At 31.6% G+C, this 72,089-nt stretch overlaps 1 protein-coding gene across 2 annotated transcripts; it reads left to right on the plus strand.

The window, feature by feature from the left end:
• Nucleotides 1–11,268: 11,268 nt before the first annotated feature.
• Nucleotides 11,269–58,227, plus strand: LOC113509586 (delta-1-pyrroline-5-carboxylate synthase). 2 transcript variants are annotated; one of them, XM_026892936.3, is made up of 10 exons: nucleotides 11,269–11,559; nucleotides 41,167–41,343; nucleotides 44,910–45,053; nucleotides 45,519–45,626; nucleotides 51,130–51,300; nucleotides 51,662–51,844; nucleotides 52,344–52,536; nucleotides 52,874–53,878; nucleotides 55,068–55,205; nucleotides 57,878–58,227. In XM_026892936.3, the coding sequence occupies exons 1-10, from the start codon at nucleotides 11,455–11,457 to the stop codon at nucleotides 57,997–57,999; spliced, it is 2,346 nt and encodes a 781-aa protein (XP_026748737.2). In that variant the 5' UTR covers nucleotides 11,269–11,454; the 3' UTR covers nucleotides 58,000–58,227. The 2 variants fall into 2 exon arrangements, with proteins under 2 accessions (XP_026748737.2, XP_052755302.1); XM_052899342.1 differs by lacking the exon at nucleotides 11,269–11,559 and adding an exon at nucleotides 19,311–19,496.
• The last annotated feature ends 13,862 nt before the right edge of the window (nucleotides 58,228–72,089 follow it).

Genomic DNA, 72,089 nt, shown 5'->3' on the forward strand with positions numbered 1-72,089 from the left:
AATAAAAATGCATTTGACTGGCAGAGGCATGTTAACAAGCATTAAGTCCGCCCTGTAAACAAGTTGTATTGTGTGTGATAAAATTTATAAAAAATAAATAATTAATAAATGCTTTTGAGTGGCGACCCTGTATGGACGACTTGAAATGCATTGTATGAAGTCAGTGGATGCAGGTGGCTCAGCACCGTTCTTTATGGCAGTCTATGGGGGAGGCTTATGTCCAGCAGTGGACGGATAATGGATAAAATCATGATGATGATGAAATGCTTTAACAATATTTCTACTTATCTTAAAATATTATTGTTATACAATTTTATATTAATAAAAATATTAAATTATATATATATTAATTTGCCGTGTGGTCGTAAGAGGCGACTAAGGGACTTATTGTCGAGGGATGGGTAGCAGCGTTTCTCTTAGAATATAACCAAAGCCTACCTGCTGTTGCCAGTCTACCTGCCAAGTATGCAATTATTGAAAAAACTCGCCTTTTTGGGGAGGTCTATACCCGGCAGTGGACAGTAGACAGTTGATATGAATTATATATTAATATAGTATAAATATTACTAAGAAAGAGCTTACTGAAATAGAGTTAATTAATTGGATAGATGTGACACTAAAATAGTGTCTGATTAGGTTCTGGATAGAATTTATGAATAAATTAACAGTGTCTATGGTTCGTTAGTGTGATATGTGCACAATGTTGGCAGATAGGTAACAAATGCTGTTTAGAATTCACTAGTAAATTGAAATAACATTATATTTTATAAGTGTAATACAGTATACTTTGTTATATTCATGATACTGTTCATTTCTATAGATGACGGTTAGCACTTTCCATCAGGTAGGCCGTCGGCTTGTTTGCCATTCTAAGTTGCATAAAAAATATCATACAAATATAATTTGGAGATTACATAAAACAAGGGTCTTTAATATAGAATCTATATAAATAAAAATCAATTGCTGAATGTATATAAATGCATCAATTCAGTGTCGCTGTACATAATTTGCAAATTATTTTTATGTTATGTTTGTTATGACAATTGTTATGACAATTGTTAGGACAAGGTTTTCTATGAAAAGAAAATGTTTAAAAAGTATGGGGTTCTTCAAAAAGGGTATATTAAGTTTTCCTCAGGGTCGGCAATGCGCACGTGACACCCTTGGTATTGCAGGCGTCTATAGGCTACAGTGATCGTTTACCAACAGACGGGTTGTATACTTGTTTACCATCTTTGTGGCAATGGCAATTAAATGTGGAATACATAGTGGAGTAAGCTATATTATAACTTAACACAGAATACTTTATGTATGATACAAGCAATCAAAGCACAGTCTTTTCGTAACTAATGTAGTAATTAGTAGTTATTATAGTAATTATTACTAATGTATTAATTAGTAGTTATTGTATTAAGTATTACCAGAGGGAGACTTTGTACAAAAGTCGATTGCTTGGGTACCTCTGACCCATTCTTGTTTCTAACGTGAAAAAGTTGTGTTTGCATGGCTGTGTTTTGGTTTGAAAGGTGGGATGTGGCGTGAATTTAGAGGGTACAGAGGAATAACATCTGAGTCCTCAGGAATGGCAACGCATGGGGGGTATCATGGACGAAACAGTTTACTCTGTTATGTCCATGGTACGGCTCATGTCTATAGGCGACGGTTACCACTTTCCATTGGGTGGACCGTCAGCTTGTTTATCATTATAAGTTGTATAAAAAAAAATAATAAAAAAAATAACTAGCTAATTAATGATAATTGTCTCATCGTCGTATCATCATCATCTTTATGTGATTTTCCCAACCATTTAAGATTCACGTAATATGTTTTTCTCTTCCATTTACCACTATTTGGGGTTATTTCCGCATTCACTTCCTTTTTGGCCATATCATCTTTCACACAATCTATCCATGTCGTTTTAGGTGTTTCTCTATCCTAATAGCCATACACGTTGATACTTTATATTTTTTTAAAATCATGATTTTCATCTATTAATAAAATTTATGTTTTTAACTTCAAGTAAATTCTGATTTATTCAATAAACAGCTCGTTACTTGAAAGTAAACTGTCGTGTGTAGCAAATTTAATTTGTAAGACGCCAAGAGCGATGCTAACTTAGCTAGCCTAACTATTTGCATTCCATATTGTTCGGATCATAGAATGGATGAAAGATGGATAGGGTAAAACAATGTACATTATATTTAGTTCTCACTATTGAACTCGTGTGAGGATGGCGTCCTCTAGTATGAAAGATTTTTACACTGTCTTATCAATGAACACGAAGGCCTCTAACGTGGTTTGCCGGACGATAGCGTTTTGTGCCTTTTAAAGTACAAATAAAGAAACTATAATTATTTTAAATCATTCAAATAGGAATTTGAATTATTTTAGAAAATTATTAGGTAGCGATTTAGAACTTGGGGTTGTTGAAACGCAGTCAATTGTAGCCCGTATCATAATTGCTACTTAACAATTATATGTTAAGAGGTAATATTTTTTTTTATACAACTTAGAATGGCAATCAAGCTGACGTCTCACCTGATGGAAAGTGGTAACCGTCGCCTATAGACATGAGCAGTACCATGGACATAACAGAGTATACTGTTTCACCCATGATACCTCCCATGCGTTGCCATTCCTGAGGACTCAGGTGTTATTCCTCTGTACCCTGTAAATTCACGCATACAAAACAAACAGATAAAGTTACTTTCTTTAATGATAATACGAATCTAAATAAATAGGTAATAATAAATTTAGTGTTTCAAATTTCCCCTTAGTTATAGTAATGGTAAATTTGAGAATAGTTACTAAATCTTGATTAGTTTGTAAAATGAAAATATAAATTGTAACTTTATATATTTTACGAATGAATTTATTATGATTATATTTTTGTAAGCTGATATTTCGACGTTGCCACAAGTCCCTAGTGTGAGTTGAACGGCGATTTACGTTACTACCGTGTTCAAGTTTACACCGATAAGTTTGTATGGAAATATGAGTTTCCAAAACCGCTAGATCGTAGTTGAGTTTTAAATATTTAACATCATAGTACCAAATAGTACCATATGTGTTAAATTTACTTTAGGTATAGTGGTCACGAATGTGCATATAAAGCGTGGTACTGTTTTACAATGGAAACTGATACAACTGTTGGTATTTTTGAGATTATTTTCCTGGCCTCGTATAAAAGAGGTATATGTATTCTCAGACATATTTACTTTAGGACCTTCGCGCTGCACGTTTTATGTTTCATAAGAGACGAAATGCATCGAGTAAAGACATGCTAGTGTTGTGTGTAGAAATCCCTAGTACAGGGATATAATTAATGCGATCTGGGACAATGAGTAGGTATAAAAAAAATCTTTCGCCTCGGAAATGGGATATGATAGCACTACATCAGCCTACTCGTAATGGCCGGTAAAATTTGGTCGACGCGTCGAGATAATTTAGGAAAATTATTTATTTATTTCATATTTTAGTTTACCCAAATGATTGCGTCAATTCCCGTCTCTTATAAGACATGTCTTTGTAAAGTTTTGCTCGCATCCTAGGTGCCCAACCAGACAATTCTGGTTGGGCACTGACTTGCTCCTAAAATACGCCAATAGATACTGTCGGGAGAGAATGCCAATTTGTGACTCGGAGTACTAAACCACTTTCAAACGAATATCCCGATATTTAATTTATGTAAGCTCTAAGGTTGATTTCTACGCGGTTGAAATGGAAATCATCGTGGTTAATTCTAGTGAAATTCGTCAAGATGGGCTAACTGACTTGCTTTTATCGTCACCTATCATCCCCTCACCGGTACCCAGCCAGCGTATACCGATAGCGCGGGCGGGGTTAATATTCCATTATCAACTATTAAAATTAATTTATTTCACGTACTGAGTAATAACTATATATTATGGTTAAATGTTGGGATGGTTTTGGAGAAGCCTTTTGATGGAGACACTCCTAAGAATATAGTACATTCCATTTATATAATACAAAGAAACTATATATTTCGAAAGGGTATGGGATGTACGGATCAAGTCTTTTCCTTAAGGTGCATAACAGAGAAAACCTTAGCTCAACATCAGAAGGTTTTCTGCGCCTTCATTGACCTTGAAAAGGCTTATGATAGAGTGGAGAGGAATGAACTGTGGTCAACACTGACAATGTATGGGGTGAGCAGCCATTTGATACGGGCATTCAAATCTTTATATAAGGATTCAAATGCCTGTGTCAGAATAAATGGAGTCTATACAGACTGGTTTGGCATTGAACGCGGTGTTAGACAGGGCTGTGTAGCGTCTCCTTGGCTGTTCAACCTATTTATGGACAGTTGCTTGACCGATTTGAAAGGATCTAATTGTGGATTCAGGATGAATGAGTCTCTGTTTAAGACTCTTTTATACGCCGACGACCAAGTACTTTTTGCATCGTCGGAGTATGAATTACAACAAATGGTGACTATAATGAATGAAGCGTATGCAAGAAAAGGTATGAAAATAAATGCGAAGAAGACGAAGGTAATGGTTTTTGAGAGGAATGAAAGTTTAACGGCATGCCAGATTATGATAGGAGATGAAAAAGTGGAGCAAGTGAGTGAGTTTCTATATTTAGGTTCTTTGTTTACGAGGGATGGGAAGTGTGAAAGAGATATTGAGAGGAGAGTAAAAGCGGGAAACAGTGTTAACGGTGCACTGCTCTCGATTATGTCAAGTAAAAATGTATCGAGCAAAGCTCGCCTTGCTATAAATTCAAGGAGTACTGACACCAACACTCATGTATGGAAGCGAATCGTGGGTATGGCAGAAGAAGCATGAAAGTAAGATAAATGCTGTACAGATGAGAGCTTTGAGAAGTATGTGTGGTATTACTTTAAAAGATAGAGTATGAAACAGTGTGATTAGAGAGAAGTGTGGACTGAAAGTCGATGTAGTGACCAAAATCGAAAAAGGAATGTTGCGTTGGTTTGGTCATTTGGAGAGGATGGATGAAAGAAGAATTACGAAAGAGATTTATCGAGCAAGAATGAATGGAGATGTCGGTAGGGGCCGCCCTAGACGGACGTATGTCGACCAAATAGGCGACGTGCTGAAGAAGGGCCAAATTAAAAGTACCCGTAACCGACGAGCGTGTATGACTGATTTTGATTGATGAATGTGGAAGAAGCGAAAGAGGTTTGTTTGAATCGAAGCATTTGGCGTTCCATTGTTTCTGCCTACCCTAATGGGAGACAGGCGTGACAGATATGTATGTATGTATGTAAAGAAACTATCTTCTAAAAAAGTATACTTACAAACTTGTTCATCGAAGAATTTAAAAATAAGTAGTACTTGCTAAAAATTGGATTCAATTAGTTTTTAGTGGCCAGTATTTATATATTTCTTATTTAAAAAACAAGTATTTATACTTTTTAATAATAAAATATGTTTTTATTTTATTTTCGAATATATAAAAAAAAGAGTTTAGGAAAAAGGCCGTAAAATTAGATTGTATTGCACCTTAATTACTTTCCTTTTATCAGCGTAGGTAAATGAATATTACTACTATAAAAAAAGCGCGGGAATGTTTAATAACAAATAAGAAAAAAAAATACTAAATAAAAAAAATATCTCTCTTATATTTATTTCGTAAGTAAATATTCGTCTCATAATTTCTTTTGTTCCTATTGGTGTATTTGCGTATTTCTATTTTCAATTTTAATTAAATATTTTGTATATATAACAGATACATAATTATATTAAATTATTTAGTTATTCACAGTATAGTTTTCTAAGGAGACATCAAAGTAGAAGATGCGAAAATGCATTTACGCAAAGCTGAATTGCAGCTCAGGAGGCAAGCTTCGTCGTTAACAATGTGTGGGTCGTGTAAAGTAACTTGGGAAAGATATAAGGCTTCAGCTAGAAAAGACTAGTAAGCGTAAATAACTTCTGATATAGGGGATTAAAAATACAGCTGTACAAGTTGAAAGATACTATTGAAGGTAGTACTGTATCTAATTGTATTCAAATCCTTAATTAATTGAAAAATTTCTCAACATTTTTAAATTAACACTAAATAAATTGTTCTTTCTTTCTATCATTTTTTAAACAAAAAGATTATCATAAAATACATTCATCACTCTTTTAGATATAAGTATTAAATAAATACTTTTATGAAGTGTCTTTACCCGTGTGATTTAACATAAAATATATCTTATATGTTAATTTAGAATCTGATATATCTGTAAGCAGTTTTATTCAAATATGTTTAGTAATATTTTTATTTATATATTTATTTTTATGTGTTGGAGTGTTATAGACTCATAATAGTAAGACTTAGAACTATGTTAGTGTGATTTTTTTACTATTAACTTAATTATCTGTAAATAAATGAATTTACCTACAAATATATAATTTCATCATCACATTAGTAGGAACAAATTTTAAATATATTTATATAATATATTAATATATATTTTTTAACTATGTCTCTTCTATTTAATTTGATTTCATATGGATATCTTATACAATTTCCTATTCCTCGGTCTAAGCGACTGCATAATTCGGTATATGACCACGCCTGCATTTTATAGCGTCTTCAAACGTACATACATCGTTGTCCGTAGTAGTAAGTATATAACAAAATTAAAGGTACACAATATTACATTGTATCTTGTTTTGAACAAAGTATGTACTGTCGTTTAGTACTAACTTTGTTTGCGAGAGAATTTCACGTTTGAGCCATAAAGAATTTCCTAATATTAATGTTACGAGCGATTTATATGATCAGTAACATATAAATAGTTGCTAGTATATATTTAGACGCTAAAGTTATCTCTTTTACTTTTTAGTTTATTTTCTTAGGGATCTTTATTCAAAGGAAGAAATTGCTTAGTGATAAGGCTGTCTTCGCTTAAATTATTTAATTTTTTTTTTATACCACTGTGGTAGTAAACAAGAATACGGCTTATCTGATGGGAAGCGGTTACCGTAACCTACGTACGCCTGCAATACCAGGGGTATTATGCGCGTGGTATTGACCCTGAAAAAACCTCTTTACTCTTCTTTTGAAAAACCCCATGCCCAACCCCCAGAGACTATACTCTTGGAAAAACCTCGAATGTAATTTTTATTTTTTTATATCTGGCAAAAATAATAGATTTTTGATAGGTAAAAGTACAAATAAATATTTATTTGACCTCTCTGTGTTCTAGACAATCCTACATCCGTTGTATTGAACCGGGGAATCCAGAAAGTATAACTAGTATGTTTTTCTAGTTATTTTATTATTATTACCATCATCATCATATCAGGCGTTGATTGTCCGCTGCTGAATATAGACCTCTCCCTACTGGAAGGTTTTGCTAGTAGTTTGGCACGCTTGGCAGGCAGATGTTTTAAGAGAGACACTGCTCACTAAGTTCTCTAAGTCGTCTCTCACGACACCTATAGGAAAGGAAGGAATGGTCCATTTAATGCCAGGATCACACGGCAGTATTATTATATACCAAATAAATTTATTTTAATATATACAAATATAACCTATTATTATAATTTACGCGTCGTTCACTATTCATCAGAGGCAGACTTTGTACAAAAGTCGATTGCTTGGGTACCTCTGTCCCATTCGTGTTTCAACCATGAAGCAGTTGTGTTTGTATGGCTGTGTTTCGGTTTGAAGGATGGGATATGGCGTGAATTTATTGGGTACAGAAGAATAACACCTGAGTCCTCAGGAATGGCAACGCTGGGGGGGGGGGGTATCATGGGCGAAACAGTATACTCTGTTATGTCCATGGTACTGCTCATGTCTATAGGCGACGGTTACCACTTTCCATCAAGTGGGCCGTCAGCTTGTTTGCCATTCACATAGACCTTCATGTTTCGTCTCAAAGTACGACCCTGCGCCACTTGCGTTTAGAGACACGCTATAGTGAATGTATTTATAATACTTTTGAGATTGGTCCACACTACGATTACCCGCACGGGGTCGCTCTCGAAAACTATTCTTCTCTATCAGTTATTAGTTAGTCTAGTTATTTATTTTTTAGGTTTCCAGACTAAACCTATCGGTTAGTCGAATAAATTAGTCAATAGTTAAATATAACTTTATTTGTCTATAATTAACTACAAATAGTACAGTTAGTAGAGTCTAAATTAGGTTGCGCTACAGATAATACATTATTTGTCATTCTACACCGGGCTCTCTGTTTATTTTAAGGAGCGTTAATAACACTATATTTGCATGTCGCTGTATGCATTTGTGTGAACGTGATCAGTTAATTGAGTCAATTTGTATGTGTTTTGCAATTCTATCATCTATAATAGACCTATGACGAAGTGGCAAACAATTTATAAATATATGATATTAAATATTTTGTAGAAAAACTTAGATTATAGAGACTCAAAAACGTGTCAACTTTTGTCAGCTAATTGTCAAATTGTAATTGTCGAAAATTGACTCGTTTTTTTATTAGTGTTCTATATACTTACGCACACATATTTATCTTGATGCATCTAAATTTAGTTATCTAATAAATAGAATAATTTTAAATTTAATTATAATTTGCATTTGGCAGACACGACGTACAAACAATTGTGTACTTCATATTGCGTTAACGACTCAATTAATTGACATGAAAATGGATTTTTTTTATAGAACTTAGAACGGCAATCAAGCTGACGGCCTATCTGATAGTAAGTGGTAACCGTCGCCTATAGACATGAGCAGTACCATGGACATAACAAAGTATACTGTTTCGCCCATGATACCCCCATGCGTTGCCATTCCTGAGAACTCGGGTGTTATTCCTCTGTACCCTGTAAATTCATGCCATATCGCATCCTTCAAACCGAAACATAGTCATGCAAATACAACTGCTTTATGGTTGAAACACGAATGGGACAGAGGTAACCAAGCACACGACTTTTGTACAAAGTCTCCCTCTGATAAAATAATTTCACATTTTTGTACAATTGAACTTTTATTTGCAAAAAGCAACAGTTGTGTTTTTTGCCTGTTCTTCTCAGCTAAAATTGTATATTGTACTAAGCGATATATTCATAAAAAAATTATTATTCGAAAACACTTATAATTAAGTTTATTTGGATAAAAAAAATATTTATTATCCCAGTAAATCAGTTTCAAGGTTGCGTGGACGAAATCACGAGTAAGTGTAAGTATGTGTTAAAAATCCCACGATTGAAGTAAATGTTACTTCAATCGTGAAAATTTAATATACGACCAAGAAGGGAGTAAACTCTATTGAGTGAAAAAAAATATAAGGTTGATACGATATCGTTACTGATATCATATATGTGAAAGTGAGTTTGTTTGTTAGCTCATAGCACTTTAATGGCTGAATCAATTACTATAATTACTCTTCTTCATCCAAAGGTTGCCTGGAAGAGATCGCTCTTAGTAATAAGGACGCTCATTGTTTTCTTAGTGTAATATTTTCTTACAATTGATTCTATCTATAATAGATTTACTATTGTAATCTTATGGAGGAAACAATAAAGAGTATCTATTTATATTTATTTATGAAATTTGCTATATAAGTACTATATAGAATGTAAAAGAATATAGGCTACTATGAAAATAAAGTATATAAACAAAAAAAAAAATTCCCACTTAATCAACATATTCCGGTCACGTGAACTAAGTCACAGGTAGTCTACATTTAAAAATAAAAAGGCGGGAAAAGGTAGTCCTCATATAAAAATAATTCAGACAAATTTGGAATCTCCTCCTTTTTAAGTAGCTTAATAACGATTACATAATTTATTCAAATTATCGGACGCATTTTCCTTTTACTAAGTTCTTATAAATTACGGAATTTCACCTTATTTATATTTTAAATACAAAATACGTACCAAGACCATAAGCTCTTGTAACATGATTAATTCGACCTTATAATGTTCTTGTGATAAATGAAATCACGACCTTGTGTCAAGGGAGTTATGGTTGTATTTTCATTGCTGCAAGTTAGAATACTGCAATAAATCGATATTGCTATAGGACTTTATGGTGATCCTCTTCCTTTCGTCCAGGAATAGGGAAAAATAATATGTATAACGATGTACTCAATATAATATTTCCGTATAAAATTATTTTGTTCAATTATTACAGTATGATTTAAATAATAGAAGGTCATTTATTGAGATAAGAGCGAATATTATGTACAATCATATACATATATAATGTTATGTCTTTGTCGCAACACTACTAGTACCTATGTGATAATATTTGTATTCATAGAATACTTGTTTATAATGATAATTATTATGAATGGTAAAGGATGTTTATTTATTGCCCAGTTATTATAATTAATTAAATTTATGGAAAATTTTTAGATTAAATAAATGATGTAAAAATGATTAGTTTTATAGAATTTCTGTAAGACCTCTATATGTTTGGGAATATAACTATGTAGTTCAGTTTAAATATGTCGGTAGAGATTTAAGAAAATGATTATTCACAATCAATCCAATTATCTGGTCCCCAAGCTAGAATATGTAGGCAAATATCTGGGAGCGTAATCCAGAACATAGAAAAAAATATTTTCTTAAGTTTATTCTACCGGGAATCGAATTCAAATAAAAATATAGTTAATTATATAATTTTTGTTCTTACATTTTGTAAGATCGGATGTTCACGTTTTATTGTTTTAGCTTAAGATATCACTGAAGGGACGGTGTAGAGATCTATTTAATGATGTTTCTTTGTATGCTTGTTTGTCACTTCAGTGGAGTTAATAAAAATAAGAACTAAGAAAAAAATATTTAATTTTAATAAATATGTTTTAAAATTTGTGTCGAGTACAATGCAATGCCAAAAATCGTGGGTATTTTTTCTTGGCGCAATTGGTTTTTAAAATGAGCACGACATATTTTTTTACTGGCTTGCTTGCTGTCAACAAACTTTGTAATTTAAATACGTATAAAATGGTATTCATATTTGATAATTAATAATAAATTTTTACCCATCTGCTGAAGAAAGGAGGATAAAATTTTTATAACTTAATTAACCATTTTCACTAGGTAGACTGTCGAATTTGTTTGCTGCCCTAACAATAACTCATTTTACAATCAAACTCATGTGACTTTACCAACTTTTAAATGCAGTTTTATATTATGTAATTAACACAGCTTGGTCTAGCCTGATTGAAATACATAAATAAATAGTACAGCATAACTTTATCTATGAACTTTGATACTCCGATATATAATTGTTGCCATTTATAACATCTTGTATTGCATGATAGTTTATCGGTTTGCACGTCACAAACACTCGCACATAACAAACCAACCCATCTATATCTCAGTTATTGTAATAAAATCGACTTAGAACTACGTTCTTTTGTTATTACAATGCCCATTGTAATATAATTAATTGTAAAATAATTAATTGTTATATAATTAACTGTGTATAATTTTGTATTATAAATAAATATTCAGTCATTATTTTTGTGTCAAAATGTTCTCTCTATGTTTAAAAAGTGGATTAAATAATAGATTAGGAAATCGGTTCAAAGCTGTAACCCAATCAAGGAATTTCACAGTGAAAGGATTCGACTTGAAAGTAAGTATTTAAATTATTAATTTAAAACAATGTTTAATTATTTCTGAGAATATAGTAAGATTATTTTGTTCATGCCTATTTTTATCCAGCGGCGTGTGAAGAGGGTATCAAAGATTGAACGTAAAAAAATTTTATCATGATTTTTTAGAGTCTTTCCACACGTCTGTTTGTCATGCTATATATACATTATAATCAGTATATGAATAGGCTTTTTATTCATGGATTTCAGTCCTTATAGGTCTCATACACATTTTTTTTCGTATTTTATACAACTTAGTAGTATGTAGTTGAGTTTTGTCTAATTTTTTTTAAAGTTAAATTCAACGTATTATGAGCAACTTGAATGTTGAGTATATTATCGTTAGTAGTTTACTGGATTACTGGATGCTCAAGATATCGAAGGACAAATTGTTTTATGTCTGTTCAATGTTTTAAAAACCAAGAGTTTAAATTTAGACAACTTCGAAAGTTTTTATTTAAAATTTTAAAATAACCCTCCAATGGTGGTAAATATTTTTAACGTACCAAATGATGATTTCCTTTGGCGACCAACATGCTCGGCGAAATGTGGGCAAATCGAGTGTTACTTTGACTAGTCGTGAGCTTAATTATTTATTTTTCCAAGTTACAATAAGTCGTAAATAACTTGTTATCTTGTATATTTTATACACATTATGATATAATACTTAACAAAAATAAAACATGGTAGAGATTATCAGTAATACCTATTTACTTGTATGCATTTTAAATTGGATACATAATTGTTACATTAAATTATTTTATTGTCACACTAGCATTTTGTGAATTTCAGAAGTACGAAAACTAGAACAAAGAAAGAAGTAGAATTTCTCAATAGCGTATCACGATAAAATATATACCAGATTTGAAGTTAGATCTTCAGGAACACAATTGCGAAAACCCTATCCAATTTGGTGCAGCAGTTTTTCCGTGATGCCGGAACAAAAATACGGTTAAAACAGTCAAAATTTCAAAAAAATATTATTTGGCATCTATTAATCTTATTATCTCATAATAATTTTCTTAAATATTATATATAGACATCGTTCAGTTACAATTTTATTATAAAATTGTTGGCAACTTTAATGTTTTCGATTATCGCTAGTATTTAAATACAGAAAAGTTTAATTTCATGTATGTACTGTAATCCCTGAGGTGAAATCAGAACGCAATACAATATGCAGTACAGTATGCAAGCTACGGTAACAATTGGTCGGAGGGAATGTAAACCGTATATTTGGTGGTCACAATACAGAAAATAATAATAATTTGTTTTCATTCTATATTTAAATTATAACTGTAAAAATAATTGGATTGATTTACGTATTATTTTGTTGAGAGAATACTCGAATAAAACGTCAATAGGTTCCTATGTACGTGAATAACGTATGTACCGTAGTAGGTATATATAGTATAGTGCAGTGTAAATAGGCAACGGTTTATACCTTACATCAGGTGGACAGTCAGCTTGATTCTCTGCTGCTCTAAAGATAACTAAATCGAATAGTAGTTTTACCCAGATCACAAATAAGCACAACTCATCTAATTAAGGGAAAGGGTATAGGATGTTTGTTTGTTGGTACACAATATTAAGAGTTATTGTATGAACCGTTAACTGTCCATTGCTGAACATAAACTCCCCCAAAAGGGGGGTTTGCTAATAGTTGCCACATTATTAGGAGTATTCTCTGTAAAGTCATATTCTATGTAGCGCCTTGGAAACAATCGTGTTTAGTGAAACCGTCACGATGTGTTAATTGACCCGATTTAATCATTTTATGCTCTTCATTGCTTCATGATTAAAATGCCACTGATGGGTTTCATTTTATCTTCATCCATAAAAAAATTCTTCTCAATACTGTATCTGTGATTATAGACTTGAGATTTTTTTTTTATTTATTTAGATAAGTTATAGAAGGACAAGTATTGTATTTTGTTTTGATACCTCTATATCAGAGAACGACTATTACGATAAGTTACCTTCTTGTTTACTTTGATTAAACGAATGTCGAAAATATTTATGTTAAGGTTTTGAGCTTTAACGTTTAGTATTATCTTTTAAAAAATTTGATATCATTTGTACTGCGTAAAATATCCCAGTAGAGTGTGGCAGGTTGGGTAGATAGACTATTGGGTAATAGGTAATATTGGATTTTTTTTTAATGGGTGATAATGGTATGGTAACCCCGTATGCGCTATCGGTATACATTGACGGGGCACCAGTGATAGATGACTGATGAGGATGAAAGCAGGTCAGTTAGCCCATCCTGACGAATTCTACTACAATTAACCACGATGGTTTCCAGGAGGAACCACGTGGAGTTCGATCTGACAGGGTATATTGTTAGTAATGGAGCTATTTGACCCCATTACTAACAATATCTTTTCCCCCTAAGGTATTATTGGATTTGTATGGTGAGGAAGAAATACGTGTTTCCAATGTATTTTACCGTAAAAGATGACTTAAGGAATAAAGCCCACAACACCAGTTCAAAAGAATTAAAAATTCGAATTTTGTACCAAGACGCCTGAATTATTATAGATCATGTAATACGTACGTATACAAAAATATAGTTCTTTTTATAACAGAATGGTAAACAAGTTGACAGCCCATCTGATGTAAAGTGGTAACTGTCGACTATAGACATGAACAGCACCTTGAAATCATAATTGTCACCATCAGAATCTTCTTTTTTTAAGTGAAGGTGAAAATGGAACGGTAACTCCGCCTACACTTTCGGTATATGTTGAGCTGCTTTCGTTAACCCATCGTGACGAATTCTATTACAATTAACCACGATGATTTCCAGGAGGAACCGCGCGGCCGCGTAGATGTCGACCTGATAGAGTGTAATGCTAGCAACGGGTCAGTTAGACCTCATTACTAACAATCTCTTTCCCCCTATAATGTACAGATTATAAATATTCAAAACATTTAGTACTTTTAGTGTCATAAATCAAAGATGATTGCCTTTAAATCGACCTTTGTATTGATCATTAATCTATTAATTATCATAATTAATGACTCGTGGTTATCATCGCAGGTAATATCTTATCAACTTTGTAGATATGGCGTAACACGTGCCAAGTAAATTAAACCATTATAATTTAATTGTTACTTGTTTAAGATCAAACGATCCCTTCCAAGATTTTTAAGAATTTAATATCTATTTTTATCTTACTTAACTCTTGAGTATCGCTCGAGTATCTATTTATTTTCAAATAATTTAAAAAAGGGGAAGGTATTCAATTTGCTACCTTTTGTTTTGCAGAGCAAAAATTGTGTTAACCAGTACATCATTAATAAGTGAATTTAAGATTTTGGGAAAGCACCTAAGTAATTTATTAATTACATTATTAATATATACATTTAAGTATTCTGTAATTTGCAAAGTATTGTCAAAATCGGTTCAAAATAAAAAAAAAAAAATATATATCGTGTATAAAATTCACACAAAATATTCAGACAAATTGAAGGCTTCCATTTGTCTTCCGTTTGCATAAAACCAAATTAATTTTTTTCACAATTTGAGATCGTTATCTACAAAAAAAAAAACTGACTTCAATGTTTTTTATGAACTTAGATATTTAGATTATAGATATTGTTTAAAAATGGATATATCTTTTAAAAGTAATCAACCGACTATTTATTTTTACAACACCAGTAATTTTGATTTGAAAACTAAATTACTAAATCGATTTTGGTATAACTTCTATAGAACCAATCTGTAAGAGTATATATATATATAGTCAACAACAAACAAGTTACAAATCGGTTTATAACTGATATAAAAAATATACAACTGAGTTGAGAACATGTTTCTTTTTAAAGTCGACTAAATTATTAGTATTTACATATAGGAATATATTAACAGGAATACTTTTGATTAAAAGATTATAGAATCTCTTCGTACGAGTATATTGTGACGTCACATTAAGGTGAAAGGGTAAATTTGTCTCGTAGTAAATTTTTATCGATGACTACGCATCAAAACGTCCATCTATTCTATCGTCACTCATGTGTTATGGGTGTACTGAGGCGGTTCATATTTTAACAAAAACTTGAGTGACTCGTGATTTTTTGGAAAAAAAGCTTGTTTAGTAAAGAAAGACGTCAGTAATTAATTAATGGGTAACGGATGAATGATTACTACTCACTCACTGTCGTAAACAAAAATACTGTTCGTTGTTGTTTTTCTTTTGTTATTTGTTACATTCCATTTTTTTCTGTTAACCCACGTGAAACTTGTTAAATTTCCTACAAACTTCATAGAATTTCGAATGAAGTTTTCGCCAAGAATTCTTCCTTTTTATACCTTTTCGGCAGAAATTTGGGATTCCGTGGGCAAAAATAAATCTTTAGTTTCGGTCGCAATCCGGATTATGCTCCTACTTATTTTTAAATTTGAAAAAAAAAATTGTTTCAAATGAATTTTTATAAAAAACAAAAGAGTTTATTTATATATTTTTTGGAACGCGCCAATCTTTCGAACTACTAGTTGAATTTTATTTAGACTGTCAGTACTTGAGAAAGGTTATAGACAATAACGCGATACGATTATGAGCAAAACCGTGGAATATCGTTAGTTAATGTAATTACTAATTCTTAAACAACTTTGTTCGCCTGAATTAGGACAAAAGTGTATCTAAAGTTATCCTTATTATGTTAATCAATCTAGGATATAATTATATTAAATTTAAATCTGAATAGATTATTTCTATATAAAAAAAGAATGAAATTTGATAAACACTACTACTATATTATCAGGCATTTAAGCGTTATTAATAGACTAGTTAGATAGAACTATCATTACAAAATATCACACAAATAAACAATTATGTACAGTGCCTGCCCTACTTCCTATTACTATTATTTATGCGTAATTTTGTAAGAATAGATGGATATTTGTCACTAATTTACGTGGAAATTACTAAACAGATTTAAATGAAATTTAGTATACAGATAGGTTATATACTAACGTAGAATATAGGGTATTTTACATACTAATTGAGGAAAACAAAGCCACGGCTAGTAAACATATATCTTAACAATATTTGTTTAATAGAAGCTAAAACAATAATTTATAGAAATTTTGTTCGCATATTATTTCTGACATCACACAAAAACTATTCTAAATTCGAAATTTAACTTAAATTGTGGTATGTACTATTTTGATACACTGTGTAGTAGTGAATTATTTAATTGGTTTTCCTGCTTTTGAACTCCACACATTCGAAGTAGTGGGCGAAAAGTTAGTAAATTTATTTATTTATTCATTAGTACATGTATGTGTACAAGGCGGACTTAATATTAAATGCATTTTCTCTCAGTCAAAGTTAGGAAAATGTCAGAATACTCGAATGCGGTACTAGTAATAATTGTTATATATACATACTAAAATTTACACATAAATAAATATATATAGATAATAAATATACTTACACATATATAAGATATACTATATTATACCCGAAGATGAGAATAATAAATTGTTCCAACTGCTCGGATAAAGTACAAAAGTGGCTAGATTTTTTTTTAATGAGGGTCTAGTAGGAAGTCTCGTGATGATATCAGGGAGTGAGTTCCAGAGCCATGAAGAATGTAACACCAGGGATTTGATACAAAATCAGTATGATGAGAGGGGATAGAGAGTTGGAGAGTACCATAGGAACGTAGGTTATGATTATGAGTTAGATAAAGGTACTTGAATTTGATGCTTAAGTAATTATATTATTAGTATCGTCATCATCATTTCAGCCATTATCCGTCCACTGCTGGACATAGGCCTTCCCATAGACTGTCATAAAGAACGGTCCTGAGCCACCTATATCCACTGACTCCCTGCAATGCATTTGAGGTCTTCACTCCATCTAGTGGAGGATCGTTGTTATAATGTAAATACTTCTTTGTAGTTAGTTTTTTTTTTATTGTACTTGTCTGTTACTGAATTGTCACCTTAATAAAATTGTCTTGCTACTAAGAACATCATTCGATTCCTATTATTTATTGTCCTCTGATATTTAGCGCAAACTCTATATATAAAAATCGTCCTACACTGCGTTTGCCCGTACGGGGTCGCTGTTCAAGAACCTTTCTTGCCTATCGGTCGTCGGTTCTTCGAGCTATATGACCAGTCCATTATCGCTATTATTAGTATATTCAATCTGAAATTTTATTGTTTTATGTCCGGGTAAATTAGGTAAATAGTTTATTATCATATTTCGGTATATTAGGTATGATTATGTTTAGATATAGGTATTTTATTTGTTATCTGTTCCGATTACATACACGATTAAACCGATGCAGGATCACGATTATGAAACGTGATGGTTATCAGGCGATTGTTGTACCTACCACAGTAACCAGGTATTAAGTATTAATAATATTTGAAAATCGCGATTACAACATACCATAATATTTGTTTATAAAGATATCGAGTGATAACGGATAAATTTAAACACTTAAATACACATTACAGTCGATGAGTAATTTTTTTACACGACTGTATGAGTTTATATAATTATTATATGGGAAATGAGTGAGTAAAATATTCAACAAAATGTTGAAACGTCTATGTATTTTAAATGAATGACAAAATCAAATTTATTCAGCGCGCGCAACCTCGCATGCGCTCTGTCAATCATTATTTATTTTTCTACAGAAATTCAAAAGATTTTGTTATATATAAAAGTTTGTTATATATATATTATATATACGTCACAATTAATAATTATTATATTGTAAAATCTTTATTGTACATTAAATTTCATTGGACATATTAAAAGATTTAATATACAATGGCGGACTTATGCCATAGAAGGATCCCTCTTCTTATATATATTTTTTTATACAACTTAGAATGGCAAACAAACTGATTGCCCACCTGATGGAAAGTGGTAACCGTCGTCTATAGACATGAGCAGTACCATGGACATAACAGAGTATACTGTTTCGCCCATGATACCCCCCATGCGTTGCCATTCCTGAGGACTCAGGTGTTATTCCTCTGTACCCAGTAAATTCACGCCATATCCTACCCTTCAAACCGAAACACAGCCATGCAAACACAACTGCTTCACGGTAGAAACACGAATGGGACAGAGGTACCCAAGCAATCGACTTTTGTACAAAGTCTCCCTCTGATGACCTTTAAGAAACTTATTGTCATTATTATTTATCACTACCTAAGGACATTATATATACACATTGGCGTATAGTCCTGGCATAGAATAAATAGTCACTACTTCTAATGTCCTAGTCTATTTGATCATAATAGGGTAGTTTAGGTTCCATCCACTAACATGTGCCATCATCATAATTATATCTGCCCAGTCCTGAACATAGGCCTCCCATAGACTGCCGTAAAGAACTGTCCTGAACCACCTGCATCCACCGACTTTCTGTATTTGAGGTCGTCACTTCATCTACTGGAGGGTCTTACTACACTGTGTTTGTCTGTATGGAGTGGTCACTCAAGAACCTTTCTTCCCCATCGGATGTCGGTTCTTCGAGCTATGTGACCAATCCACTGCCATTTCAGATACATTACCATACATTATGAGTATTCAAAAGTGACTGATTCATTACTCACAATAATTAGCCATGTATTTAACTTAAATGTAAAGTAAACGAACAATGTTTGTAATTGTATTAAACATGCATTGATAATACTCTCGGTATACATAATTTTATCTTCAGAATGAACAAATAGTTCTAGCGTATATGTTGTGCCATAATACCACAGAAAAAGTTTAGAAATAAAAAAGAGTCCGTGTTGAAAGAAAGTGATAGTGGTAAACGTTGAATAATGTTGCATTTAAATGCGCATACAGTGAGGCAAATAAGCGGTAAAAGATTTTACACGCTTATTAATTTTGACAATTTCCCAATACCTAAAACTAAATATAGTGTTCAAGACGTAAGTAGACTTAAATTTTTCTTTTATAATTTAAATATATTAATAACAAGTATATTCTGTTCTACAACAAAAATATCGACTTTAGTTGTGGCAAATCCAGTCATTTTGATTTAAATACTAAATTATTGAACCAATTTTGATAAACATAGAATAAATAAAGAATTTTCCAAATCGGTTCTTTAAATTACAGAGTACCCCTTGGTACCAAACAAAAAATTACCGAATTAAGAAACTTTTTTTTAAAGAAGTTACAAATTATATATTTTGTGTATTTTATTGTGTGTTTATTGTCTATTTTGGCCATAGATTAAGGATAGTACAAGCGGTGAACTTAATGTCATATGGTGTTCTCTATCTGCGGTTTTGACGTGCATTTTTTTAAATTAAATGTTCTAAATAAAAAATCGGTGTTTCGAAATGCAATGCGTATATTCCACGTAAGCGGACTGAAACATTCGCCTAAATATGTTAGATAGTCCCATGTCGTTAATTATTTAATGTGACGGCAATGGAGGTCAACGGTTAACAAATTCATGAATTGCTCCCTTAATGTAGGGTAATTTGGGTCAAGATAGGTATGTGAAACTTTTACGTGCTCGTATTATGATAACCTACATTGCTACACATAAAGCAATCATGATGGCTTTTTGTAAATTGAAAATTTTGTGAAAATTTTTAAGGTACAAGGCATCAAATTGGGGTTTTTGTTCGTGTGTTGATTGACCGGCGTTATTTACGCAGACTCTGTTCTTCTCCATCTTATACAGTACATGTATTATTATCACATCAGCTGTTAACTCTCCATTGCTGAACATAGTCCTCCCTTAAGGGGGGGGGGGTATTGCCAGTTGTTGCCTCGCAATGATAGGTGTATTGGCAATCGCAGTTAGGCTTTGGTGCTGTTTTAAGAGAGATGTTGCTACCCATACTTTGATTATTAACTTAGTTACGGCATACTGAGTGTAAATAAAATATATATTGTATTTTTTTAAGTCGGTTATACTCACGTTTCAAGTTAAGGGGCGCTCAACTAGTTTTGAACTCAATAGGAGTCCTTAATTATGAGCGCGGTTCGATTTAAAATGTGGATAAAGTCGACATGAACAAGTTATTTTTCACATTTGTAATATTATTAGATAAAGATAAATTACAGTTATGAGATCATCTAAAATGTTATAATTATTATGAGTAATAATGACGTTTGTACACTACAATGAGAGTTTATCATTATGTCTACTCATTAAGTTAAATATTCCAAAGCGATTGATATAAGAATTAATAAAAACGTACGAGTATATTCATTTGTTTTTATTTTTTATTAATATTTAATAGTAACTTAGTAATTGGTAATGTTATTTTGCTATTATAGATTAGTCTGTCGAATGGTTTTAGTAATTTCCTATAGATACAGAAATTTATGTAGATATGATTTAACCTACATAGTAAATAGGCAATATTTTTGTAAAATTTATTTTTAATGGTAAAAGTAGAGATGTTATAAAAAGAATACACGCACGCACGCACGCATGCACGCACGCACACACACACACACACACACACACACACACACACACACACACACACACACACACACACACACACACACACACACACACACACACACACACACACACACACACACACACACACACACACACACACACACACACACACACACACACACGCATGTACCCAATATACAAGCTTATGATGATGTCATTCGTACGTACGGGATTGCTATTCAAGAATATGGTAAATACTAATCGTAAAACCTTGCGGAACATTCTCAAATCAACATGTTGTTATTTTATTTTCTCTTCATTATATTAAAGTTAAAAACTTATTCGTATATAATAATGGTAATATCAGATTTAAAATCCTGGAGCGATCAAATAATATTAATCTATTCCAGAAATCTCCAATATTAAATGCAGTACGGCTACAAACATTTATCATAATATGTATCTTGAAGTGGTAGTTTTGAATATTGTATCTACAAATTGTCTGCGTACTCTTTTGACTCTCAGTCGAGAGAAACGCGACGGGAATCCTTGAATTGTGAATGTCTCTACTTTCATTCCAGGCAGATATTTTTATACATCTTACATTGCATTTTTAAATTGATTTCACTTTAATACGAAACAGAAGATAAATTCAAAATATATATTTTATGGGGATAAATACCGCAATGATCCTTTATTATGAGGAGTATTTATATCCACGGTATGAGGAGCTTTTATCTTATTTTTCTGGACGAGTGGCTAAAGCAATTTAGAAAATGAATTTCAAACCGACGTCCATTTTGGAATTGAACTTCTGACTCTTTTATTTAGTTTTAAAAAAAGTAATATATTGCTATGTAACTATTTATAATAAAAAGATATACAAATATGTGTCTTTATGTTGCATTCAATTAAAACAGTGCAGCGTTCTTGTTATGCTAATATACAAACAGCTGTGGAATTATTAACATCAACAGTAGGTACGGTCTCGACCAAGGTCCATTTGTATCAATTACGTTAGTTCAGTGCTGCATATGCAATGGCTTCTCTATTAGGATGTATTACTTGTCTACTTTATACATTCATAGTGACACTCATTGTCATGGAAATTTAAATGAACCATTTGTTGTTACAAAATTGCAAAGATCTTGTATTTTAATTCTAATGATTGTTTTCATAGTTCTAATCATTCACAATTCGTTATCATATCAGCATTGGGCATGATCTCTCCATAAGATCAGGCGGTTTGGTTTCTTATAATCTTTTTGTCTTTCACAATAATGCAGGAACCAATTGTGCCCAATTCTTCTAATCGGCTTTTTCTGATAAACATATTAAATACATTTGTAACATAACTGTGTTAATACTTTAACACCACACAGCAAATTGTAATTTAGATATATAATCTTTAATTAGAAAGATTATTCGCTGCTGGGTTGCTATGTAGATAGCTGTGTATAGCAACGTTTCGAACTGTATTGAAATTTAGAAGAAAAAAGTATAAATCTAAAAGGTCAGCAATTCATTTGGATGTTTTCCCATAATTATTTATCATCAGATGAGTTGGTATGAATTACTAATAATAATAATTCGGAAGATAATGAGGTTAGCTTTCTCAAAGCCTGAAACTAAAACACAAGTCACGTCAACGATAAGTCAAAGTGTTCGTAAAAACTTCAGAAATTTAGGGTTGTCATCAAAGGGCATGAATGGGCTTATAAAAATAGCTCCTATTTTTACGTTATTGTGTTATTACTGGTTTGAAGCTTGGAATATTAAGAATCCCTGCAAACGATATGTAATCGTGAATACTTACTTACTAAGAAATTAATTAGATACAGCAATAAATATACTATTGGTTAAGCATCTTATGCTCAATCGAGTAAATAGAATAGAAAGACTTTATCCAATACAAGAGCACCAAATAGTTTATTGCTTTATTTTTACTCGAAGAACTGAAGCTATTAATGCCCACCATAAATTTTGTACGAGCCACCTTTTGCAACACTAAACCTCACTATAATTTTCTTTCAATGGAGTGTAACGTTCTGAATTAATTTTATTTATTACAGGCCTTGAGATTCCTTATTATCTAACAGTGTCTAAAGGATTATTCTATAAAGAGGTTATTGACCTGGAAAACGGTATAGAATATACATATTGTAACGATCGTGGTTGTTAGAGTTTGTGATTTGAAATAGTGATGAATTAAAGTTAGTTATTGAATAACATCGACAAAAACTTTACTTTCCAAAAAGACAGTAACACACCTTTAATTCCTTGTATTGAAGTTAGACGTTACTATTCATGAACTAAATGTTATATCTTTTATTAGTAGAGATTGGATGTTTGTATTTCATTTATATAGGCATAATGTGACCGTTAACGCAAAATAAAAACTCTCTGCATACACGCACTATCAATGTACGTGCATCCCGTTTATTTTTACCTCGTAAATCTGGGTTGTAAAATAGGCTCTCTTATATAGTTTTCTTCTTACAATACAATATTAGAACTTTCCATAAAACGTGTTTACAAACATTAAAAACGCCGACAACGCATGAGCTAATCTTCTCGTATTGCAAGTTTGTCACTTTCCATCAGGTAGATCATCTGCTCGTTTGCCTCCTAAACAATAAAAATAAATAAATAAACAAAATATACGATTGTATATATGTATTTTACTTTTTATTGTATGGTGGTGATATAATTATATCGTGTCCAATCGGGTTAAGTTACAAACGCGTTAATTATAACGGACTATTTAATTTTTAGAATGAAATAAATGAAAGCATTTACATTTCACTGGAATAAAAAACAATGCCCAATTAGGAGAATGAATACAATAATATTATAAGAAATCATTGATTTAATAGAACAAATTATACCGAGTAGCAAAATATCCCTCTTCGTTTGCCTATAAAAAATATAAATCAATTTCGTAATTTGTTTGTATACTTTAAGACAGGAGTAATGACCGTACATGATTTTCTTTCTGTTTTCCTTATTTACTGAAAGAGGAGAATTTACTTCATTAATTTTGTTTCTTATCATTTTATTGGAACGTATCTCGTAATTTTTTCTAATAATATCGTTAAACCGGTAGGATATTCTTATTTATTTTAATACTTTATTGTACACATTAGTTATAAAAATATGACAGAGGTAAACAAAAGTACAAAGGCGAGCTTAACTCTGATAGAGTTTTCTTCCAGCAAACCCAAAGTGGAAAGGAGCATCAATGTCAGCGGATACAGCAGTGTACAATTTTTAAATAGCCAAAATTAAATTAATTAGATTATATTATATAGTACAAATACACACATACATATACATAAATATATACCTACATCTATGCATAAACCTACATATACATACACATATACATACAATATACCTACACATATAGATAAATAAATATATGTTCATAGAGATAGAAGATGCTCTTTAAGTCTACTCTTAAAAATATTTAGGGATTGACTCTCACGAATAGATATGGGAAGAGAATTCCACAATCTAGCAGCATGGACGGTAAAAGATCCACTATAGCGCGTAGATGAGTGTGAAGGGAGTTTGAGGATAAGAGATTTCGTCGAACGGGAGGACACGTCATGGGGAACTAGAAAATCAAAACGTTTCTTAGATTCAATGAATAGGATTTTGATTTATATACAAATAGTGGCGCATAACCAGTACAACTTTGCTTCGGCTCAATTTGGGAGCTTTTTCTCGCTATGTTATTTAATTCCCCCAGTACAACTTTGCTTCGGCTTAATTGGGGAACTTTTTCTCGCTGTTATTATTCAGTTATTTAATTCCCCCAGTATAACTTTGCTTCGGTTCAATTGGGGAACTTTTTCTCTCTGTTATCATTCAGTTATTTAATTCCCCCAGTATAACTTTGCTTCGTCTCAATTGGGGAACTTTTTCTCTCTGTTATTATTCAGTTATTTAATTCCCCCAGTATAACTTTGCATCGGCTCAATTGGGGAACTTTTCTCGCTGTTATTATCCAGTTATTTAATTCCCCCAGTATAACTTTGCTTCAGCTCAATTGGGGAACTTTTTCACGCTGTTATTATTCAATTATTTAATTCCCCTAGTATAACTTTGCTCCGGCTCAATTTGGGAACTTTTTCTCGCTGTTATTATTCAGCTATTTAATTCATAATGATCAGTCTTTTATTGGTAAATTGCTAATATGATATATGTATATATCATACCATATGTACCATTTTATATGACATTTTTTTTTATTTAAGAGTTTCCTCTTGTTGGGACAACTGTTTAAAATTACTCGGTCTAATAAGATATGGAAATTTTAGATATAAAATATGTTGATCTTACCTCCCCCCCCCCCCCAGTAGAGAAAAGTTGGTAGGGACAAGTGTAATTGGTCATATTTTATAATGTTATACAAAAGTTTATACAATACGATTTTTTGTCAAAGATAAAATTTTATTTTCTATATGTTATGTACCGCTGTCACTATCTTTAACGTACAAGTGTAAGTTGTGAATATTTTATAATTTAGGAACTAATGAAATTGAATAAATTTCTTGTTAAATATTCTTACCTATCAAACATGTAGTTCGTTTGACGAACACGAACTTAGATTGTACTGAATACATAAATACATTGTTACTTATGTATTTAGTATAAAGGTATTTTTTCCACAAATCCCTATGACAAATTATTTGATTCCTCCAGACAGAATGTAAACGCAGGTACCAGACGTAGGTATGCCGTAATCTTTCTATATCTTGCCACAGATAATATAATACTATACTAGATCTTGTTTAGATTTCGTGATTTTCCACAACGCTGCTCTTTAATAAAGGTTGGTGATGAACAATAATGAAAGTTGATAAAGTAATATTACTATTGTATTTATAGTAGAAAAATACAAACATAATACGTTATACGAGAAAAATAATAGTAAATGTCAAAATGTCATATTGTGAGTTATAATTTACTCTTTTTTTGTACCCGTTAAATATACATAAATAGCTCTCTGTTTTTCTCTGTGTTTCCAGTTTATTTAAAAATTTAGTTTACACTTAACTATGTCTACTAATTACAAAATTTTGACTTTTGTTCAGACGATACTCGTGTTTGAAATTGTATACTCGTCTGTAAAACTGAGTCTTGTGTAATTAAAAAAATTTAGAATAAGCAATTTTAAATAATAGGTTCTTAAAGAAAGCAAACTAGACTTGTTTGGAATCTGTAATTACTCCACAGATTCAGACTTTAAATATAGAAAAAAGTATCTTATCTCACTAATGTAATAAACTTGTAACTAGACAATGTCTGTACATGGGAGATATTTAAGAAAAAACAATATAAGGGAGAAGGGGGTTTTAATACCCTTATTAAAACCTTTCCCCTTATATTGTTTTATATGTGTATTAAAACAGACAAAAAAACAATAATCTTTAGAAATTTTGTCTGTCTGTCTGTATGTTTGCTCCCATATTACGCAAAAATTACGATATCAAATTGGATGCAGTTTTACAGTTGTATTTCTGAAGGTATAATTTAAAATTTAATATATGTTATAATATAATAATATTATTACCTTGATACGCCCTCTAAAAGTGGTATAATTCATCGATTTTTCGTACTTTTAAATCTAGGCATACGAAGTAGCGGGCAAAAAGCTAGTCAGGAATAATAATGATAAATGGGGAAACGCATTCCCTTCTTTTGCAATTTCTAATTTGGAATTGTAAATATAACCTGTTGTTACTCACAAGATATTATTGTGAAATATGAACTTTTTAGACAAACTTCGAGAAGTTTGAGAACGAAACTTTTCCTAACTCCACAAACAGTAAATCTCAAACAATGTAGGTATTTGAATGGAAAAAATGAGTGATTAATTTTGTGTCCTGTTAATAATTCAAGTTAATAATAACTTTAATCTGAAAACGATTGAAAACTTTCTAATTACATTAAATTAATTGCGGTTCGGGTACTCTGAAATCAAATAGAAGTAATGGTTTAAATTTTCAATTTGTAAAATTCATATTTAATGTAAAGTTAGCCGGTGACTATATACGATTTAGCAAATACATGAAGTAAGATTAAATAATTTATTTACTATTAAATAATTATGTACATAATAAAATAATCTATAAGATCGCCTTTTGTACTCCATAAGTGTAGATAATATATAATTAGTCAACAATTAGTCCATTATTCTAAGGTTGTCTTGTAAAGATTGCTCTTAGCAATAAGACCGCCTTACTGTACTTATACAATTGTATCGTTGTGTTTGCAAATTGTCTTGCTTATTTCCTATATTGTATAATGCAAATAAAGTATATAAGTACTCATTCATTCATTCATTCATACATTTATATAATTCATTAAGTGGTGCAATAAAGAGTAAATAAATAATAATTATAATAATTGATATTATATCTGACAAAAGATATTTATTACGTCTATAAAATTGCACACATTGTACTCTCTTATAACATATATGCTGATGTGTGCTTTTATAAGCGCACATCAGCATATATGTCATTATCCCTGATTTTACGGTATTCCAAGGATTTTACGAAATCCCCATTTTCAACTTTTCTTGTATGGAATTTGATTCGTGAGATTTATAGGAGAACCTTTGGTTTCCCATGGGACTGAATAAGTTTCACCGTTTAATTTGTTAATGTTGTTTACTGCTGTGAATTTTGTTTAAGTAGTCAAAGTTTGAATGTATGTATCTTTTTTCGATATACGTAGTATAGGTTTGTAATGTAATTTATTAACGTTTTTCTAGGAAGTAGAACAAGCAAAATTGGACATTTATTCTAAAGAAATATGAGTCGAAATAAGAGATATAACTTTAACTAGGTCCTCACTTTTTAAGTATATATTTTCATATAAATTGGTTTAAAGTTTTAACACCTATGCAATTATTAAATGGGCCACCCACTTCTATCTATTCTCCTTTAACCAAAGGTTGTATGTAAGAGATTGCCCTAGCGATAACACCACCTTTTGTATCTTTATGTAAATAATTTAATTTGTATTTTATGCTACTGTATTTCACTTAATTTTTCTAATTGTCATTGTATATTTTTAAGTTGTCGGTGAAATAAAGAGTTAAATAAATAAACGAACCCATGATTCTTCTACACAATGTTCAGGTTTGCTGGTACAGAAGCGTTGTAAAGTCGCCAGCTGCTGAATTTAGGTCAACAGCTACTATTCTCTAAGTTACAATATCAAAGAATTTAATCAAAGTTCCTTGAGGCACATATGTGATGTGTGAGTTAATGAAAAGATAGCGTTTCTAAAAGTGATCGTCATTTTTGTACTCGACTTAGGTACATACATGTCTTCCTTCCCGTGGGTGTCGTAAGAGGCGACTAAGGGAACTTAAATATCGAGGGATAGACATCAGAGTTAAAACTCACCAAAGCGTAACTGCGATTGCACACTCGCTTGTCAGGCGTGGCTACCACTGGCAAAACCCTTCAAAAGGGGGAGGCCTATGTACAGCAGTGGACAGTTTAGCTGATATGATGACATATAAAGGAAGTTACGGTACCAGTTGCTATTAAAATTAATATACATATGAATTACGTCTTTTACAAAAGGCTTTTTGTAATGACTCTTAAATATAGTGTAGATAAAATGTTTTGCGCCCCGCCCTTTGCATGTATGGTGCCACTCTTAAGTAAATTTCCCTTATTTTATTCTTTTCATTTTTTTTCTTTTAACTGTAACTGAATTAGGATAAAAAATAACCTGTGTTTATTTAGGGTGTATCCTATCCTTGTAATAAATTTATCTAAATATCCTTAATTAATAAATATCCGAACGTCTTTATATACTTTCATTTATGGAGGTAAATTAGAAGGATTATTTGTGGGCCGGGTCGTTGTGGTTCCCATGGGGGTTATCATGGGCGACACTATATTATAGCTATGATACGATACCAGGCGACAATTACCACTTTCTATGAGGTGGGCCGTTAGATTGTTTGCCATTCTAAGATGTACAAAATGTTTGAGCATAATGATGGCTGACGTTTTACATGACATTCGTCATACTCGTGAACAGGTTCTTTCAGTGGGGACTGGTCTATTTAAGAATACTGTGATTAATTGAATTTTTTTTATCAATGTGAAGTTGGTAATTTTAATTTTATCCATTTTCATATTTTTTGTAAACATAAATTTTATTTGGGGAACGCAACTGTAGAGTCACTTGCACGTATAGCTGAAATTGCATTCCGAACTGGACGGTAGATTCATAAAAAATCACTATTTATAAATTATTTTAATTAAGTTTGCTTAAATAAAACATATTTTTTGTATTTATTCATGCTACTAAAGTTATCCTAATGATCACTTTAGTAGCTTTTGAAAATATTTTCTATAAATTTCTAGTTTTATATTATTTCTTTTAGAACCAAAACAAAAAGGCATAATCCTCAGGAATAAAATGAAATGTATTCTGTGGTATTTATTAAGCTATTCATATTTATAGGCGATACCTGTTACTTTCCATCAGGAAAGTCGTCAGCTTGTCATTTTGAATTGTATAAGAAAAGAACTAATAATGTAGTTTACTCTTAAAAATAGTTTAATAGTCGTAAAAGTATATATAAATGTATATAATACTTTTTAATACGTTATTCGATCGAGTGGACCGACTGAATGGTGACAAGAATAAGTTGGGTCACGGTACAATTCGGAAATTGAGGTGCGGAAGCATTTAATGGCAGTATAGTAGTCCTATGAATCAATGGCTACATTCAAGCCTAAGGTGTACATTGAATCAAAATTTTATGAAAAGGTACTTTTTTCCACTTAAATACACTAATTGCTCGACTCACAGACTTGTGGGTTTTCCACACAATATGTGGTTTGGACTAAGGCGTGAATCAAATATTTTACTTTAATTAACATCTAATTCGAATGGAAAGTAATGTTTATTTTGTATGTATTTATGTAATAATTATTTATTTAATCAACTAGATGACCTTTACAGTTTTCCAATATATTTATCTAGGAAAGTATCAGTACAAGAATAAATACTGTAATAAAGATAAAATATATATTATAAATAAATATGAAGCAATACATAGCAATGCGATACACGTAATCATATACCACCGTAATATAAATAAAATTCTATATTTTAACTACCTGAACACAAATAGGTATTCTATAGTCATCCGACGAAATTCTAGCATGTTGAAGGCAAATGTAATGTTATTATGTATATCTTATTTGAATGTCAACTATTTTAGTTGACAATTGGTACTTTTTCAAAAAATCGAATGGGTATTAATTTGGCATTCTCTTTTTTACGTCTTGGTATAAGTTTACGCAAAAATTAATGAATTGTTTGAATAAAATTTGATGAATTAATGAAAATTATTAGAATGAAATTTGGTTCATAGATAAGTTATATTCTTACTTAAAACATAGAATATCTTATGCACTAATTAATACAAACAAAGCCGCGGGGTGCAGCTATAAATGTTTTATAAAATATGTTCATATGAAAATAACATTAAAAATTCTTTATCGTTGTGAAACAAAGTTCTTTGTTTTGAGAAATTTGAAACTTTGAAATTGAAAGCAGAGTTTTTCTTTATGATGCGCGAGGCCGTAGCGACGGGCCCTTTATTCTGTTGTTTGGAAGTTTCTTATCTTTGAAGTCCCAGAGCTTTGCTCTATGACCTAATTCTGCTAATTTACTCCTACAATTGTTTTACTTCTTTTTTTATTCCACTGAGGTGGCAAACAAGCATACGGTCCATCTGCTGGTAAGCAACTGCTTACCAGCAGGTGGTGATGCTGTGGTAACTACCGCAGCCTATGAACGTATGAACATTCCATAACCTGAGTGTTCGTAGGAGGAACCGCGTTGTACGCGACCATCTAGGCTCTAAGGTGTGGAGATGAACTTATATACTCGTATATATATGTTATAATGGTTAAATTTAAAAACTTAATTATCGATTTTAAAAAAATTTTACCTGTAGGAAGCTACATTATCAGCGAGTAATATTGGCTGGCTAAATATAACCGAAAATTTTATCTATTCATACGAAAACGTGCCGAATTAAGTACTTATTTTAAGAAAACTGTTTTTCCCTTCCATTCACTGGGGTATCGTAAATGACGACTAAGGAAATTTAATGATCGAGGGATAGGTAGCAGTGTCTTTCTTAAAACACCACCAAAGCCTAAAAGCGGTTGCCAATCTGCCTGCCAACGTAGCAACTACTAGTAAAATCTTCCTTTATAGGGGAGGCTTATGTTCAGCCGTGTTAACGGCTAATATGGTATGATATAGCGTGATTTTTACCATATAGACATAGTATTACGTACTCACTTTATAATCTAAATTTAGATAGTATAGTTGAAGGTGATTGACCTTAATATATACATTGTATGAAATATATTCCAATTTCGCAATATTAGACAAAAGAAGCCTTTTATATCTCGGAATAGGGAAATAGATTTCTTGTCTTAAAATATACATAATACATAGCCCTGAGCTGATATCTAACTAGTTACTTGTTAAAAGAATTCTATATTGTAGCTTTAACAAGTTATGCTCTTATATACAGTTTTTTCGTTTAAAAATCAAAGGTCTTGCATAAATAAAGCGACGTCGGCAAATTTAGTTCTTGTTTGCCAATCAACTCACGGAAAACAAGATGGCAATGTTGGCTAAGTAAATTGTGTTACAATAAATAACTACGAGAAGAAAAATGCTGATATTTTATTTAAAATGAGTTCGTAAAAGAAAATTTAATTAGAATGCAGATATTTTTTTCACGCTAATGATTCCCTTACAGGGTCGGCAAAGAGAACAAAGTGTATTTATTTATATGTTAGTTTTTACTTGTGGCTTTATCCGTGTGACTGGAATAATACATCGTTGAACTGAGATAAAAGTAACCCAAGTCTTTTTTTACCCCAAATACTAACTGTAATGCCAAATTTCATGATAGTAAAGGTAAATAGTAAACCGATAGATAAATGAACAAATAAACGCACATTTAACTAAGTAATCTAATATAATTCGCTTGAAGACGCCTTTTGTTTAGAGGTGAAATACGTGTAGTGAAACGTGCGCGAGAAAATGGCAGTCAGAGACGATGGCTAATATAGAAGGTCGTGTAACTTCTGGTAGTAATAGTGGTGGTCAATCTTCGAGTGTTGGCAGTCACATACATACTAATGGTAGCGGAATTAAACAAAACAACTCTAATTAAATAATAATACCTAATTCAGTAAAATAAAAAACCACATTCACATTTATACTGTAGGTAAGGATTGAATTCCTAATTACTAAATGTAACTTGGAACCTGTTGGATACAGCAAGTCAAAGAAAAGGAAAAAATACTATTATAATTATATTTCCTCTATGTTTAATAATTGTTTTACTTTACAATATTAATATAATACACCTAATAACTGAAATATAGTAGGTACAGGAAACAGGTTTGGGCTATAAATGGCATGGTGTTCGGTACAAAATATATTTAATAATAGCAGGATAAACCAGTCGATGACCTGAGGCTTAGCTTTAGTTCCATTAAGGTCTCAATACCACAATATCTTTTCACATTTCGGTTAAGATATTTTTCCTATTTATATATAATATTTCTATGAAACTCTCCTATTGATACATTCCTTATTTTAATAAAAAATTCTAAAAACTTTAACCAAAAGTAGGATTTTTTTTATTAAAATCGAATTACGTCATAAACTCGCTATAAAAGTAAGAATTTCTTTGCAGGGAGTTCAAGGTCGGATTAGTCTAACTGCCGGTAGTAGCGGCCTAGTGTTGCACACAGTTGGACATAAAGTAATAACATTTTTGATCGATGATTTAATAAATATATAGGCGAATCACTCGTGAGCTTGTATGAAAAGAGTGATGAATGTGGCGGAAGTAAAGGTGGTCCGTTTGTATCCAGAGGTTTGAGATTCCGTTGGTTTTGTTCGTTATTTTATAATATTTTTTGACATAAAGTAATATGTGGTCTACTTATAAAGGAAAGCTTTCAATAGCCATGGCTGATATTTCAAAAATTTCTTTGCTTTCATTTTGTAAGGCACTGTAGTATATACATATAATGTGTATAACTACTATAATATTACAGCTAACCTTGTATAGACTACAGAGCCTCGAGCTGAAACCCAGTTCTAGCATTAATTAAATTGAACGATATTATCCAAGAAGCATAGTTGAAATCTCAAAATAATTATTAAATGAATGAATGAATGAGTATATTTGATTTGCAATATACAATATAGGAAATAAGTAAGACAATTAATAAATATAACGATACAATTGTATAAGTACAGTAAGGCGGTTTTATTGCTGGGAGCGTTGAACTTTACTTACGAGTACAAACCATATGATCATGTGATCGCTTCCGTAGGTGTTTTAAGGTTTATAAATTATTTTTGCCCAACCACGGCGAAACAAAAAGGATTATGATTTTGACAGTTCGTGATGATCATTTTTTAAACTCATTTAGTCTTTTTTTTTATACAACTTAGAATGGCAAACAAGCTGACGGCCCACCTGATGGAAAGTGGTAACCGTCGCCTATAGACATGAGCAGTACCATGGACATAACAGAGTATACTGTTTCGCCCATGATACCCCCCATGCGTTGCCATTCCTGAGGACTCAGGTGTTATTCCTCTCTACCCTGTAAATTCACGCCATATCTGACCCTTCAAACCGAAACACAGCCATGCAAATACAACTGCTTCACGGTTGAAACACGAATGAGACAGAGGTACCCAAGCAATCGACTTTTGTACAAAGTCTCCCTCGGGTAAAATACTTATGAACACTTTCAATGGTTTTGGTTGAATATACCTATTACTATTTCCCATAAGAGTTATGGATTTCCCATGTTCAATTGGATGATAACAAAGCACTTGCCTCATTGATTTTGCACTTGACCTATATTCGGATTGTTACCTTGATACTTTATACAAATAAAGACCTACCTATGTAGGTATATCTACAATGTTATAATAGATTATCAATAATAATTTTAAACGATACTTATAAAATAATTATATATTTATATACTACTTGTATTAGTACTAGTTTTTTTTTATTTAATTAGCATGCAATTACATTATACCTACTATGATTTTGTAGTACCACTTAAACCTCTCGGGCTTGTGTGCGGTACTTTACATTTCGTTCTCAAATAGTAAGTACTGACATTAATATTCTGCTGTTTTAGCAAGGACAGTAAATACGCTTTTAGTTTAAACTTTATATTTTCAACAGTGTTTTGCAAGTCAATAGGTAAATAATTTACTAATCGCAGTGTGAGGTAGGCGCTCGTTCGCTCGCCATAGTAGTTTTTTGCTCGAGTAGTGGCTAGTTACTTTATCTAATCATCTAAAAGTTTGTAAATTATTATATTATTTCAAAAAAGTAACTGGTAAGTATTTGTGGGTTCATAATGATGGATAAAAACATCGAGTATGGTAGTCAGAAGCATTCGTCGATTGTAACTGTTATGGTGAACGTGACACTTAGAGATTTTATGATGCTTCACGGTGCTTTTCGTCATGGAAAATTTAAATTGCCACAAAATGTTTATTTTGTTATATATGGGTAATATCTTAAAACTAGTTGAATATTCTCGATAATAAAAACCAAGTAATTAAACATTTTTATTTATGATTATTTTTTTTTATTTTTCAATCACTCAATAATTATTGAAATATGATTTTTATATTTTAACACGTATAATAAAGCAGTGTATAATAAAATCCTTTATTACCCGAAAATAGATTCACAACACTAGTCCAAGTTCGGATTATGATTGCTGCGGCCATGTTTCCCAGATTACCTACTTTCCGTTCGAATCCCGTTTCCCAGGTGTACTCTCTCACGGTGCCTTTAATATTTGAGTATGCAAATATTTAGTCCTAATAATATTATCCTTTCAGATTCTGTTTTGCCTCTTCGATCTACATTAAAGAAGTATTTTATATTTATGTACGCAAAAGAGTGCAAAGCCGACCTGTTTGATCTTATCCGATTCGATAAAAAACTTTTACAGTAAAAAATATCAAAGCAGAAATGTGCGAGTTGAAAGACTGCCGTGGGCATAAAGCGAAATTGTTTGATATGTGGCTAACCTTTCTTTTATTTTATATATAAAATATGTATGCTTTATTGCACTTAAAAAACATATATAGCTATATTTAACATTAGCTGTATTTTGCGTCGTCACTCGCGTGTATCAGTATGTAAAGTATCCTTTGTGCTAATTTAGGAAATAACCAAATTTCATTAATATCCGTTCAATAGTTTTTGCGTGAAAGAGTAACAGACATTCATCTATCGTTACGAATATTTGCATCATCATCATCATCATATCAGCTGGCAACTGTTCACTGCTAAACAGAGGCCTCCCCTTATCGGAGTGGATTGGATTGCCAGTAGTTGCTATTCTTGGCAGGTCGATTAGTAACTGCAGTTAGGCTTTGATGTTGTTTTAAGAGGGACGCTGCTACTCCTCCTTCGACAAATTAATTCCCATAGTCGCATCTTACGATACCCACCCAGGGAATGGCCCATTCAATGCTGGGACCACACGGTATGCCTAATTTTAATAGGAAGTATATTTCTAACTAAATTTGCTATACCAGGTTTCTAGATGAAGCAAGGTTGTAATAACGACTACATTTATCCTTCATGTTCTCTTATTAGGTAAATCTGTGTGGTATAACACTATGAATTAATATTGGACGCCTATGGGGATTAATCATGTGACATGACGCGTAATATTTATTTGCACTGATGGTGGTAAATAAGCTAAACCTTCACTTGATGCTTTTATTCGTGTCTATTTTATTATACAAATAAAGCATAGACTGTACTTATTAAGATAGGAATGAAAAAAGATTTTAATAACAAAAAACTTGTCAAAGAAATTAAGAAGGTTTACGAATATTACATTTCATGGTACAGATAAAAATTAAAATCTTATTACAAAACAAATATAAAAAACACAGCCGTCGCCGACTGCGTAATACGTGACTACAATTTAGCTTAGAATCTGAGGCACTGAGTTTTTAATTAAAAAATCTAGATTTTTGGCAGAAAACAATTTTAATTTTTATGTTAAGCAGTAACAACTTTAATTCTAACATTTTGGCGGTACACAATTAGTAAGTAACCAATGCGGAAATAAATCCTTTTGATTTTTAAAAGTACATGAAAATACGACAGGAAAATAATATATATATATATATATATTTTACCCGTCGTATTTTTTCAGTAGTTGGCAGGTAGGGTTTGATTATATTCTAAGAGAGACGCTGCTACCCATCCCTCGACCATAAGTCCCTTAGTCGCCTCTTACGATCACACGGCAAATTAGTATATATATATATTAAATATCTATCTATTTATTATGTCGAAGTTTTTCCAAGAGACTACAAACAAGGGTTCTTCAAAAAGGGGATAAAGAGAGGTTTCTTTGGATCAGCAATGCGTGTGTATTGCAGGTGTTCATAGGCTACAGTTACCACTTACGATTAGGTGAGCCGTATGCATGTTTGCTACCTCAGTGGTAAAAAAAAATATAATATCAAAGTAAAGAACCTGATCAAAATAAATATATAACAATTTATTTTTAATAGTAGCCTGCCAAACACGTTAGAAGCGGCATAGATATATTTGGAGTCGGGTTAAATAATATAATTTTATATGTAAGCACTAGGGCTGTAACATTGATTTGATTTTCACTGTTATGATGTTATAATTATTTTAGATTTAGATTTGTTTAGATTTGTTTATTTGTGAGAACATTGTTTTTTACAGATATTGATCTATTAGGTGAAGTACAACTGTTCGCCTTATATTCTAAAGCATGCAAAATTATTATTGGGTTTTAATGAATAAATAAATATATTTTCGACTGGTATGGGCTGTATGGAAATGGGTGATGACCTTTTTTCTGCTATTAATGTTAAGAATATTATGTACAGATATCGGAGCGGCACCGGTATTATAAAATGTTACTAACAAAGAGGCCGTAGTTGTCAAAATAAAGATATTTTATTATATTATTATTATTACTCATATTTACTAACATACAAAAATATACAATCGAATTGAGCACCATCTCCTTTTGACATCGGTTGATTATAACTCCAACACGAAATAACTCATATGGGACCCTTGAATCGGAATTGTGGTATGGGGAATCAATTAACTACATAGCTACGGTTGTTCGGACATGTAACACGGGATAACCGATCGACAGCACGATGACGTGTGATATTTTATTACATTCCGTCTTCAGGAACGATATTCACTATTATTATGCCAATATATTTTCCAGTAACTTGCCAATATACGTTATTTTCGCTTGCCTGTAAAATATGTTATTTTACGGAATATATCTATTGCCTATAAAGTAGTAATTCTACTAGTATTTTTAAATGAATTCTATAAGTAAGTTCTCAATTCGTCGTTTTTTTTATACCACTGAGGCGGCAAATAAGAATGCGGTCCATCTGATGGTAAGCGGTTATGTTAAGCTATGAACGCAGATGTTGCCAACTCTGAAGAAACCTCTTTATTTCTTTTTTTTTTTAAAAACCCCATGCTGTAATGTATTGGAGAAATCTCGACCGCGAGCTCATTCTATAACCTGAGCATTCGTGAGATTACAAGACGATTTTTATAATTTTTTAGCAAAATCTTAAACTACGTATTATTTTTCTTATCCTACATAGAGACGAATAAATAAATACTGATATGTAAATACAGAAGAAACAAAATACGAAACTGTTTATCTACATTACAACATAAATAGTTGAGCAAAAAGTGTTTTGATTCTGTTTCTAGGTACAATTATGACATTTCAGATATGAACTCTCATTTGTGTCATAAACTTCGAGTTTTTCACGATAAGAACTTTGCTCACAATACGAGTTTTATTATTTTTAAACGACTTCAAAAGGAGACTCTCAATTTGGTTATATTTTTTATATTTGTCATTTCATATCTCCGTCAGTTATAAACCGATTTGGATTTTTTTTTATCTGAAAGGAGTTACTTACAGAAATAGAATAGGTCCCATAGAAATTTTGTCAAAATGGCTTAGCAAATTTAGCAAATCAATCTTTTCAATTACCATATATTAATAACAATAAACAAAGTAAATTCATAAAATTCCCATTACACGTACATATATATCACATACGAGTTTTATTCGAAAAGTTTTTTTTACTGAATTTTTCGTTTTATTTATGCTTATTATGATTTATGGTGACCATACCATAAATCATATAAATTTTTACATTATATACCCTTATTATATCTACTTGTGATAATACGATAATAATAATATTGATGATACCCAATAAATCATTTGGTTGCTACGAGTGATTATATAGTATATTACTGCAGCGGCCAGCAACTGAGGCATTGATGGACGACCATGCAAATGTGGGCCGAGGCGTAGCCGAGGCACACATACGTGAGTCCATTAATGTCTAGTTGTGGCCAAGGCTTGTATAGTACTTTTCTCAAACAATGCGCGGAAATCAAAAACACAATTTTACTTTTTAAGTTCAATGACTAATAACGAACAATAATAATTTTTCACGCGCTATAATGTTCTTCGTTTTTTTTTTTCAATTAACAGCTTTCTATTTGCAAGCCAGTTCGAAATTCAAATAAAACCTTTTACTAGTCACCTCCTTGGTAGCCATGTTTCGAAGTAAAAAGTCACTCCATTGTTAAATTACAGGACAGATATGAGTTAACATAGTAATTTATCTGGCCGCAAAACACGACAGATATGGATTTTCATACAACTGTTGCCGGCCGCTGCCCGCATGTATCTGGCCAGTACGGCAATTTTGATTTATCTCTAAGAAGATTGTCAAAATAATGCTCACATTTCCGAGCATGTTTGAGAAAAAATATTGCCTACTGATAACAATACACTTTTTTGGGTAGTCGAGTAAAAACCTGGGTTCTCATTTATACTGTAGATGTTATGTATATTAATATTCTTCTCAATACCTCTAGTCAACAAAATGTAAATAAACTATCTAATATTTTAGTCATTAGTCATTTATTCAAAAAACATTGTATATTGTGTCTGAAATTATGTATGATCATACAAAAAGCATCAAATTCAATATTACAAGTATTGAATAACAATAATAAATCTATTTCATAATCCAAATGTCAACTTCATCCATTATAATTTTTTGTTTTAAAATTAGTTTTTATTAATCCTTAATAAATATTTCGTTGTAATATCAAATTGAAATTTTAATTTTAAAGTTAGGTTTAAGGTTTAGAAAAATGGCGTATTAAAATCAATTCTTTTATATCAATATACTTCTAGATAAAGTTGGTAACAACCACTGCCTACTTACATATTTCCTAATATTTTACATCTAACCCGATCTTCCAACATGCAAACTAAAATATAATTTTTAGTTTTCTGATGTTAAAAACTTTGTTTTCTTATGAATTTCCTCTTTCCAAATTTCATCTTTCAAAAAGACGCTGACGCGTTACCCCTTTCATCAATCACGGAATGACTTTTTACTCGTCGCCTAGTTCAAGTTACAGCGTTAAGGAACTCGGCTACCTAAAAATAATGGTCTCTAAAATATCAGGGTGTCCTATTACGTGCAAATATGTACGCATATTAAGAGTCAAGTTAGTCTAGGATAGATAGATAGATACTCTTTATTGTTTCCTCCAAAAGATTACAATAGTAAACTTATTATAAATATAAACAATTACAAGAAATAATCACAATGAGAAAACAATGGGCGACTTTATCGATAAAAGCGATCTCTTCCAGGCAACGTTTGGATCGAGAGGAGTAATTACAATAAAACAGTTTGATCTGAGGCACGATGAAAATTCTATCATTTCTAAATATGGAGATGTGATGCATGTAATAATGTAAATATATATCCCTACTCGGATCCCTAATAGGATAGTGTGCTTTGATGTGATAGTGCTGTTAAGCAGGTACTCTCTGGAAGTATTAAAATAAAATAATGCCTTTATTTTTTTTATTTTTTTATTTAATTATTTATAATATTATGTTTATTGGAATTTTTAATCTTAAATCAGCCATTAACTGACTACCACTGTACATAGGCCTTCACCATAAGAAGTTTTTTGCCAGTAGTTAGAACGCTTGACAGGCGCGTTGGCAGCTGCAGCTAGGCTTTTGGTGATATTTTAAAAGGGATGCTGCTACCCATCTCTCGACTAATAAGCTTTGTTACTAAGTTGCCTTTCATAACATCCACGGGAAGGGAAAGGGTAGACCATTCTATGCCAGGACTATATGATAAATTTAATTATTAAAATTAATAGGTACTAATAAAGCCTTTACTGTTATACATATTTTACAACTTTTTACAATCTTTATTTATTATGAGGAGTTTTTAGAATACCGCTTGATAGGAAACAGGCTTTACTAAAGTAACCTTAAAATAAAAAGTAATTACAATTATGTTTACGACTGTTATTTATTTATTAAAGATATATGTTGACTGTTGCCATTAGAGTAAAAGTATTATTATTCCATTTACCCACATTTTATTGATAACATTCAAAATCTAAATTTGCAGTCCACGATCATATTTCAAATTTATTTGTTTGTTATACTGTGTTTGCCATTACAGGAGTTAGTTTTAGTACAATTAGTTGGATAGTAGATTGTGACACATGTTTTTTTTTTTTATTCGACGGAATTTAATATCTCGACATGTAGCTGTATAAATAATGTTCGTGGTTTAAAAAACTATACATCTCTATTATACTATATTGTAATACTTATGTAAATGTAGTGAGTTTTTTTAATGGATGAAAATGAAATAGTAACGCCGCCTGCGTTATTGGTATACGCTGGCAGGGCACCAGTGAGGGATGATAGGTGAAAATGAAGGTAGGTCAGTTGACCCATTGTGAAGAATTCAATAGGAAATAACCTCGATAGTTTCCAGGAGAAACCGCGTGGAGGTTGACCTGATAGAGTATATTGTTAGCAATGAGGTTGTTATAACCCATTACTGATAAACCCTTTCCCCCCAATGTAGTGAGTTGTAGATATATATTTATGTTATCTTTTTTATTTCAGAGTTCGGGTGTTGATAAGCGTACATTGGCGAATGCTGAACGAAGGCAGAAAACCTTCACTGATAGATCCCAGCTCAAGTTCGCAAGGAGGCTCGTTGTGAAGCTTGGTAGTGCTGTCATCACCAGGGAGGATGGAAACGGGCTCGCGTTGGGTCGACTTGCATCCATCGTTGAACAGGTATCTATAACAAAAAATTTACTTAAGAAAAAATTTACTTACCATTTAGATTTACAGTACAAATTAAGGTAATTTTTGATTTAATGCTTTTTATTTTGATTCGTATATAGGACACATAACAACTTTAATTAAAATTGTGTCGAAAAAATCGATTTCAATTGTGATAAAACCAATTATTTTGATTTAAACCTAAACTACTAAACTGATTTTGACAAAAATTCTAGGGGATCAATCTGTGAGCATATCATTTCAGATAGAAAACAATATTTTTCCAAGTCGGTTTAGAACTGATAGAGTTATGAGGTAATAAACATGAAAAAATACATCTGAAATTAGAACCTCCTTCTTTCTAAAGTCTCTTGAAAAATAAGGCAAGGTAAACTTGAACATTTTCATGAATATGTCTTTTAAATGTTTACCTTATACTCTTTTATTTTGAAGTAAAAATAGTAACTTGTGTAGTTCGTGTGTTCTAATAGTCTTATCTAATATTTAGCGCGTACAAAATACTGTGCAAAGAGTGATAGAAAGTGACATAGTTTTGTCTATTGTTCTGTTTCAAATAGTTTTTATCTTAGATTTTGAATTTAGAAACGTCTCAGGGAAAGAGACTGATTGCGTTGTCATTGCCTCATTTTTACATTAGGTACCCTCGCAGCTGCCTTAATCACTTCCAAAGCTCTCACCGCTGTCTCGGATCTGTATCGCTTCATTGAAATCCGCTGCCATTAATTTCCAATTCACTTTGGAAACACTCTTTGAAAACACATTTCCATTTTATCAATGACTTGTCGAATTGACACTCGAAATTGTCTTTTCATTCATTATTGAAGAGAAATGAACAATTTATTTCTGTAGATACAAAAAGTAGTCATTTAATACAATTTACTAATAAAGAAATTTATAAAATTAAATATTCTATATGTACTATACTATTGAAATTAAAAGTTTTTCGTAAGAAACACATTACAAATGTGTTTCTTCTTTTTATATAAGTTACACTAATATTACAATTTTAATGAGTACAGTAGTTATGGTTTTAAAACTGGGCTCCTAAATAGGTTAATATAACCTATAATAACCTGTGTTAAGGGGCCACAGCCCACCCCCTTTAGTATTATGGGGTAATTAATATTTATACAATATAACCAAAATAAAGTTGTAAAGAAGATATCATATTATTGTTAAGAAATAAAATGATATTCGATTAAAATACTATCTATATTATATAAAACATTTTATAAAGAGGAAAGATTTGTTTGTTTGCTTACAATAGACAAAGTTAAAAATTACTTAACCGATTTTAAAATAAAAATGTAAATTACTTCATCCATAGAAAGCTACATTATCAACAAGAACTCTTACGAACACTCAGGCTGTGGAATGAGCTCCCTGCTGAGGTTTTCTCAAGAGACTACAGCATGGGGTTCTTCAAAAGGGGGGTAAAGAGGTTTCTTCAGGGTAGGCAACGCACGCGTAATACCTCTGGTATTGCAGGTGTTCATAGGCTATGATAACCACTTACCATCAGGTGGGCCGTATGCTTGTTTGCCGCCTCAGTGGTATAAAAAAAAAGTAATATTATTTTCTAAAAATTCTATCTACCCAAGTAAAGCCGGGTCAGATTGCTAGTAATTTATAACTCCGCATTATCTATTTGAATAAATAAACATTTACCTGAGTTTGTTGCTCGTATACCTGCCATTAATATTCGTATAACAATCCATGCGGCATTCGGATATACAAATCAACGTTTCCAAAAGTAATCTGATTTGGTAGGCATAATGATGGACGATCTAATTTACATATTTATTTATCATGATATAAATAAAATTGCATTTATAATTCAATGTAATATAACAATTAAAATATAATCAATTCTTTAAAACTTATGAATACTTTTTAAAATGATTTATTTATCCTATTTAACACCTGCGCTCTTGTCGGTGGAGTTCTTGCCACTCACTACGATTTTCAGCGTGTCTCTTCACCTCTTGATACGACACGACACCAACTCCTTCCTTGATCTGCCTGATGTAACTATGCTTTGGTCTCCCTCTTCTACCAAGAATACCACTTGATGATCAATTACTGATTAAGTGATCACATGGACATTTAAATTGTTGTAAGTCTTACGCCGTATGCCTTTTTAAGCAAGCTATATATACAGGAAACACTTGTCAATATAATTGATACAAATTTAGAACGGCAAGTTATTGAAAAAATGGGAGAGGCCGTGGCTGTCATCAGTTTTCATTACCGCTAAAAGACGTTTTTGCGTCGCAAATTAAATTTTATCACGTGAAGCAAGGAATGTGATTACGGACAGAGGCCGTTGGTATTAAATTATATCTACCTAACTTATCCATATTAAAAGATATTCACGCTTAAACTCTGTAAAGTCTGTATTAGTTTGTTCTAGTTTGATGAATAGTTTCATATCACTGACATACATTCTTAGTAATATTATAAACTAGCTGAAGCCCGCGACTTTGTCCGCGTGGTATTTGTTATTGCTGTTTAGTATGTATCGATGTATGTACCTACCTATTTATTAGGTCTGAGAATACTGGACCAAAATTAACAAATGACGTGTCGTTCTCACTTTTTGCTTTATGTCAAAACGTTACTTAAGCAGGTTGTGTACTAAGCTGTATAAGTTACTATAGTTTTTTAATTATAATACGAGAACTCTTTAATTTTCCGTGATTAAAAGTATCTAAAATGTTGACCATGAATGTAAGGTACCATCATTCAAAACTTCATTAAATCAGACCAACAGTTTCGGAGATAAACCCGTACAAGCAGACGGACAGAGAAACAAAAATTTATAAAAATCAGGATGTGTTCTATTTCACTTCTAATCCCCCTCAGTTTTTAGCATTTTTTTCTATATACAGTCATTCAACCTCTACAATTTTATTATATGTAAGAGGTAACAAATGACCAAACTCATTTTCACGAGTTTGGTCATTTGTTACCTCTTGATGCATTAGCTGCATAGGTTACTTTTTATCCTGATGAGTGAAAATAACTTAGTTACAAGAACAAAGTCGCGGATAACAGCTAGTTGTGATATATAATTCTGAGTCATAGTAGCCAGAAATTACTATCTGTCATTCAGGGTCAAGGTCATTATCGGTCTCATATTTAAGATTTTCACGTCACAAGAACTTGTGAATGATTTCTTTGGTATTGTAATTGTTCGTAGGTTGTTGTGGTTACCTTTAAGCACAGCGCATGGTTGATTACCACATTTCCAGTTTTTAAAAAAAAACTAGAAATAGCATACAATTTAATGACCTAATGGAATAGTTGTCGTGTGCATGTATATTACAAAGTATACTGCGATATCCAAGGCAGCTTTGTCATGCATTTGTACTATGTAATTTTGCTAAAATATCAAGTCTGTCAAACTGAAATCCAACCATGCAAAAATAGTTGTATGGCGACAGAAACACTAGAGAGAAAGGAGTACTCATACTGATAACTATTATGCCAAGTCTTACTTTGGTATATTTTCTTTGTATAAAAAATAAAATTAAAATTATATCACTATTTTGTAGGTCGCCGAGTGCCATCATGAAGGACGAGAATGTATCATGGTGACCAGTGGAGCTGTCGCTTTCGGCAGACAGAAATTGACCCAGGAGCTGCTGATGTCATTGTCGATGAGGGAGACTCTATCCCCGAGCGATCATACTAGAGAGGTAATCGTATATATTTTTGAAAACCATTACTGACGCTTCATCTTAACAGATTCAGAACAACATTCCAAATTGAGTAGTAAAATAATAAAAAAAAAAAATATTATATATATATATATACATATATAGCTCAACATAGACGTAATTTGACTATGTATTAATGGAATATAGGCTCTATGTTTTCCTAAAAATAAATAAATAAATAATAAGTATATCTGCATAAATAACAGTTCTGCTTTACATACACATGCAGATATCAGACAATATATAAAAAAAAATCTTTATTTCTCTTGCAATACAATGGGGATAGATTGAAGAGAGGCAGTGGCTTGGTGGAATCTCTACTGAGAATATTAAACAATAAAGGGTATCTATTTATCTATCTAAACAGTATAATAATATAGCAGTCAGATAATATGGATTATTAAATTTGTTATCTTTTATTGATAATTATATTTAATTGTTCAGGATGCTGGCAGCATCTTAGACCCAAGAGCGGCGGCTGCAGTGGGCCAGTCCGAGCTGATGTCAATGTACGACGCCATGTTTTCACAGTACAACGTTAAAATTGCACAGGTATGATTCTTAATCCATTTTATTATTATTTTTAAATAATATAAACAAAATTTTTATCGGTGTTTGTTTGTTTCTCCGCTTACTTCTTTTACACCGCGCAAAAGATTTTTTATAAGGGCTTTATTGTGAATCAAAAACTTTTTTATGGTCGGTTTGTATATCTAGCTACAAATTTACAAAAAAATATTATAATATTTTAGTTATGTTTATAAGTTTATGTAAGAATTAAATCATTATTATTATTATTGCACCTTCATTAAACTTTTATTAATTAGTAACATTGCATTCGCACGGTGAAGTCAAAACAAGTCTTAAATTCCAGTTTAAATTCCAAATAAGAAATTTTATAAATTATTTTAGAATTATGGACGATTTATGTTTTTATTTAAGCAAAGTAAATCCTTCAAGTAAATAAAAGGACAAGTGATGAACAATATTATTTCAAGCTGTGACTATTTATATTTTTGTGTGAATATTCGTATATAAGATTAAATTCCGGTAGAAATACATTTTGAAAAATAAATTTTATGTGAAAATCTCCGAATAAATTTTAATTAAAATGATCTAACACTAATTATAAGATTGCTGCTTTTATTAAAAATAATAATTGTTATTTTTAATTCTGTGAAGATTAATAAACGTAATAGACTACTTCCCCGAAATTATGGATTTGAACAACAAAAAAATCTTGGAAATCTTTCATAGAATTAAGAAGCAATAAAGATAATTAAATTTTATAGAATAAAACATAACATCATGTAGTTATTTTATGACACTTACTTTCTATTTTTACAATTATTTGAAATTAACAAGCATGTCTGTAGACTATTAAAATATTAATTTCATAATGATTTTTTTTATGTTGTCTGATGATGAATAAAAATTAAGCGTTATAATAGTAAAATAAAAAAAAAATATTATTCACTTTGACTTGCTTCAACTTTTTGGTCATGACACATTTCACTCCAACTGTATTCGAAACAAAAAATATTCTATATAAAAATGATACCTAAAGAAAGAAAGAAAGAAAGAAAGAAAGAAAAAACTTTATTTTACAAGAAATATGCGACGGCACCCACACAGGGGTTAAAAAAAATCCATATATTAAGAATTATAATAAAGAAACAACACAAAAAAATATTTATAAAAAAAAAAAATAAAGGTTATAATATTATTGTCATGAATATTCTGTAAAGATTTCATGAAATGTATATATGCATTTTAAATTTAATTTAATATTCCGCGAGAGTAGCATTTGCATAAAAAATAATAAAAACACTTAACCTTGCACATCTGCAATGCTAATTTCCAGCACAATGCGGTTACATATATTTTTAAAATTTCTCTTGTAGTTTTGTAGCTATGCAAAATATAAACAAAAGTTTATCATTAATTGATCATAATTATATCAACCTATATATAATGATTTAACATATTGACTCATCTTTAGAACGTTAGGTATTCAGTCTTACATAATATCAGTAAACGTTTTGTATTTATGAGTGTATTTTTTGTATTAGACTGAGTATTTTTGTGTATTTTATATACGACCAGTAGGCTAATGTCCTCTCTTTACGGGGAATTGTGCCCAAAAGTGCGATTTTAACAAGATATTATGACAACGATGATATTTCACAAATGAGATACCATAAATAATACATAAATAAGATTTTATGCCCATCAGTTTTCTAATATCTGTAGTACAAATTTAGCTTAGTTTGGAACTAAATATGGTTGTTTTATATAATTATTCACTAATAATTATTCATATAATTTCTTTTTCATGTTAATAAAACAACCTTATTTACTAGATAAATACAAAAAGTCATATTTTCTATCGGTTTCTATATATAGGCTTAACGAGTAATCTGTTTAATTTTCCGTTAAATAACTTTATCATAAAGGCAGTAGTCCGGCACATTAACAAATGTAAACTTCGCCATTTTATGCTTTCAAATTAAATTGGAACGTTAATTTTAACAAAAGAGTAATATATAAGCATATTTTAATCCATCCCTTGTATAAAGGAATGTCGATTTAATTCGAAATCGGTTTACGAAAGAGGTTAAACAAATTTCGTAACGTGACCTCTTGGTTCTAACTCTATTTAATTTTCTTGGGAAATTTAGAGAACTTTACAGGTTGGTTTATGAAAAATATATTCATCATCACCGTTCGACGCGATTTCGTGAGTGTATTTTCGTAAGATTTCATAGAAACATTTTCAAAGTTCTCCGCTTCGCCTCCTTCGGTGTGGATAAGTGCGCGTTCACCATTAATACTGTTAAAGCTTCAGAGTTCGTTAGTTTCAGGAATAATGGGGTTTGAACTGACATCGTGTCCTTTTGCATTTTACTCTTAAGCGATATTGCAGCGTTCGTTCAATATATACGTATTTATAAAGTTCCCTGTACGAGTATCTACGCGAGATATTTATTATTCAGCGCGTGAACGGCACGTTGAGGTCTTAAAGGCCGCAGTACTTTTATTATATAACAATGAACTTTATTTAATATATATTTAAATAAAGAATGGGATAAAATAATCAATAATAAATTTATTTGTATTAAATAGGGTAGATATCGGTGGTCTTACGTTATATGTATTAAGTCTCGAGCCCATTTATCCATTTACAGAATAGTATGCAAATGACACATTTTGGTAGGATCTGATTATTAATTCATGCATCGACAACAACTATACTAGATATTTATCTATTCTTTTAAAAAAAAATCGTCTACCGAGTAAAAGCTTTTGTTAAGTAGCCAGTTACGTAATTTTATTTTAAATTTGTTTAATGGAAGTTCTTTTGTTTAATTTAAGGATTTTTTAATAAACGGCTGTTTTAAAAATTGTATTAGTGACTAATTATTGAGAGTGTCTTGCGATTCTTTGTATAATAAATAACTTCTGTATGATAAATTGTGTATAGTAGATACGAAATTGTATGGAAAGATATAAAGTTATTTATTACTAAACTACACGTTTATTTAGAACGTCTAACTTAGAGTAATAATATGTTAGTAATTTAACTTTGCGAAACACTCCTAATTCAATATAAGTTCTTTGTTCATCAGAATTTATTAGATCTGGCTTTCTGTGCCTAGGCCATTATTTAAACTAGACATTATGAATTGAAATAAACGAAACCAAGGGTATAGCTTTTTATACTCTAATAATGAATGGTATTAAATTATACGGCCTTAAAAAGCATTTTCATTATTTACATTTGACAGTTGTTATTAAAACTTTTAAATAATGTACTGAAATTATTAGTTATATACAATATTATGATAGTTTTGCTACAGATAAAAAAATATTTAAATTATTTCCTCAATTGAGTGTTATTTTATAATTTTTAGTCATACTTACACAGTGTTAAACGATAGGGAAGAACGGTTCTTGAATAGTGACTTCGTGTAGGAGAAGTATAATATGTAGGCAACACCTCGTGAGATTTATTTTTTTGTACAAGTTAGAACGACAAATAAGCTGACGGCCCACCTGATGTATACTGTTTCGCCCATTATACTCCTTATGCGTTGCCATTCCTGAGGACTCAGGTGTTATTCCTCTGTACACTGTGAACTCACGGCTATATCCATATGGAGCGATGTTCTCAAAAGTATTGCATGGAGTTGTTGGTTGCAAGTATTTTGTATGTATTTTGTGGTGAAATAAGGGAGACACCTATGTTTAACAGTGAGTAATGGATGGGTTGTAATAATGAAGATAATAATAGTCCTTGTTGTTTGATTTTGTTAGCGATATATGTATAAGTATAATAAAAATTTAAATAAAAGCTATAAGCCTAATTAATTTTATGATATAGGTATGGCTACATGAAAAAGAAGATATATTTTCTGTTAAATAATTTCAACAAATTGGAAACAAACTAAACAACGACAATAAAATTCAAAAATTTCAAACAATCTCCAAATATCAACGCAAAAATCTTGGGTATGGATAACATACACCGATCCTAAAATTTATATAATTTGGATAAGGGTAGGAAGATGATGGCATTTCGACAAATTTTTTGAGTTTGTTGCAAATGCGTTTGGCTATCTGAGGGTATAAATTTTAATATTTATTGACTTTACTGTCATTACACAAATATATACAAACACAAATAAAGAGGGAGAGAGAAAGAGTGTTTGAAAACCCAAAACCCTTATCTCCGGATACTCCAAAATTTATTATGCTGGCATTCCAAACAAATAAAGCTACCCATTGACCAAAACCCCTCTTTAACTTCCATGATTGTTGTAAAGCAATTTTCCATCCCATCTGCCTCATCTGTCATTATTAAATTCATTTTCTCAATTTTGTTTATACTTTGTTTATAAAATAAAATATCAAATTGATGGATCGCTGATATATTAGATACGGTTTATTTATTTTATTTTAAATACATATCTTTATAGAACTTTATGGAATCTTGTAAAAAAAATAATTTAATTACCTATAGGTTATTATCATTATTGGCCGTTAACTGTCCACTGCTGAATATAGGCCTTCCCCATAAAGGAGATTTCTCCAGTAATTTCCACGCTTGGCAAACGGGTTGGCAACCGCAGTTAGGCTTTGGTGATGTTTAGGAGTAATGCTGCTGCCTATCCCTCGATAATTAAGTTCTCTTAGTCGCCTTTTATACAATCCACGGAAAAGAAGGGGTGGTTCATTTTATATAGTATTATTATATTATATAATGATATTCTAAACCAGCCTTTACCAAAGTGGGCGATAACGCCCCCTTGTGGGCGCTGCAGGTTTAAAGGGGGGGGGGGCGGCAAGAGATCCAAAAAACATTGATTAATTTACACAATTTACACAATAATTGATTAATTTAATTTGAAGTAATAGTGGTTTTTATGTAGATAAAAAAATGGGGGCGCTAAAAATAATTTATTCTCAAAGTGGGCAGTAGACAAAATAAGTTTGGGAACCCCTGTTCTAAACTAAGCAAAGGTTGTATTAGATACGTAATGAGAAAAGCTGTCTACGAAGGTATTTCATCTATATATATTTTTATTTCTAGAAATACTTATTAAATATTTATTATAGCAAGTGTGAAAAATATTTATTAAAATAATAATAATTTTATCATTTGATAAATATAATAAATAACCTACCTACTGTTATTTTTTGATTACGTTATCTGGCCGATACTTTGTACGAGCACTTTGGCCCTTACAGATTTAAATGGTAATTGAGGCAAGGACAGTGTATGATTTCATATTATTATTTTTAACCTACTTTTAAAAAATAATTATTTCTGTGTTTGACTGTATTTTTTTTTATCTCAATATATTTTTTTACGATAAATATTAATTTATTATTATTATTCACATAATTTCGAGATAGTTATTTTATTAATATTGTTTTCTAAATGACTTATTAAAAGGCTACCTGAATAGGTGTTATGTTAATTTATTTGTTAAGTGAATCCTTAAGTTATTAATAAAAATATTGAACAATTTAAAATGTTTTATTTTGGCAGGTACTAGTAACTAAACCTGACTTCTACAACGAAGAAACCAGGAAGAATTTGTTCTGTACGTTATCAGAGTTGATATCGTTGAATATCGTGCCAATTGTGAATACAAACGACGCTGTAAGCCCGCCGATGTACATACACGATGATACCGTGGTGCCTGGAACTGGGAAAAAGGTAAAAATAAACTTTGTATTCAAATGAATAAAAATAAAAATACATGTAGAAACAAACAGTATTACTTGTTTGAATGTTGTTTTGAAATCATTATAAGTCGTAGTTTTATTTACTTTTATATGATAAGTAAACAAACATCTAAAAGTTTTTACATATTTCAGTATTTAAATTACCTACAATAAATTTGTATAAGTAAGATATGCTTCTATCAATAGACCTATGGTTTATTCTATTCAGTGATACAGTAACTATCTAACCACCAAAATCAGTATAATAGACTAATTTCATAATTAATACACTTTTAAAAATTCTCAGTAAACAATAAATTTAAGTTCTACTTAATATTTTTATTTTGTCCCAGGGTATTGGTATAAAGGACAACGACAGTCTCTCGGCATTGCTAGCTGCAGAGATTCAGTCAGATTTGCTTATTATGATGTCAGATGTCGATGGTATCTACAATAAGCCACCATGGGAAGATGGTGCCAGAATGATGCATACCTACACCTCTAAGGAACAAGTCCAGTTTGGACAGAAATCTAAGGTGCAGTATTTCTTTGTCTATAAGTATAATTATGTTAGAGCTAGTATATCATATTTATTTCTTACTAGCTATATTTTACGTCTTTGCTTGCATGAATCCATAAATAATCTAGTTGTGTACCAAATTTCATTAAAATCCGTTTAGTAGTTTTTGCGTAAAAAACTAACATCCATTCATCTATCCTTGCAAACTTTTGTATTGGTATTATTAATAGAATTTTCAATTAAGAATATTTATAATATTTAAATTATTTTAAAATATATGACAGAAAGTTGGCTCGGTAACTCTGTTTCTAAAATGATATCCTCGCATCTGTGTTACTCCGAAATTCAATAATAACTGTGACAACTATCGGATAATTGAATAATTATTAAGATTCTGAAAAGTTAAAATTTATTTATTCAGCAGTTTTTTCTATAAGTCGTTCAGTAACAGGAGACGAATTTAGAATTAATTGGATTATTTTTTTAAATGTATCAACTCAAAATTGTATTCATAGGTTGGCACAGGAGGAATGGATTCCAAAGTAAATGCAGCTACTTGGGCTATGGCTCGAGGTGTAAGTGTTGTTATTTGTAATGGTATGCAAGAAAAAGCAATCAAGACCATTATCAGTGGTAGAAAAGTTGGAACATTCTTTACCGATCATGTAACTAGCTCATCTACATCTGTAGATATTATGGCAGAAAATGGTAAGTATAAATATTTATTATAAATATTGTATGGAAAGAAATGAAATGACATTTATTCGTAAAAAACATAACTGTAGTTTCTTAACTAATATTAACATTATAGTTTTATAAGGATACAGTAGTTGTAGTTTTAGAACTGGGCTCCTAAATAGGATAATATAATAACCTGCATTAAGGTGCCACAGCCTCAACCCCCTTTATTATTATGGGGAATTTAATATTGATATAGAGTAACTACAATAATGCTGTATACATAATTTAACAATAAAAAAAAAATAAACATAAACTAAAATACAAAAGAAGGATATTTAAAAATATATTTAATGTTAATTTGCAGCACGTGTGGGAAGTCGTGCTCTTCAACGGCTATCACCAACGGAAAGGGCTTCAGCCATTCTCTCTTTAGCTGACTTGTTAGTAAACAAGAAGGATGTCATTTTGGAAGCAAATTCAAAAGACCTTGAGGTAGCAACCAGGGATGGTCTCGCTAAGCCTCTACTGAATAGATTAGCTCTAAGTGAAGGAAAACTGAAGACTTTGTCCATAGGATTAAAACAAATTGCTGACTCTAGTTACGAGAACGTAGGACGAGTTTTAAGAAAGACTAGATTGGCTGAGAATTTAACGCTACAACAAGTAACGGTTCCTATTGGAGTATTGTTAGTTATATTTGAATCTAGGCCTGATTCATTGCCACAAGTAGCTGCTCTTGCTATGGCATCGGCTAATGGACTCCTTCTAAAAGGTGGTAAAGAAGCTGCTCATTCAAACAAAGCACTTATGGATTTAGTGAAGGAATCTCTTAGTTCAGTTGGTGCTGATGATGCTATATCTCTAGTCTCGACTAGGGAGGAAATTAGTGACTTGTTGGCAATGGAGAAACATATAGATTTGATTATTCCACGTGGATCTTCTGATCTTGTAAGGAATATTCAGAAACAGTCTCAGCACATTCCCGTGCTTGGTCATGCTGAAGGCATTTGCCATGTGTACTTAGACAGAGATGCGGATCCCGCTAAGGCATTGAAGATTGTTCGTGATGCCAAATGTGACTATCCAGCTGCTTGTAATGCAATGGAAACATTGCTTATTCACGAAGATCACCTTAATAGCTCTCTATTTACTGATATATGCACTATGCTTAGAAATGAAGGTGTAATAGTACATGCAGGTCCAAAATTATCCAGCCAGTTAACTTTCGGACCACCACCAGCAAAATCCATGCGTCACGAATATGGTGCACTGGAATGCAGTATTGAAGTCGTTAAAGATTTGAATGAAGCCGTTGACCATATCCACAAGTTTGGAAGTTCGCATACTGATGTAATCATTACAGAAAACGGTATGATATGGTGTTTATTTATATACTTTTATATTTAATATAAGATAAAACGACATACAACTAGAAATAAGGAAGTTATTAATGTAACAGTTATCAAATAGATATGAGAATTATTTCAAGGTAAACAATGTAGTGGTGAGCAAATAGTTGTTGTTTATTTTGTTACATATTTGTAGATTTCAGTATAAGCCTTGAACTGTAATTATGTGATATAACTATATTGAACAAACAACAGGATTTTGTAGTAATATTATCTTTTATCACCATAATACACAAATATTGTAAGGTAACTTTAAAAATAACAACAACTGAATTTAGTAAAAGGAAATAAGATGTAGCAATGATGCGCAAAAATATGGAATGTACGAATCAGATGAATTCAACAATACGAACATTAATGATAATATTTAACATTGTTTCACTGGAAAATGTTTGTTCAATTGATTGGGGCTGATTGAAGTATCTGGAAACAATCACATATTTATTAAGTTACATAATAATAAAAATATTATTGTTATTCATTCATCCATTTATATTTACATATTTTTTATATTTTAATTTGTAATTGTGTAATTTGCGTTTATTAATATTATACATATTAGTAGAGAGTCAGTCGATGTAGGTGGCTCAGGACCATTCCTTGTGACAAACTCTGGGAGAGACCTATGTTCAGCAGTGGACAGATAACGGGTAATATAATGTTGATGATATATATCAGTGGAGGGGTCCTCAATTAATATATTATGATCCGATAGGCCATGTTCTAGTTGAGAATCTTCGGAACCGGTACATGTATGAGACGAGTTTTGAAATATTTACGTTCAATCTTTTTCTTAACTTGTCTTATGTATGCTAGTGATTAATGTAAGGACAGAACTTTTAGACATTTATTTCTCTCTACCTACCCCGAAAGGGACTTTTCGTGATATATAGATATAATGTATTTCATTATAATTTAATAAAAATATAAACAAACAAATAATTGAATGAACAAATAAGATAGTCTGCTGATGTCTAATAGTAGCACTATAAATAAAAAAAAGTAATTAATTGATTGAAGGTTTCGATTTGTTATCATAAGTATCTTTTTATTACATAAGATTTATTATTTTTTACAAATTAAATTTAAGTTACTCGAAAAAAGTATTCAACTAAAAAATAATATGCAAAAAATATGTTAATATTGCAGAAAGCACGGCAAAACAGTTTTTGAGCTCCGTGGACAGCGCGTGTGTATTCCACAACGTTTCGTCACGCTTCGCTGACGGTTTCCGCTTCGGCCTCGGTGCTGAAGTCGGCATTTCTACGGCCAGGATTCATGCTAGAGGTAAAATAATTGCATACCATACAGTTATTACTATTTTAAAAAGATTTAGGTGTTGATAACAGATACATTCAGTTTATTATGTCTGTTTCTAGTTGTCTGGGAGTTATCTATGTATTACATGTAGATATATTTTCTTCACAAAAACATCTATTTGATATCTAATATTCACAGTATAAAGCTCTTTTTTATTTGGTACTAGAGAACACTATATAATACTAGCTTTTACCGGCGAATTCATTCGCGTGACCAAAATTTGCGTTGAGCGGGATAAAAAGTATCCTATGTCCTTTCCTATCTCGAAGATCTTTAAGACAATTGGTTAAACTGTTAAGGTGCAAAAAGATAAGACAAGAGATAAACATATTTTCACATTTATAATATTACTGAAGTTCTGCAGCGTGATTTATTTATTTGTTTATAGTGGCGTGCAGCAGTTATTTTAATTAACGTGATGTTTGTATTGACAAATTGATGTTTATATTGTAAAACGGCCTGCAGGCGCATAATTGCAAAGTAAACATGTATCACATTGATTAGGGGCATATATGCTAGGACAGCTATAGACCTGTTTGTTCTCTAAATTACTCAACTAGGCTTTAGAACTTGCACAATGCTTCAGAGAAGCAATTCAGTAGTTTATAGGTTTCGATTGTTTCATTGGTTATTTGATTATAATGATTTTGTTTAATTCCGCTACCATTAGTATGTGTGTGACTGTCAATACTCGAAGATTGATCACTATTGTTACTACCAGAAATTCTACAACCTTCCATATTAGCCCTAAATTTCTGACTACCATTACGTCCACGCACGTTTTGTGTTTTACCTATAAACAAGGTATATTCAGGTAAATTATAAGATCGTTGCTCGGAGTGGCGGGATGGCAGTCGGAGATTGTGGTTTAGTATGAAAGGTTGTAGGACTTCTGGTAGTAATGATGGTGGTCAATCTTACTAATGGTAGCAGAATTAAACAAAATAATTCTAATCAAATAACCAATGATGTAAACTTCTAGAAGATAACATCTATTTCTATATTATATTTGATTACTTTGTCAAACTAGTTAATACATATAAAAATAAAATACGATAAATATCTAACTAAGCGTAATCTTTTTTATAATTTCACTATTTTCTAATACGTATATTGTTAAAAAATTCTGACTTAATGTACATATGTTGTTAAAATATTCCGCCTAACTGTAAAATAAACTAAATCCGAAAATTCATATAAATTAATATATTCTTTTAAATGTTCATACTGTAAGCTTAGAATATGATTCCTTTTAATTTTAATAATAATAATAACAATCCTAATATTATATTATACTTGGCTAAAATATAATAAGACTAACTGACTACAATTTGCGTAACATTTTATGTACGTCATAGAAATATTTTAGAATAATATTAGACGTAATGACCGTAAAATGGTAGAGTTTAGTATAACTCGCTTAATAATAATAAAGAGAATAAGTAGGTAATTTGTTTTATCTATTTTTGCTGTATAACAGTTCCTAGTTATTATTATTATTAATTTAAATAACTTTGTTAAAATATGGTACAAAAGGTGGACTTATTGCTAGTAGCATTCTCTACCAGTCAACCTTAGGGATTATTAAGTATGTGAAATACTTTTTAAGATTAGGGTATGATGGGGTTGACATATCCCTATAGGATAAAAGCCTAAATAAAAGAGACAAAAAAACCTGAGGGATTTTTTTTTGTTTGAAGGAACAGTAAATTACGAACGCGGTACTTCATTATTGGGATAGGTAAAGAAAATAACAGTTATTAATGTATACCTGCATGATATATGTATATATATATATATATATATATATATATATATATATATATATATATATATATATATATATATATATATACATATATATTAGATAAACATATAAAATGTAAATAATATATAAATAAATAAAATATAAAAGTTAATGAGTACCTACTATTGTTGTAATGAATTCATAAAGTGAGCGTGAACTTTTTTTAACACCAATTTATTTTCTATTATTATACAATTTTAACAAAGAAAGAGAAAGGATTCGTATAAAAGTTGATGCTCGTGTGGGCATTTTTTATCTTATTCATGTTTTTGTCACTAAGCAGTGCTATTTTAGTATTAAATCAGTGAAATTACAAGGTACAGAAGTGTAACGCTTTAATTTTCAGAAATATCAACGCATGAGAGATACTATTACCACTTTCCATCAGGTGGGCCGTCAGCTTGTTTGTCATTCTAAGTTGTATAAAAAAAAAAAAACACTATAATCTGCAAAGTTCTTGACGCTTGACGCATATAGAGAGTACTATATGTAAATGAATGTAAAGATGCGTGTAAAATTATGTTCACGATATTTAAAGGCCAGTAACGTTGTGCGACTCCTTTCGTGTTGCAGGTGTTCATGAGCGAAGGTAGTTACTTTCAATTAGGTGAACCGTCTGCTTCCCTAACAATAAAAAAAAAATTACAAATAAAAAAAAAGCATTCAACGCTTCAAAAGTAGAAATAGAAAACTTTACAATAAATTTATTAGTAATAGTAGTAGTAGTAAATAGGCATTATCAATAAAAGTAATGATGTAAAAAATATCGAAAGTAAATAACAAATTAAGTTTAATAAAGGTATAATGACATCACTGTATGTTAATTTTTCAGGACCCGTTGGTGTCGAAGGTCTCCTTACTACTAAATGGATATTGGAAGGCACCGACCACACAGCGGCTGAATTCAACGAAGGCAGAAGGACGTGGCTTCACGAAAAATTGCCTGTAAATTGACTATGTATTAAACAACGTATAGGATTATGGAGTAAATTGAAAAATATTTTTATAAGAAATCATTGATATAATGTTAAATACATTTCTATTGCCGATGAATATTTTCAAAAATGTTCAATAAACAACTTTATAATTAAATATTATATATATGTATAATTGTACCTATACATACGATTGGTTTATTTATTGTTTTGTAACAATTTAATTATATCTATGTTGAATTAATAAGAGGTTTATTATTAATTATTTGCTCAGGTAAATTTCCAAGTTCCAATAAGCAATATGTCACAATATAGATACAATTTTATAGATATTTATATAATACAATTTATAAATAACTTTGATAGATACGAGCATATTATTGTCATATAGGTAATATTTTTACTATAGGATGACAATATAAAGGTAAGTTTGTATTATTGGTACTCGTGAGGAGTGAAGGTAAAAAGGAAGGAATAGAAAAGTAAGAATTAGTCAAGCCTTGATAGTTGCCAGGGGTACTACGTAAAAATCAACCTGACAGAGATTGATGTTGCTAGTAAGTCCCAAGATCTTCTCTCTTCTCCAAGAAGCCTAAATTAATTTATTTTTAGAAGTTCCCGCTACTGAAAATCCGTTTATATATAATTAATCTAAATAATATATACATAGTTCGCACTAAATTAATAATAATACTGGAAACTAGAAAACTATATTTAAGTTAAATTATTATGAAATTACAATAATTAGAATAATTAAAAAAAAAAAGAATCTTAAAACATTTCCTAAAGAAACATAGGTTAAAAAACAAAAAAAAATCTTGAGCCTATCGTAACATTATGGGCCTATCAATTTTATTATAGGAGTCTGTAAAATGTTTAATTCATTCTTTACAGAACAATAAATAACAATTCCGAACGTTATCAACCAAATATAAAACAGAATTTTCCATTGTAATAAAGCAACACAAGGGCAGTAATTTATAAAAACCTTGGCGCTGTATTGTACTCAGATTACATACCTCGTTTGAGATAAATCGATGTGTATCTATATTTTTAACGACGTCTTTATTTTTTAAAATGGAATTGAAAGGGCCTGGTAAGGATATATCGGTTCATTACAGGCACATATTTATTTATTTAGGAACTTTTTAAAAATCTGTTTATTAAATATCTGTTACAGCGCCATATCTCAGCAACTGCTAAAACAATCGATTTGAAATTTGGAATAGTTTTAAATATTGTTGGACCACATGTTTGTTAATATTTTTATTTTCTTTGTGAGGGTTTAAAATAAAGGAACCTACTAGTGGAATGCCATATGGAAAGGACTCATTTAAATATATTAAAATTGATTTTTATTTACTTTTATGATTACGTTTTTGATTTCTAATTGGAAATATGAAAAAAAAATACCATTCCTTCTTTACCTTCGCCAATTATGCAAAGTAATTTTAGCCTATAAAGACATATTTTTGAGAAATTATCAAAAAACTTTCAAAAACCAACTTAGTTATGCCAATTTTTAATCAAAATTATGACTCAAAAAAAGAAATTACGAAATACACAGTATTATCTATTTCGTATAATCAATACCAATTATTTTATCTTATAATTATGTATTTACGGAACCCTCGTTGTGAGTATTTAACTCGTACCTGACTGCTTTTATTTTTGTATTTCAGTACTATTAAAAAAAGAATCGAATCCTCTGTAATACTCGAGTACTTGTATGGGTATTCGAATACTTTAACAAACCCGAGTACATCTACGACTGATTTCTGAAGTTCACTTTTATGAAGATAATAAATGTTCAATGATCTTATAATTTTTCCTCTGGTGATTGAGGAAAATATAAATAAAATACTGAAATAGAAATGGAAAAACTTATAACAAACATACGAGTAGTATTCGAGTATCGTAAGAACTCGAAATGTGTATTCAAATACCGAGTACCGAGTTCTATAAATTGAGTATTAAAGTACCTGAGTACCTATTGGGTATTCAAGTCAGTACATGATTTGGGACATCACTATTGCAATCCACCTACTTCCGCATTGCATGCAGTTGTGGTTGAATGTAGGGAGACCACTAACCTATTACAGTCAGATAGACTGTTTATAATAGATTAGCGGTTATATCCGGGGGATGGGTGAAGAATTTCCGGAACTGTGATTGCATGAGACGAGTTATGAAAGTAGATGAAATGAAAGATGTATGTAAAGGCCTTTACTACTCGCTTAACTCTGCTGAGATTGAGTTTGAAGGTAGACAGGTCGTTCTTTATTCAGGTATTTATAATAATAAGTAGTTTGCATATATAATACGTATAAAATTATTAGACGTGAAAGAAAAAAGCGAATTCAGGAATAGAGATGACAGTGGAATATTGGAGAAGAGAGTAAGATTGGTGCATCTAGAGTAGGTACAGGCAATAAGTCTATAGCTGATCATCATTCATCATTATTTCTATTGTTAAATGTCAATTGCTCAATATAGGTGTCTTCTACATATTTGTATCTTGCGAAAACTAAACAAACGATTAGAAGCACTATAAATGAAAACCATGCACAGAATTTATATAAAAACACTTTAGAAGTATATATACATTTACATAATAACAGCGAAACTGTAAGATTTATAAAAAAACTTACTCTCTGAGTAAGTAAGATGAAGAATTCTTAGCTCTCGCTTGTCTAGAGATACCCATCTCAGCATTACTATTACAGAAATTGCTTTATGCACTTACTGCACCCGACTTAAAGTTAATCCTTTAAAGCAAAGATCTGCTGAAAGATGAATAATACATTATTCAAATTCCAGTATCGTATATAACGGTATCAATGATGTTTTAAATACATAGATGTACTGTTTTCTTGATATATTTTTATAATAATAGCAATGATATAATATATATAATAATAGATATAATAATAGCTTATTCGTGGGTAGACGCACACTTGTTAAGTCCGAAATTTTTGTGCTCTTAATTTTTTAAATTTTTTAAATATATATACATATAAATTTCTTTATGTATTAGATTATATTTAATCTGCATTTGGTTGACTCCTGATAAACTCACTCACCAAGTTTTCATCACTTACTTTGCAATGGATACCACAGCTGAACAACTTAAAAAAAGCATGGATGAACTATCATCTGTGTTCAACAGCCGCATGGAAGAATTTGAGAAAGGCGTACAGCAGCAGGCCTCTACTTCGTCAGGTACCACAGTGAAGGGTCTATCTGCCGACTATGCTACATTTAAAACATTTATATGGAAGTGTCTTGGATTACTAAAATCACAGGTGGAGTTGCTTCAACTTGGGCAAGACCGTCTAGATACCCACTCCCGCAGAAAGACCTTGCTTTTTCATGGTGTAAAAGAGATTCCTGGTGAGGACATCTCTAAGAAGCTGTTGGAGGTGTTAACCGACAAAATGAAGTTGAAAGGTATGGGTCCTGATGTTATTGAATCTTGCCACAGACTCGGCTCTAAGAAGGATTCTGCCCGTCCTATTATTGTGCGGTTTGCATCACTGCGGTTTCGATCCATGGTATGGAGGGCTAAAACTATTTTAAAAGGCTCCAAAACATCTATTTCTGAGTTCCTTACAAAAGCACGGCAAGATGTATTTGTTGCGGCTCGTAATCACTTCGGCGTGAGGAAGTGCTGGTCTGCGGATGGCATTATAGTTATTCTTCTGCCTAATAAAGATCGCAAGAAGATAGTTTCAATGGCTGAATTGAAACTGCTAATCGCTGAGTACCCAATGAACGCGTTATAATTTAGACAGGTTGCAGTATTTTCTATTTTAATACTTTGCTATTTTGTCGGTTTATTACTGAGCACACTTAACTATTCTCTTATTATTTTTTTTTTTTTTTTTAGGGTACCTTAAAATATGTTGCTCAATTTCTAAAATTATATTAATTTACCTAACTTGATAGATAATTGTGATCAGTGTTTGATTGTCACTATAGTATTGATAAACAAATTAATCTGAACTCTCATGTCACTGTCAAAGTTACTTATAATAATTGTGGCTATGGTATATATTTAATATACTTTAACGTTTCGTTTCTGTATATCACTGATTTGTAATAGCTATTATTGTTTAAGTTTAGACTGGGTGCCCGCTATTCTTCAGCTATAGCTGTTTTATATTATATTGTTATAGCTGTTATTTTGTTCGTTATTGTTCATTGTAGAGTGGGTTTAGCCTATCAAGTCAACCTACGCAATTAAGGCAAAAGTAATTAATTTTTGTTATTTTTACAAATATTGTTTTTTTTTTTTTTTATAATAAGTTTTTATTTATTTTTTATTTTTATTTAAATTTATTTTTATATATGCCCATAAATGATGATTATTTTTCTTGCTATTCCTCCGATGATTTTGATAGTGCTTCGAGTCATAATTCCTCTTTATCTGATTGCGATCCTATTGAAGATAAATAGCGGACTGTTTTCGACAATTATTCCAAACAACTTTCCCTTGTACATATAAATGCGCAAAGCATATTAGCTCATTATAATGACCTTCTTACCTCTTTCAGTGCTGGCTTAGTGGATTGTATCTTAGTTTCTGAGACCTGACTTAAACCATCTCTTCCTTCCACTAGCTGCATAATACCTGGGTATAAACTCTTTCGAAACGATCGCATCACGTCTGGGGGTGGAGGTGTGGGGATTTATCTACGCAACCAAATCTCTGCCGAAGTAGTGTGTACATCGCAACCGCAGTTCTCTGGGTCTCTGGAATATTTGTTTCTCTCCTTATCTCTCCATCACAAAAGAATCCTACTTGGTGTCTTGTATAGCCCTAATGACAAGATTGATTACTTTAATATCTTGGAAAATACTCTAGATAACTTGGTTCCTCTTTTTGATCATGTTATACTTATGGGTGATCTAAATACATGTCTTTTGAAAAATGACCATAGGACTGGCAAACTTATTGCTTTAACATCAGCCCTTGATCTCCAGGTCTTGCCTATGCCTAAACCTACTCATTACTTCCACAACAGCAGACCTTCCCTTATTGACTTAATCATAGTTTCACAACCAAATTTAGTATTCTCCCATGGACAAATTCTCCTTTCTCACAGCATGATTTAATTTATCTGTCCTATAAAGTGCGTCCCCCTAAAAACAGGAATAGGACTCATTTACTTCGCGATTTTCAGCATATGGATGTTGAGCGTTTGAGGGAGGATATGGGGAGTATTGATTGGTCTCCCTTGTTGTTGGCTTCTTGTATCGACACCATGGTGGGGATATTGAACAGCGAGTTGCTTAAAATTTACAACATTCATGCACCAGTCCGACCGGTACGTATCAAGCATGCTCCTGCTCCTTGGCTTACCCCTATTATTAAGAGAAGTATGGCAAAGCGTGACAGGGCCAAAAGCAGATATAAACATGAGAGATCACAAGTAAACTTTGACACGTATAAAAAACTGCGGAACATCTGTAACAGAATGTGTAGGGATGCCAAACGCCGATACATTCATTCTACTATTCAAAACCTTTCTCAGACCCAAATCTGGAAATTTCTCCAATCACTGGGGGTGGGTAAGTCCTCAGAAAATTGTCAGAGCGGTTTAGATCTAAATGCTCTAAATAATCATTTTTCGTCCTCCTCTGTTACACTCAGTACTGTGACTAAGGCAAATACTATATCATATCTTTCTAATCTTGTCCCACCCGATTGTCCTCCATTCACTTTTAGCTTGGTGACTGTAGATGTTGTCAAGAGAACCATTCGTTCATTATCTACTAAAGCTATCGGTAGCGATAATGTGAGCCTTGATATGATCCTTCCCGTGTTGGATGTTATTTTGCCTGCGCTCACTCACATAATTAACTTTTCTCTCATGCATAATGTCTTCCCATCACAATGGAAAAAGGCTTACGTCATACCACTTCCTAAATCTACTAATCCGACTAGCTTTTCCCAGTACCGTCCCATATCTATTCTTCCCATTCTTTCAAAAGTTTTAGAATCTATAGTTCACAGCCAATTATTTAAATTTCTTTCCACCAACAACCTTTTATGCCCCTTTCAATCGGGCTTCCGACCCTCTCATAGCACTACTGGAGCGCTTCTTAATATTACAGAGGACATACGTCGGGCTATGGATAACACGAAATTGACTGCAATTGTTTTGTTGGATTTCAGTAATGCTTTCAATTCGGTTGATTTTGATGTTCTCCTTAGCACCCTTCGTGCAGTCAACGTTTCCACTCCAGTTATCGAATGGTTCTCTTCTTTTCTTTTCGGCCGCCAGCAGTGTGTTAGAACCAATGATGGTTTATCGAACTGGGCTTCATTAACTGCTGGCGTGCCTCAAGGCGGTGTACTTTCCCCTTTATTATTTTCTATCTTTATTAATAATATTTCTCGAGTCATTACTTCTCCCTTCCATCTGTATGCGGATGATCTGCAGTTGTATCGTCACTTTATGCTGTCTGAGGTTACACAGGCAACTTCAGCTCTAAACGATGATCTACTGGCTATTCACTCCTGGGCTAAATCATTTGGTCTTATTGTTAATCCAGCCAAATCTCAAGCTATGATTGTCGGTAGTGGCAGGCTGAGGTGTAAGTTGGAATGGTCTCAGATTCCTCCATTGGTATACGAGGGTACTAAGATATCTTATACTGATAAAGTGAAAAACTTAGGACTTATTATGGATAGTACATTGTCGTGGACCTCTCATATTAATGACATTAGTAGACGGATGTACTTTTCATATCACTCTCTCAAACGTCTCCAATACTTTCTCCCTTTCAATACCAAAATTATGCTTGCACAATCTATTCTTCTTCCCATTCTGGATTATGCCGATGTCTGTTTCTTAGATGTGACCGAGGAGCTGCTAAATAAGCTTGAGCGGTTGCAAAATTTAGCGATAAGGTTTATTTTCAGCTTACGAAAATATGATCATGTCTCGGAATACCGCACTCGTTTAAAGTGGCTCCCAATTAGACATCGTCATGAGACACATGTCCTAGCGGTCCTATATAATATCCTTAATGATCCCAATTCTCCTTCCTACCTTCGTTCCCGGTTCCAATTATTACCTCCTCCTTCCAGACCTAGACGTCTTTGTCTGAACCAGTCCAGGGTACTGAAGCTTCCCAACTGTAAAACCCATTTTATGGGTAACTCATTTGCATATCGTGCTGTACAGCTGTGGAATAAACTTCCCGTGAACATTCAGAATAGCCCGTCTAGCAGTTCCTTCAAAAAAAGATTAAAATCATTTTATCTTTCCAATTTAATTTAAATATAAAAATGATTAGAAGACTGTCATCATTGTGTTCTCTTGTATCTGATATTTATATGTTGTATTTAACGTGTGTATGTATGTATGTATATGTATATATATATGTGTGTATGTATGTATGTGTGTATATATATAATTATTTATAATTTATGTAAATATTTATTTAAATTTCTGTCTTGCACTACTACTGCCCACTCACTACTTCCTATGCCACTGCGTTAGGTTGACTGGAAGAAATCTCTTTTAGAGATAAGTCCGCCTTTGCTAACATTGTTATTAACTTATTGTTGTTACTGTATGTTTTTGTGCAATAAAGAATATATATAATGATCGATAGGAATAATTATGAATGAAGGCGGATTTAAATCAACGAATTTTATCAGCTCTATTTTTTTAAGGATTTCAAGGATAATTGGTGATAATAGATAACTTACTTGTTGTCTAATAATTTTGTCTAGCGTTTGTTTTCAATTGTTTCTTTTTTTCCGAATAGATATGTTAATGCTGTGAAATTGTGAATGCAAAATTAAAAAAAAATATTACATTATTTTAAATTTGTCGCTGTTGATTATTAAAGTATTTGTTTAGACAAATATTTTTCGCTTGATGTTGTTTACAAGCTGTTTTAATTTAATATAAAACAATGCCCGGTGCATTATTTTATATAATATAGTCCAGAATATATTCTGTCTATATACTAACTTTCATTCAAATCCATTCTATCATTTAAGTGTACCTGATTAACATATATTTAAATTCACTTTGTGGTCTAATCTGAAGGGTTCAATTGATAAAAAACACCTAGAAATTTATTAATTTGTGGCTTGTGATTAGGCCACCTTTTACTTTCTCGTGAGTGTCGTAAGAGGCGATTAAGGGAGGGTGAGGTATGGGCAGCAGTCCCTCTTAAAACATCTTTAAAGCCTAACTGCGGTTACCACTTCGCCTGCCAAATGGCAACTACTGGCAAAACCCCTCACAAAGGAGGCTTATGTTCGGCAGTGGACGGTTAAGGGCTGATAAGATGATTCCTTAATTTAGTTTTCAAAATGGCTGATGTTGTCGGTACGGTTTGATAAAATTCATTTCCATTAATATACCTATTTCAGTTAAGAGCAATTTAGGCATAAACAGCTATAAATAAAGCATTTTATTATTTATTTATCATCGCCTTGGGGCATATAAAAATAACCATTAAGAATTTAAATTGATCATTATTTAAATATTTTTGAGGTAATGGTCGTTCAAGAAAAATGTTATAAGGCTTTTTCTTTCATTATAATTTAAGGTGATCTCTAATAAATATAACTTCTTTTAATAATTATAAAAATAAATTAAGAAAATTAGTAATAATAGTTGAGTTTAGTTCTTAGCTACGTCGATTTTAAACGATATTTGTAAAAATATTAAATACTTTTTTAAGAGGCAAAATGAAATATGTACAGGTATGCGTAATTTATACTAAGGAAGTTTTTAGAGATTGCCCGGAGGCAGGGTTCCTTTATTAGGTATGTTAGCTATAGACCTATACATACTTTGTCAGGGACTTTACTACAAACTTAAAAACTTGGCACGTTTAGTTCACGTAACTATAATCTGGCTTGTTTTGTACTGATTTTAGTAGCCAATTGCAACTTTAAGGACTCATAATGGTTCATAGGTTGACTTCCACAAGGTCCTTCTTGGAAACCATCGTGGTTTATTTCTATAGAATTGAGCACCATGGGACGACTGACTTATCTATCAACACTCACTGATTCAACATAAACTAATGATTTATTCTAACTGTAATATTAGTATTTAGTTTTTAATAATTACTAGTAGTAGTGACTCATGGTCACTTTCTACCATTGTAAAACTTGCCACTGACAGGGAGTTCACCCCCATACCTTAGAGCATAGATGGGCGGGTACAGTGCGGTTTCAGAGATGTTTTCTCTCACAAACGCTCAGGTATGGAATGAAGTCCCAGTCGAGGTTTTCCCAAGAGTAGTCTTCTCAGAATGAGGTTCTTCAAAAAAAGCGAAAGAAATTTCGTCTCGGCAATACGCGCGTAATGCTCCCGATATTGCAAGCGTAAGCTACGGTAACTGCTTACTGTCAGGTAAGTTGTAAACTTGTTTGCCACCTCAGCGGTATAAAAAAATCTATTTTTTATACCACTGAGGTTGCTTTACTACTAGGATATGGTTTCATATTAAAATTCAAATTTAATAGCTGTCGCCGTTAAAGCGTGTTTTAAGTTGTGTAAGAAGTAATTAATCATTTGTATTGGTGTGTGGTGTGTGCGAAAGGTTTCTTGGTAGTACAGAAATAGGAATTATCAAATTCCGCGCGTAAGCAAAACCGCAGAATTCTATTCTATTTACAGAACTACTTGTACTTCCTACGTTAAATGCTCACACTTCTGAGATTAAAATATACGTGCCATTTATTATTTCATGAGAGGTGAAAGTCACGGTTGTATTTTGGGTTCTCCATTCATTATTTGTACCGTAAAGATGATAAATATTATTTATGTACAAACAGGCTGTTTGATAAACATTTTATTAGGTTAAACAGCTTAGTTTCATGGAGCCTCAATGTCCTTTTAATTATATAAATTCAAAAAGAGGTAAGTTTTTATTTATTTGTACTTGTTTTTTGTGTAATATGTATGTTAGTAGGGCAATTTCCAGCAAGTTCCGAGCCCTGTCCAAGTTTGGTAAACCTTTCAACTGTTTTTTCAATTTCGTGTTCCTAGAAAAGCTGACGTTGCCGAAATACAAAAGGAAGCATTTTACATAATTCATTCTGGGGACATCTATTTTTCTAATATTCGAATCCAAAAAAGTATACAATAAGAAATCGCAGTTGTTGAAAAGCAGCCACTTCGTAAAGCATCTTCGCGAGTTGTAAACGGAAATTGATACATCTTTTTGTAATCAATAATAATACTTACTTTCGTAGTGAACTTGAATTCTGTTTGTTTTAATAGAACTTAACGTAAAGTTAACCAAGTATTGTTCATATTATCACAATAACACTCTGTAAATGAAACTAATAGAAGTGTTATAACTAGTCAATTAATTAATTAGTCGATTTTTAATTTGGACATTTGCAACAGTGGCGGATTATACCCGACTAAATCCGCAACAGAGGCCCGGGGCTCGGAAGCTTTATGAAGCTCACAATTTAATAAGTTGATGGACGAGTAATTTCACAAGCTTTCTATATAGTTCACATTTGTATGTAGTGTTTGAATATATAATCAAAAATATTGAAAGTGAAATTAAATTTAGATTTAAATAAGCATATATAAAATATGGATGGATGAAAAAAAAATACGAATCGGTCGGCAAAAAAAAATATTACTTGATACTAATCAAGTAATAGGTAATTTTTAGAGGCGTTCGGAGCCTCTAGGGACCAGAGAGGCCTGGGGCGAGCCAGGATTTGCAGATTGGTCTATGGTCAGGTCAATGAATCGCTTGTTTACATTTTTATTTACTTGTGTTGATGCCAATAATATATTTAGCACGATCGAAGTTGTTTTTTTTTGGAAGCCAACTCCTAAATTTTTAATCGAAAGGACTATGGTCCTGTGTTGGTCCCGTACTAATTATTTAATGCGAATTCCCCTAAAAACGAAGGACTCTAATTAGCCAGTATTTTTTCACCACAGTCTATTCTGAACTGTTTTGGGAGGGTTTACTCCCTGTTGATCAATATGAATTTTTGTCACAATTAAAGTCACTTTTTGCGGATCAAAATTATGTTATTATTTTTATTAATATGTTATTTTACCATTTCTGCTTCTACTACGCCTACTAGTTGTCTGTCATATAAGGAGGTCAAAGATATGGTTATTACAAACCATATCTTGCTGGAAGAGAATGCATGAATTAGTTGCTTCGACAAGAGGAAATTCTTAAATCAGAAGCGAAGAGATACTTCTACTCGTATTATAAACTTGTGAGGATGTGTATCTTACATCCTAAAATTTTGCGGGAAAGAGTAAAAAATATCTACCTAAATTCACAAAACTATTAAAAGGATTTGAATAAAGTTTGATACAAGAATAGGTTATGTTCTTGCTTAATATATAGAATACGTTTGATTCACACGACCTACCGAAAATAGCTACTATTATAAATGTAAAAGTATGTAAACCTGTTTGTATGTTTGTTACTGAATCATGCTTATACGATTGAAGAATATTGGTACACGGATATATTTTCTTGTAATTTTATACAATTTTTAAGAACCATAGACAATCCAGCCTCTTTTTTTAAACAGTTGTATCTACTTATAGGAGTGGGTTGTAATACAATTTCTCGATGGCGATGTGTTGGTACGTGTGACGACGCTAATTCCCAATTTAGCTGGTTTGTGGTTTACCTCGCCGAGTCCGAAATTCCTGCAATTTGATTTGGCTCTCGTTAGTAACTATTATATTATCTGTGATTTCATTCCTATTTATTAGTTTTTTTTTTGTATTGTATCAACCGTTAACTGTCCACCTGAAGATAGCCTCCCCATAAGTTGGAAGGGGTTTGCCAGTAGTCGCTATACTTGACTTTTGGTGTGGTATATATATATATATATATATATATATATATATATATATATATATATATATATATATATATATATATATATATATATATATATATATATATATGTTAATACTACTGGATAAATTAGACAACACCAATTATTTCTAAATTAAATAAAGTTTGAACTATGAGCTGGTAAAGAGGTTTCTTCAGGGTCAGCAACGCACGCGTAATACCTCTGGTATTGCATAGGCTACGGTAACCACTTACCATCAGGTGGGCCGTATGCTTGTTGGCCACCTCAGTGGTATAAAAAAAAAGTATCAAAGAACTGATAGAAACACTTCTTTTTCTTAAATATCTAAATATACAAAAAGAACATTTTCTACAAACATAAAAACACTTAGATCAATTAAATTACTGTTTTAATTTGATACTGGTTATTACGCTGCATCGTTAATTATATTTTCTATTATTCCGGTCTATGGTCGACTGGTAGATAAAGCCATATGATGTTAAGTCTTCCATTTACACTTTCCAGGTGTATCAAAGATTATAAAATAAAGTCAATAAAAACAATTATTAGCATGAATACAAAGATTTGTATATTCGGAGTATGAGGCACTGTGTTAGTCACCATATTACCAACATTGTCATATTTATTTACGATATTTGATATGAAGTAGTACAAAGGCGGTCATATCTCTAAGCAATCTCTCCCAGAGAACCTTTGGGAATAAATCGTAGAGCAATCGTATTTCAATGTAACGAAATTGCAGAATGCAATTCATAATATACTGTATGTATACCAGGTATTAGTGTAAAATTTCAATCATTCTTTGTGTGATCCTGATAGTGGAGTGATTTACTTATCACTGACAGAGCACCAGTGAGGGTCGATTGGTGACGATGAACTTAGGTTATTTGACTCATAGTGTCAAATTCACCGAAACCACGGTGATTTCCAGGAAGGACTTCGCGGAGGTCGACTCAGTGGGGTATATTACTAGCAATGAGGTTGTAATATCCTATTACTAACAATCCCCTCCTCCATTTATCGAAAATTGTGTAATCGATCTCCGCTCAATACAAGCATAAATTCATAAATGTTTCTATTTGTGTTGATCTGTGTATTTTTTATGCAAACATTTAAAGAAATGTGTTATCAAATTTCCCGTAGATACGAATTTGTTTAGCTATTTATTTATTTAAGCTTTAAAGATGTTTTTATTCATTCAAATCCGTCCAATGTACAGTATAAATATATCTTATAATTTTTAAAACATTTTCATGTACAGAGTTGGAAACATTTTTTTTTATTTCTACTATATAATATTATTTAAAATACTTGCACTTTTTCCATTGTATTTATTAAGACTTTTCTATTATTTATCTTCAGACGTATTTATAAAAACTAAAACTTATATTTTTTTATATTAATATATGTTGTATCTGTCTTCTATTGGATTTTCACAGATTCGTTTAGTTAGATATTATCTGATAAATAAGATCTAGAAAAGCTTTTCATTTTAAAAGAATCTTTTAAGATGAACATTGCACGGTACGTTGGATAACATGTGTTCACGTTGATATCACGCGTCTTAAGCTGTCTTAATGCTTGGTTCATCCTGGCAGATAAAATTATAGATAGAAACTCGCAGATGTCGTTACTGCATTTAATTCGCGTAATAATTCTTTGCACTGATGAAATAGAAAAATGCCTATTTGGATTTCGTGTAAAAAAAATTTAGAGGATGGACAGAAAGTTTTGGTATTTGCGAAAGGATTTGAATGGAGTTTGCTTTTAATAAATAATTTGTGTTCGGTCACAGTAATTCATTTTTAATTAATTTATTAAATGTTATGTAGTTATCATGTAAATGAAGCTATTTACGTCGACTATATCCACTATGTCCGTGGTCGACTTTGAGTAAGCATCGACTAATAGGAATTTGTATTTCATTTATAATAATTGGAAATATGTATTAGTAATGGACATTTAGAAAATTCATCATGATCAAAATAAATGGTTTTATAAGTCTTCTTCTCGGTTAAGTTAGTTTCGAATATGTCGATAAATCGAGTGTTCATGTGACCTCTGACCATTCTGTCCATTGTTCGCGGCTTTTTTATTATCGTTACTTGTACCTCAGTCAATATCTGTCCACTGTTGAACATAGGTCTCCCCTATAGACTGCCATAAGGAAAGATCTTGAGCCACCTGCATCCACTGACTCCCTGCATCCACTGACTCCTTGCTATGCATTTGAGGTCGTCACT

Source organism: Galleria mellonella, unplaced genomic scaffold (assembly GCF_026898425.1).
Source record: "Galleria mellonella isolate WM207_F2 unplaced genomic scaffold, CSIRO_AGI_GalMel_v1 utg57, whole genome shotgun sequence".
NCBI classification, from domain to species: Eukaryota; Metazoa; Arthropoda; class Insecta; order Lepidoptera; family Pyralidae; genus Galleria; species Galleria mellonella.

Coding starts and splice junctions, on each gene's coding strand:
- LOC113509586 (XM_052899342.1), top strand. CDS start 19,386: ATGTTGCATTTAAATGCGCATACAGTGAGGCAAATAAGCGGTAAAAGA. Junction 41,344..44,909: donor TTGCATCCATCGTTGAACAG/GTATCTATAACA, acceptor ACTATTTTGTAG/GTCGCCGAGTGCCATCATGA. Junction 55,206..57,877: donor GGCCAGGATTCATGCTAGAG/GTAAAATAATTG, acceptor TTAATTTTTCAG/GACCCGTTGGTGTCGAAGGT.